Here is a 57,807-nt window from a genome sequence, read left to right on the forward strand (position 1 = left end):
ACCTTGAAACTGCATCATCTGCCCAGATTCAAAATGTTTGTTCCAAAGCTTTAGCTCACAATTTCACAAAGTGAAACTGATGATTTTTAGTGCAATTGAGCAAATGGACCAGCGGTGGAGCACAGTATTATTTAGTGACAATTTTCAGGAGACTCCTAGGTAGCTCACAGAATGTAGTAAAATGCCTCCATAAAATATATTTATCCTCGTAAAATATGGGCCTGAACCATCTTCATTTGAATTCAAGGTAATCCTCATTGTCTTCAGTGAGGGCAGAGCAGGTTCATTATGGAATTTTTACAATAATATATATACTCGTGCATGTGTGTGTGAGTGTGTATATATATATATAATTAGGGTTATTATATTATATGACATATAGTTGTATTTTAAAGAATGATCATCACGTTGTCTAATATACTCTCTCTAGTCACTAAAGGTTTCTGCATTTAGCAGCACCAGGGATATAAGGAAATCTGCTTCCTTGTCTGGTCACAGATTCCTGGGCTGTATTAATAGATAGGATTAGCAAATAAGAACAGGTCAGAGGGCTGCAAAGCTCTTTCTTGTCTCTTGAGATCTCCCTGTTTAGTTTCAGTCTCAGTGCACCGCTTCCTAGAATGCAAGGAGCAGAAGTTTAAGAAAGCCAGAGACCATTTTCTTTTACTGGGCATTTGAGACTAACCACGGGGGATAGAAAGGGCAAGTTCTGGGTCACGGGCTTTGCCTGAAAATGTCTCTCCAGTTTTCTCCACAGGCACCATGGAGGAACAACAACATCACCTTTCTGAACAAAGAGCCTCCTGTCTCAGAACAAGGAGAGACTATTATAGGCTTTTACCTACTGGCTTTAGGTATGTACTGTATCTCTGAGTGGCTTATGAAATTAAACTCCTTATTAAGTTTGGACTACAGTTCAAAGGGATTCCTATAGTGTTCATCCACAAAGGAACAAGATGTCATAAACTGCAACTTTTTCTTCAGAAAGTTCTTTCAAAAAAAGAAAAAGGAGCTAGTGTTTTTATTTTTTTTTATTATTTTTAAATGCAAACATTTGTATAGGGGGCAAAAGGATATGATGATATAGTCCAAGCTATTCCTTTAACTAAGGTTCATTTAAGATGTGGATATGAACAAAATATTTTGTGCAGAAAAATATGACATTACCTTGTTTTCCCAAAATGTCTGTGGCATTCAATTAGTTTTATGCTTCTAGTTTCTGCTTACTGCAGCCTGTATTCAGATTGTGTTCAGCAAATAGTTCACCTTCTAAAACTAATACATTAGTTAAATGAAATAGAATTCTACAATCGTATTGTAAATTTGTTTGTAAAATTCTTCCATCTAATATTTTATATACATTTAGAGGAAACTTTCTTGATCTGAGTCTAAGATTCCTTTAAGTACTAAATTATTACTCATTATCAGTAGTTACAATAATATATGCATAAGTCTAAAAACTTGATATTCAGATTACATTGCAAGGCAGTTATTATACACTCATATTAAAAGTGATTGAAAATGGAACCTCGTATTAACTCACTTTGTTCCTAAGACTTTTTTGGATTAAGTACTGTATTGTAATTTACAGCAAACTCAGTGCAGGATGATGGTGAATTACTGTATCTGTTGTTCTGTAGGCAGACTTTATGAAATTTCAAAGAATGTAGATGTACCAGTTGACAAAGAAAATAAAAATAGCCATTTATTATTCTGACTTCATATGAAACAATATCAAAAGGTAACTGTTTTCCAGGGAATAATTCACAATCATGTCTTAGCTTTATAGTGATTCTATCTAATCGACCTATCTACATTTATAAATGATAAAGAAATGAAACTGCATTTAAAAGATGCTGCATATAATGAGAACTCCACAGCAATGTAAAAAGAAATAGTTCCTGAGTACAACCATTGAGAAACAGGCTTGTAAATTAAATAATCATGCTAAATAAACTTTTCTTTTTCTAAGCTTATCATGTATTCCCCCCGGTATCACCAGCAGCTGCAAACCACCACCTGATACTTGTACAGGAAAACACAAAGCCATGATTAAGAGACTTGAAGGCCTTTCCTTATATCTATATGAGACTGGCATCTTTACCAACAAAAATAGCCGACATAATGTAGTTGGAGTACAGAATAAGACAGTTCAGAAAAAAGTTGGAAAAAAATTGCAGCCACTTTATTAGGAAGCTGAATAAAAATAATGTGGTCAAAAGGAAGTAGAGATGTTCTGATTTATCCCAGACCTATGTGCACAGGTGCAAACAAATGCATGCAGGATCAGCAGCCTAGAAAGCACACAGCACAATCAACTACTGAATGAACCACACTAGAATACATTCTCAATTAGGGCTAGATCCTGTATTTATTGACATCAATGACAAAACACACATTGACTTCAGTGGTTCAAGATCAGGTCTTAACTGATTAGCCCTGCTGAGAATGGGATACTGTGATTACTTGGTACCTACCAGACTCCTCCCCAGCACTTTGATGCTGCAGGTTTCTCTAAAGAAATAAAAATGATACAATGAAGAATAATAAAAAGAATTTCCTCTAGATCATTTTTAAACAACATGTTTTAATTTTACTTCTTGTGCAAACCTCTTCCAATATGTTTGCTTTTTGTTTGGATTTTGTTGTTGTTGAGGAAGGAGGCAGCTTACAAACAATCTATAGTAGTGGAAGACAGCATAATTAGAAAAAAATAAAAATAATTGTGTTCCGACCTCTAGAAAGGGCTACTTCCAAACACAAAAAGAACACCCTTTAACCTATGATTGAAAAAAATCAGGGCTGTAGCACAGTACCCTTAAATTGGCTTGGTCCTGTTTATACAGGCAAAACCACAATGAATTACAATACAGTTGGAGCATAACCTCATTCCATGGCATTCTTATAAATGTAGCATAATCAGAACCATTGTGAGCAACATGGGAGATTTTATCCTCCTATTCCAGTTCCTTGAGTCAATGATTCATAAAGTCGCTCAGGGTATAAGAGAATTCGCAGAATTTTAGAGCAGCATTCCCTGTAACCTTCAGTTTTGCCTCTTTCTTGTAAAAGGCATATTTAGTACACAATTCCTCTAGTGCATCAGTGATTTGTCTTAATTCATGGCCTGTCTAAATTTAGCTACCCAGTCCAATTTCTGCCCCAGACAGCAGGTCATTTGCCTCTGATAACAGCTGAGCCCAACACTTCACTTTTACTGTCTTTTCCCCACTAGTTCCAATTGGTGTGCTGTTTGTTTCCAGTGCCATATTGATGGGCTGCGATTTGAATGTTCTAACTCTACTCCTACACAGTTTTTCACAAATCAGGGGACCGCAATAGTGCCAATCTGGGTGTTGAGAAGTCTAAGGACAGAGCAGGAGCTGTTCTGTTCTGTTCTGGCCTGGCATGAATACTGCCACTGAAAATATGATAGCCGAGTGTGAAATCTGCTCCCAAGAGCTTGCAATCTAGGAAGTGTGAATATATTGTTGTTTTTCTGATGTCTTCCAGGGACCCTTATAGTGTTCTCCTTTCTTTTCACAAATGCCATCTCATGTTTCTTCTTAAAAAAACAAACAAAAAACCACCATCAGTACCAGCTTTGGTTCCAAGTTTATGTCTGCAGTAAAGAGGTTGAGGTTGATTTTATTTGTTTGTTAGCTTTTGTTTTATTATGCAGCTTGCTCAGGCAATGAGCAATCTGAATCAGGATGTGTGACAAGTGTGACAGGATGTCCTGGTTTATTTCAATAAGAACACCAACAAAACTCTCTTGCAGCAGATTGAGAGCTCATTCAGTGAATGAAATATAGCAGAAACGTGACATCCTCAGAACAGATTGTCATTGCCAGAATAATGCTGACATCAAGTTATGAGCAGCTTCTGAGACATGATTAACGCTTACTGGAGTGTCACATACATGGCAGCTGTCATAAACAGGCAGTTAAAGGTTAAGAAGTTCACCTAGCCTAGCTGACACCTGACCAGAGAAACCAATGGGGGGAAAAGATGCTTCAAGAGGAAGGAGGGAAGTTCTTCCCTTGTTCTATTCATTAAGTTCTGTGCCGGAGTGAAAAGATCCAGGAATCAACCAGGGTAGTGAGTATTAGAGAAGGAATGAATTAGCTTATGTTTATTTCCTTTTGTGACTTTGTCTTTTTGCATAAGAGGGATGATCAAATTGGGTTTTCTTTTGTGTAACTAAGGTTTTTGCCCAGGGGAACATTCTCTGTGTTTTGAATCTGTTGTCTGTGAGAGTAGTTTGCATGCTAATCTCTCAGAGGTATTTCTTTTACCCCTTTTCTTTAATTAAAAGTCTTCTTTTTAAGAATCTGATTGATTTTTCCTTGTTTCAAGATCCAAGGGGGTTGGATCTGGACTCACCAGGAATTGGTGGGGGAAAGGGAAATTAAACTCCAATCCTGCCAGGAAAGGGGGGATGAGTAATTTCTCCTTGGTTTAAGAGCCAAGGATTTTGGATTGTGTTCACCAGGGAATTGGTGGGGAGGGGGAAGGAAAAGTTTCCAAATGACTTTCCCATAAACGTGTGTTTTAAACCATTTGGTGGTGGCAGCAACCCGATCTAAGCTGGTAATTAAGCTTAGGGGTTCTCATGCAGGTCACCACATCTATACCCTAAAGTTCAGAGTGGGGGTGAAACCTATGACAGCAGCAAAAGTAAATTATTTTTAAAATGCTGCCATGTTGATCTAGGCTATCATCAAATGTTGGCCTTTTTGAAGATTCATAGATTCCAAGGCCGGAAGAGCATCTAGTCTGAATTCTTGTCTAGCGCAGGCTATAGACCTTCCTCAGAATAATTCCTAAAGCATAAATCTCAAGCATCCAATCTCAATTTAATTTGTCTAGCTTCAGCTACCAGCCATTGGATTGTGTTATACCAGTCTCTGCTAGACTGAAGAATCCATTATTAAATATTTGTTCCCCATGTAGATAGTAATTAAGTCACCACTTTACCTTCTCTTTGTTAGATTCAAAGAGCTCAATCTATTTGGCTTATCACTATAAGGCATGTTTTCTAATACTTTAATCATTCTCGTGGCTCTTCTCTGAACCCTCTGCAATTTATCAACATCCTTCTTAAATTGTGGTCACTAGAAAAGGACATCATCTTCCAGCAGTGGTTGAACCAGTGCAAAATATAGAGGTAAAATAACCTCTACTCCCACTTGAGACCCATGTTTATGCATCCCTTGATCACATTAGCTCTTTTGGCCACAGTGTCACACTGGGAACTCATGGTCTGATGATTATCCACCACACCCCACATATAAGAACGGCCATACTGGGTCATATCAATGGTCCAGCTAACCCAGTATCCTGTCTTCCGACAGGTGCTTCAGAGGGGATGAACAGAACAGGTAATCATCAAGTGATCCATTTTCTGTCGCCCATTCCCAGCCTCTGGCAAACCATCTTTTTCAGAGTCACTGCTTCCCAGGATAGAGACAGCTATCCTGTAGATATGGCATACATTGTTTGTTCCTACATTTACATTTAGCCATATTAAAACACATGTTGTTTGCTTGTGCCTAGTTTTCCAGGAAATCTGAGTGCTCTGAATCAGTAATCTGTCCTCTTTATTATTTACCAGTTCCCCAATTTTTTGTCATCTGAAAACTTTATCAGTGATGATTTCATGTTTTCTTCTAAGTCATTGATACAAATATTAAATAGTATAGAGCCAAGAACTGAGCCCTATTCGACCTCACTGGAAACACACCTGCTCAAAGATGAGTCTCTGTTTACAGTTATATGTTGAGACCTATCAATTAGCAATTTTTTAATCCATTTAATATGTGCCTTGTTAATTTTATATCATTCTAGTTTTTTAATCAAAATGTTGTATGGTACCAAATCAAACTCTTTATAGAAGTCTAAATATATTACATCAACATTACCTTTATCAACCATACTTGAAATCTCATCAAAAAAGGATGTCAAGTTAGTTTGACAGGACCTATTTCCATAAACCCATGTTGATTTGCATGAATTACATTTTACCTTCCTTTAGTTCTTTATTAATTAAGTCCCATATCAGCTGCTTCATTATCATCCCTGGGATCAATGTCAGGCTGACAGCTATAATTTCCTGAGTCATTGTGTTTACCCTTTTAAAAAATTGACACAACATTAGCTTTCTTCCAATCTTCTGGAACTTCCCCAGTGCTCCAAAACTTATTGAAAATCAACATTTATGGTCCAGTGAGCTCCTTAGCCAGCTCTCTTAAAACTCTTGGATGTAAGTTATCTTAACCTGCTGATTTTAAAATGTCTAACTTTAGTAGCTCTGTTTAACACCCTCCTGAGAGACTGGCCATAGATTTCTCCTTATGTCACTTTGCTTGCCTTATCAATTTTCTACAGTTCCTAACTTCTGATTTATATTGATTGCTTGCAGATTCCTCTTTATTTTCTCGCTCTTAGCCAGTTTCTGATCTATTGCAGAGCTTTGCCCCTCACTCCTGGACTCCTCTGTTTTTTTAAGTAGCCTCTTGTGAGGGCATTTGTGAATGGCTTTTTGAAAGGTGAAATAAATTATGTCAACTGGTACTCCTTTATCCACTATTTTATTGACACACCACATGGGAATACAAGTACCTCTTAGTAGTTCATATACCAGATGTTTCTTTTCAAGCTTTTTCCTAAATATGATCTATCCTGATACATGTGCCATCTGCAAAGCAACTGGTGGGAATTCCCCCCAACATTACTGATGGTGAAGCCCTTGCTCTTCTTTTTCACTATACTGCATTTTGTCCTTTATTGATCCATCTTCTAAATTGTTTTGTAAATCAAACTATTTTTATTGGTTTATGTGCATTATAGTCAGTGACTTTAATAAGGCATATCAATGATGATACAGGGTTCGGTGTTGCATGCTTAATGGCCTGGAAATGTATAAATTTTTAACAGATCCTTGGTAGCGGGAATTCTTTGCTGTTATATGCAAAAACACCAGATGGCGTTTGTTTCTGGAGTATTTTTATGAGGGTGCCACTGCTTGCCTTAGAATTTGATATAATTAGAATAACTTCCCCTCAGTTTGTTGCTCAGTACATTAACACATTCAAATTGCAAGCCACTTCACACATCTTAAGTGTTCGACACAGCAGAGAAAGCTTGTCTGCTTGCTTCTGTAAAATCAACTCCCTCCACTGTGGCTGTGCCATACACAAGGTTGCTCTGTAATTTCACTCACCAAGAAGTGCATTTATTATAAAGTACCCCCATTACACTCTCACACACTTTCTCATGCTCCAGCTTTCTCTATAGTTTCAAATCTGAGAAAGGTCTGTGTTTCTCCTTGGGAACAGATCTCTTCCTCTCTCTCATTTAACTTCTCTTTTAACGGAAAATTCTCCTCATTCGCTGTGCTACAGAGGTAGTTCTGTATAGTCCCAGCAAATGCACTGTGTGCAAATGAAATTTACATATTAATAGATTTTTAAGGGAAACCCACCCATCCTCTGCAGTGCTTTGGCAGCCTTTTAGCATAATGACTTTATGAACCACTGTTCAGGAACCTCTGTACTGTAACATTTAAACATTCTCTATCAATTTGTATGTATACTAAAGTAATTAGTTCCAAATCAAGGGCCAAATTCTACTCTCATTAAACTTGCGGAAGTCCAAAGTAATTCCATTGACTCACTCCTGTCTTCAGCTGCCCAATGTTCTGGTGAATTCTGTGTTGTTGTAGAAGATACTTGTTAATTTTGCCCTTTATGGGTTGATGGCCCAAGTTGGTTAGCATTTTGGATTAAAGTAATGGGACATCTTTTTTGCCTCATGAGTACCTTCCAAGTTAACTTGTCCTGACTATAAATTGTTCATGCCATTAGTGAGATTTCATAATTAACACTGCAGAGCTAGGCAGCTTTCTACAAGCCTTTAGGAAGATAGTCTGTCCCCTCATGTCCTTAATGTATTGATTCCCCACTTTGGGGGAGATTAGTGAGACTATGCAGGGATATTCTACAGCCCCTCTGCCCAAAAATGTCTTCAGAGCTCCATTTAGCATTAAGCCTCCTAATACACAGATGGTTCCCATCTGCAGGCTGAATCTAATGTTGCAGGGTTTGATAAATCCTCTTTTGGAGCCTATGTAGGCAGTTTCTCAAATTTTTAACCCTTAAGACTGTTTCGAATAGCAATTGTCTGTGCAAGACAGGTTTCTGAGATGGCAGCCCTCGCTTTACAGAACCTATTTTATTTTCCATAAGGTCAATGGCATTCCATGTAACTTGTGTCCATGTGCTTTGAACCTGATCCCAAGTCTATTGAAATCAATGGAAAGACTCCTGCTGACATCCTATAGGCTTTGGATCAGACCCTTTGGCCCAGACTTAAAATCATTGCGCTGTTCTGTGTTGCAAAGTCTAAGGCCCAGATGCTCAGAGGTATCTAGGCAGCTAGCTCTCATTGATTCCAATGAGAGCTAGGTGCCTAAATACATTTGAGGAGCTGGGCCTAAGTGATTTGGGGCTTATCTACATGGGGACATCCAGGAAAGTTAATCTGAATTAACTAAAGATGTGAATTTAAACCACATTAAACCTCAAGAGCTTCATTCAGAATTAAAGTGGCCTTAATGTGGTTTAATTTAATTTGCTTCCAAAGTGAATTAAACTAAACCAAATTAAGACAAATGTAATTCTGATTAACAGCACCCACACCAGGATTTAATGTGGTTTAACTAATCCACTTCAATTGACACCTTTAATTAATTAGAATTAACTTTTTCTCCATGTCCCCATGTAGACAAGTCCTTAAATTTTCAAAAATGGCTTTGCATTTAGGAGCTGAAGACATATTGAAAGTCAATGGGACATATGTTCCTAAGTATTCCTAAGTGAAAATGAGTCTTAGCCATCTAAGTCACTTAGGCCAGATTTTGAAAGGTATTTAGGTACCTGATTCACAGGAGATAGACAGACACCTAAATACCTTTAAAAATCTGGGATTTAGGCCTTGCAACACTGTGTGGAGTAATGCTTATATACCTTTAAAAATCATGGTCTCTGTGCACAAGTGCCTGACTGATTTTTCACCAGATTCATAATTCCCTTCCTACCTTATGCTCTTCTCTTCCAACAAGACTGATGGCTGCTAGACATCACCGTACCTTCAATATCCGAGGGGAGACACAATTCTATCTAAACAGAAAACAGGGCTTTCCAGTTTCTGAGGGCTTCTTCAAAGATAGGACACAAGGCCTTAAAAATATTATCTTCAAATGGATTAAAATGTGCATTCCTGAACAGTATTCCAATCAGTATTCTTTGTCACAAGGAGATCACAGACTGTTCCATGAGAAGCAATTCCATCTCACCAGCTGAACAGAGCAGTGGCTCTCTAGAACTGATTGTCAAAGCTGTTGGCCGGTCGTCTGCACACACTTTTACTAGCCATTACCAGGCAGATGGATATGGCATGACTCTACAGCTGTAGCATTTGGCAGGATGGTTCTTGTCTCTGCACTGGGAATGCTTCATGGATCCCATCTAATTAGAGACTTAATTTTTCTTTACCCCTGTATGGTTGTTCTTCTGTGGACAAGTACATTGTTGCTATTCAGTTTTATTACCAGTGTTATTCAGAAGGAGGAAATTAACAAGTGAAATGTACCTGGGTACTCAAGGAGGCCTAGTACACAACACAGTGGAGTAAAAATGTTCGGGTTTATTTGTTTTTAATGAAATAACCTGCCATTGTACTGTCCATCAACGTATGGGCATCGTGCATTTATATATCATGCTGTTTCCTGATTTTCTTTTGTTGTTTGTTTTTAATTTGACTTTCATGGAATTTAATTTATTTTTCAGGATGGATGTCTTGGTTTGGAAACAGCATTGTGATTTTTGTTCTCTATAAGCAGAGAGCTGTCCTGCAGCCCACGGATTATCTTACATTTAATCTGGCTGTATCAGACGCAAGTGTGTCTGTGTTTGGTTATTCCCGAGGGATCATTGAAATCTTCAATGTCTTTAAAGATGATGGATTCCTCATCACATCGATATGGACATGCCAGGTAGGAACGCATTATGTGGTGAATTATTTAATTAGACAAAATAACTAGTGCTATTTCTGCACATGTGCTGTATATAAATAACCAGTCAGGGTTATGAGAGTGAAAATTAGTGACGAATGACTTTCCAATGGATCATAGTTCTGGTTTGTTTCAGATAAGCATCCAAAAAGGTGGGTGTTTCTCTAGATTAACCAGTCTTGACCAGTTCCCAGTGATCTTCTACCACAAAAATCCCTTTACCCAATAAGCTCCTGAAACCACACTTAATTTTGTACTGCTCCTTAAAGGTCCATTGTTAATTAGTATTGCTTGTATTGCAGTAGTAGTGCCTAGAGCCCTCAGCCAGGATCTGTGCCCTATTGTATTAGGCACTGTTCACACAAGCAATGAAAAGGTGGTCCCTGCTCCACAGAGCTAGCAATCTAAGCATAGCCTCCTCCAGCATTTTCAGGGGGTAATCAAGTGGGCTTGCATATTCCTACCCAGTGCCTTTTGTTGGGAATATTTGTGAAGTCCCATGTTTATATTTTTAGTCTATTATCTTTTAACATCTTACAGTGCCAAGTTTATTGAGCAGGTTTGGTAGGAGCTGCTCCAGTTGCAACTTGATTTCCCAGATGTCTTTGTTTCCTCCCAGTCTGATGTTTTACATGTGAGTTTGGTATATAAAGAATCTTGTTAACACCTGGCTGATGGTCTCTTTCTATTGGTAGCCATTGGTGTCCTTGCTGATTTTGTTAGAAATATCAGCAACCTTCGATACCATTGACCATGAAGTTTTATTGACTTGCCTATGAGACTTTACTGGACTGGCTGGAATAGCCCTTTTACTGTGTTTATTGTTCTCTGAGAGGTGCCAAATAATGGTAATGAGTACCTGTCTTCTTCCCATAGGGTCCTCAAATACAAGTTTCCATTTGCTCAGGAAAATAGTGAAACATTTTGTGTGATGGCTTCATTTTTGCAGCTAGAAGGGACTGCTTGAGATAAAGAGCCAGGTTTTGCAGCTGAGGCCAGACTCTGATCCTCTGCAACAGAGGAGACACACAAAGTATAGTGACCAATGGGTTACACATATAATGGATTGCAATATGTGAAGGACACTCAGATCTTCATGTGCTTTTCACTGAGCCCAGATACTGAAACCTCTTTGTTTTCACAATGTCTAACAGAAGTACAAATGTAACTAGGAGCCTCTTGTTTTATGCTGCAGTGGTGAAGGTATACTGTCTGGGAGTCATTGCTGCTCTTGCATGTCCAGGTGACAGTCGTGGCACTTAGTAAATTTTTTTCATTTAGGTCTGGCCCAGAAGTTTTTGGCTCTTCCTCTATCATGCCACAGTATTCCACACCTTAGTAACCTCTAACTACCAGAAGCTGGGAGTGGAAGATGGGGTTGATTATTCAATAATTGCCCTGTGCTATACACTCCCCTGGAAGTTCTGGTATGGACCACTTCAGGAAACAGGATACTGGACAGGATACAGGAAGCGAGGGACAGTTTACAGGGATCATAGTCTGACCCACTATGGCCTTTCTTATGTTCTTAAAGCTGTATTACTGCAATATGCTTGACTTTGGGCTACCCTTGAAAAACAACTGGAAGCTTCAGCTTTGCACCACTTGAGTGGAGGAAGTTGCATTCTTCTAGGAAAGTCACTAGGTTGTCTCCTCCACTATTTGGGAGACCAAGGATTCTAACATTGTCTGTTCAGATTTAATTTTTAATACTTCAATTTTATTTAGCATCATTTCACTGCTATCAATGATGTTATAAAGTTCAGCCTACAGAGTCTGCTTTTCTCCAGCTCTCAGAGATCCTGGCCAAGTTACTTATTAAGGGCTGATCTACCCTAACAACGTAAGTTGACCTAAGTTACACTACTTCAGTGTCTCTCCTGCCAACTTACCTTACTCTTCTCGGGTAGCTGGAGTACATATGTTGATGGGAGAGCACTCTGCCATCTACTTAGCAGGTCTTCACCAGACCCACTAAATCAACACTACTACATCGATCACAGCACGGCGGATTTAGCCGGAAGTATAGAAAAGCCCTAAGACTTTAAAGTTGGACACAGTGCAGCACAGGACACCACTTGGTCAAATGGAGTCTAGAGCAAAAATTACTCATCTTGTGCCCTCATTTTGTTGTTTGATATTTACTAAGGCTCTTACCCAGTAAAGCACTAAACCAGATGCTTAACTTAAGCACATGAGTAGTTCTGTCAAAGTCAATTTGTAGCTAGGGGTAAAGCCTATTTGATTAACAGATTTTAAAGCCAGAAGGGACTGTTATGACCTAGTCTAACCTCCTGCATAACACAGGATATAGAATTTTAACAAGTATTTCCTGCACCATAACTTCTGGTTGAGCTACAGTGTATCTTTTAGAAAGACATCCAGTCTTGATTTAAAGATTTCTGGTGATAAATCTGCCACATCCCTAGGTAAGTTGTTCCAGTTTCCTCTCTGGAAACAATTTGTGCCTTATTTCTAGCCTGAATTTGTCTAACTTTAGCTTCCATTGGATCTTGTTATGCCATGTGATGGCCTTGTCTGCTAGAATAAAGAGTACAATCAGAAACATTCTTCCTGTGTAGGTACTGAGAAGACTGTGATCAAGTCACCTCCAAAACTTCTCTTGGATAAACTAAACTGATTGAGGAAAAATGATGAGCAATATTATGGTATTTGTTAATTCTGTATTTTGTTATGTGGTACTGGAAGGAGTGATGAAGAAAAGTGCTATGTGGCTGGACAGACAAACCATTAATGGCTCGATTCTGCCACACTTGCTCATGGTGAGCAGTACTTTTTCTAACATAGTCTGTTTTACAGATAAGGAAGCCAAGGCACAGACAGAGATGAAGTGACTTGCCCAGAATCACACAGGGAGTCTGGGGCAAAGAGCAAAGACTCCTGACCTTCTGATTCATGATCCTAAGCCTTACTCACATCAGCATCCTTCCTCCCATTTAATTTTAAAGGGAGGACGTATAAATTCACATAATGTTGGAGGAAGGGGGAGAGAGTTTATGTGTAGGCTTTCTTGCTTTACATTAGAATCTTTCAGTGATGAGTGTTAGTGTAAATGCTTTACAGATTTTTCTCCTAACCCTTAATCTAATACATTCTGCTTTATAAGATTCTGCTTAATATTACATCGTACCCCTATGTGCAAACAACTCTGTAGGTCCACTTTCTTGTGGGGTTTTTTCTGCATTCTCCCATTAGAAGGGCTTGGCTTCACCACCTCATCCTATGGAAGAAACCAGGAGTCTAGATCTGCATGGATCCTGGGTATCCTCCAGGGCCATAGTGCCATCCTCCTGAAATCCCTGCACCTCCACACTGGTCTTCAACCCCCTGCATCTCTGACCAAACACCCTGCAAACAGAGTAACATTGGAGTCATGCTGTCATGATTCCAACTGAAATGTGATTTCCCAACCAGCAGCTGCCTCTATGACCCAATCCCATCTCCCCCTGATTCACCAGTGCAGATAAGGGCTTCCTGCAGTGATTGTGTTTGTCTCAGCAGGATCACACCTGCCGCACCCTTTTCCCCCTATCTAACTTGCAGATCCCTGAACTCATGGACAGTAAAGCAGTCTAATAATTTTATCCATTGAAAAATGGTGTTTCATCAAAACCAAAAGTGTTGGGTTTGACAAATTTCCTGACTCAAAAAAATGCTGAGGACAAGTTTTTGAAAGTGTCAAAATGGCTCACTTCAGCGTTTTCAGATGAAAAATTCCAGTTTTGTTTAGAAATTTAAGCTAAGAAGACTGAAACAAAAAGGTGGAAATGAAATCAAAACTAAAAGTTTTTAAATTATGGAAAGGAAAGATTTCAATTGACCTGAAACAAGACAACACACATTGTTTTCTCAGGTCACTAATATTTTTGAGATTTCACATTTTTGTCCTGATTCGAGACAGGAAACATTTTTCAACTCTCGAAAATACTTGTGGGATAGGAAAACTGTTTCCTGCCCAGCTCTAATGGAGAGTCTTGTGTGGGATTTGAGGGAAGTAGGGGAAAGCTGACACAGCAGAGGCTGACTCCCCCACCTGTCTTTCCCCTGGGAAGAGGGAGATATGCATATATAGGGCCCCCTCCGTGAGAAGGTGTTTAGGGTACAATCTATTTTATTGGTATTTTCATTTACATTTGTGAGAAGGATTATACTTAACAGAAGAGTGCACTGTGTGACAAAAACAAAAGCCCCTTTTCTATGTCTTTTTCTTTGTTTTGTCAGTTTTGCTGCAGAGGAGAGGAGGGAGTGGTGACAACAGTTGAGAGAAGCCCATTTTTACAGCTGGCGCCTGTTCCTACCTTTCACACTAAGTCACAGCCTGTCAAGGAGGCATGCTTTGCTCTCTTCTCCACAGGAGAGTTAACTCACCATAAAACTACTGTTCTGATCTCAGCAAAATATTCTTGTTCTCCTTCAGAATATGTGCCCGTACATGTCAGTAGAAAGAGATTTTATCTAAAGAAAGCTAGTTGTTTGAGCAAAATTCCTCTATTTGCTTTCCATGCATATTCACAGCTGTCATTCTTGGGTGTGTTTTAAGAGAAATTATAGGAGAACTCTTTCATTTACTTTATTTAATGCATGGCTAAGAAGTCACCAATAAAACAATAAGTTACACTGAAGCTGAAAAATTCAGATCCAGAATTTAAAGCATTTCAAATGTGTTTGTTCAGAGGAAGGCTGGTGGTGGTAGGAAATTAAAAGTGGACTCAGGAGATCTAGGTTCAATTCCCAGATTTGTCACAAACTTCCTGAGCCCACTGAAGTCAGTGTCACTCACAGCCCAGTGGGAGGGAGGGACTAAGTTGGATTTAAGCCACCTTTACATCCTGCTGGTCTGGACTACTTGAGGGGGCTGGGAAAGACCCTGTCATTGCTTGAACAGCCCTTGTCGCCTGTCTATGCTATGGCAGCCTCCCTGGGCTGCACTATGGGCCACAGAGCAGCCTGGAATCTCTACAGTATGTCAAGTTGCAACTCTGCCCCCAGCACAACTCCTTCCATATAGCTTGTGAGAGGGTCCTCAGAAGGCAGCCATTATAGTTACTTTCCACAGTGCCTGCACAGGGGAATCCTCCTCCAGCTGGAACCAGGGCTTATAGAGCCCCTTTATGTTGCTCTGGCATTTTTGCCGGGAGTTGTGGGGCAGGATCTGATCCACGATCTCGTTGTGCCTGAGTTGCCTGTCTGTAAAGGGGAAGTAGCAGTACTTCTCTACCTCACAGGGGTATTGTTGAGGATAAATTCTTTGCAGTTTGCGAGGTGCCCGGATGCTATGTTGATGGAGCCAAAGTAAGTAAGTAGATTTGGTTCTGCCTATTTTAAACAAGGAGCCATTTGTAAAATTTGTATATCAAGCAAAGTTTTGACCTGTTTGGATCTGAGAATCTGGTTCAGACCCCTCTCTATTAACATCCAACCTGTTGCCTATTCTAAGGAAAGGAACACTCTAATTTGCACAGTGTTGCAATGAATATGTCTGATAATTCTGTGTGTGAGCTCTAGAAGTTACAAGTTATTGTTTCACGTATATGAACGTGACATCCATTTTGTAATTAAGAATGTGTAGCTACTATATTTTATGTTTAGTAATACATTCCCTAACCAGCCACAGGGGCAAGCCACTGCTTTCAGTTACAGATGCAGAAATCCAGAAGAACATTGCTGAAAAGTCATTGGAGTTATTCTGGATTTATGCTGGTGTAAATGAGAGAAGAATCTGGCCCAGCATGACTAAAATAACTCTTACAGGCCAGATTTTGATCTTATTTATACTTGTATAAATCTGGAGTAATTCCATTTATACTTGAGTGGAATTACTCTGGATTTACCCCAGTGCAACTAGTATATTCTCATGTTCACTAATTGTGATGTTAGTAAGTGTTATAAGGAATTCTTTATTGTTAAAAAAGGCAAAGGAAGTTAAAAGTAAAAATTCTGAACAAAAGTATTTCAGGTTACTCTCTATCAATTGAAACATCATTTCCCCCTTTGCATATGGCAAAAATCAAAAATCTTAATAAACGATTCCAACATTTAAACATAATTAAAGTTAAATGGAAAAATACAGTTAGGGCCTCATTTCTGTTTCTCTTTTACAAAATGGCAGTTCTAACACAGAAGCAATTCAGCTCATAGTTCTTGTAAGGAGCGAGATATTTACAAATTATTGGATCAAATTCTGATCTGCTTTACATCGTGTAAATCTAGAGCAATTCCACGGCTTGCACTAGAGTTACAGCAGACTCAAACCCTAGTGTAACAAAAATCAGAATTTTCTTGGCAGGATGAGTAAACAAATGGCGCTGTGTCAAAGTTTTACACAAACATGTGCTATGTGAGAGATTGTGTAAATATTTCCTTGTAATACGAGCATGTAAATAACTGAGCTAAACAGAATGTATCTCACACAAAAAGTTATTTTTCCTATTTATCGAAGAGCTCAGGCAACTTTTCATTTAAAAGTGGTAAAGCAGAGACGTCTCTGAATAAAGTTATTGATTATTCAAGAGGAACAGTTTGAGCAAGCTGTCGCTTGTTAAGTGATAAGCAAGATGTATCAGATGACAGAAAGTATGCTTTTTTCTGTGGAGGTTTATCTCTGTGTCAGTTTTAACGGGACTCAGGCTTCTAAGGACAAGCTCATACCCATGCTCATATTCCTTTTCTTAAATCTGACAAAACAGAATGCAGTGAAAACAAGAAAACACATGTTAACATATTGTGTAATTTCTGGCCATAGCATGAGCTACCATTAAAATCAGTGGGGGTTGTGTAAAAAAGACCAGGGGCACAATATGCGTGTGTGATTTTAAAACTCATTTTAAAATATTCAGTTCTTCATTACAATAATAATGTTCTTACTATTTAATGCCCAAACTTCATATGCATCTTATAATTCAAACAATATTGGAATGAGCTCTCTCTCACCCACACCTGCTAGCCTCAGGACTGAAATCATCTTCATTTGCACCCACCTGGGGCCTGATCCAGCTTCCATTGAAATCACTGGAAAGACTTCAGGCCCTTGGGTCTTTACTATACATTTGGGAGAGGCAGGAAGCAACCTAGGGATAGTAACTCCACATAGGTGCTTGTCGTCAACTGTCTTTATGATACACTGATTGGGAAATAAAATTAGGAAGAGAGAGAGAAATGGTTCCTAAATAATTATTTCTGGGGTGAAGGGAAGGACCATCAAGTATACACAAATAAATGGAAAGTTACTAAATAATGAATATAAAGGAAATGTCATCAGCATTATATACTCCAAAGAACTCATCCGATGGCAGGGAGCACAGCAAGCACTGTGACTGCTGAACATCTAATATATTAACTATCTAGATAGATACTAATTACTAAGACAAACAACCAACCCTCCTGGGCAGAGGAGAGCTGCTCAGTTTTCAGTCCCATTGTTCCAAGTAACTTTTACTCTTAAGGTTTATAAACTGAGCCTAGGGTGCCGTGGAAGATTATTGTTTGCTGGTCCCTGGTGCCATTGGTCTAGCTGCAGGTCTGTCTGTCTGCTGTTAGACTTGGTGCTACTAATTTTGATTGGCTGTGCTCTTTGGCATATCGCCGTCAAGTCACTGTCTGGCAGGTTAATCTGTGCCAGTCCTCATCTCACTGGCAGCCAGTCTTGAAACTGCCTGGGATCACTCTTTGGGCTGTGTTGCACATATGCATACAGTTATCTCATCAGGCATGGCCAATCTCTATTTTCATGCACGTGGTTGCTTTCACTGAGCCAGTTTTCTTGCTCACTTTGGCCTTCCACCATGGTCTGCTTGACTACAATTTTGGTCCTAGTTCTGAGTTGCCAGCTTTCACTATCAGACATGTTTAAGGAAACTTTCCTTTGCTAAGTCAGGTTGTCATTTCCCTTTATCTCATGCACTCATCTCGTTTGATCTAATTGACTATTTTTCTTTTCTCTGCCCATGCCCTTCTTTGATCTCCATGGTAAGATGAAGATTTAGGCGTTACCAGATCTAGTTAGTCCTGTTCCTGGAAGAGAGCATGACAGAGAAATGAGATCTCCTCTCTTATTGTTCCAAAACACTCTAGCCTTTGGAGCCTTTCCACACACACACAAAAGACTTGTCTCCAGGTAAAAAAGAAGTATCTCTATCATTTTCATCTCCATTTGAAGGGGGAGAGGTTTCTCCATCAATTCTTCCCCCCTTGGAAGAAAGAGGCACCTCCACTCTCCTCTGAGAGAGATTTTTTTCTCTTTCTGAGGGTTCACAGAGGCTCTCTTCTCAGGAATCGGGGGACTTTGATACCATGGGATCAATTGACCTTGCCTCTTGTTCTGCCTGTTTGAGCAGCAGTGGCTGACTTCTGCTAGTTGTGCCTAATCCCTAGCACAACATTTAGCTGCTCCCACTAAGTTGCAATTGCTGAGCTAAGGAATCTTCAGCCGTCAAATTGAACCAAGATAAGAAGTCAAAGTTGTGGTCTGGCTGCAGACCAGAGCCCCTCTGGGATTCTCCCACCCTGTTCAGAAAATCTGGAGAAAACTGAAGACTGTTTTTTGCCCTGTTGTAGTTCAGTTCTCTATCCTCTCATTGCCCTGCCAGTGTGCGTCAACCCTGTCCTGGAGAGCTTGAGGCAGCAGTTCATTCTCTTGGCAAATGTAGTCTTTGGCCTTTGCTGGGAGTGCCAACAAGTGGGTCAGTTCACATCAACTGTGATAGTTGTGCCTGGGTCCAGATGTTAGCCAGTGACCTAGAAAATCCCCTGAGCGATCAAGTCCCCCCATTGGCCAGCTTTCTTGTTAACAGCCATTAACATACCTGTCCTTTCTATAAAGATTCTATTCATATGTTCTACTGCAATAGATGTTCGTATGACAGAGGCAGTGAAACGTGTTAGTAATGTGATGTTACAAATTACTACCCTTAACAAAGGGAGGGAAAGAAACACTACAGCTCTCTGTGTGAGCACTTCAAATTCTACTAAAGCTTACTTCCCAGCAAACATACAAAGCCTCCCCTGTGCAATAATCATAATACCAATACAGAGCTGCTGGGAATGGGAAATGGGGAAGGTTTGTAGACTCTTGAAATAACTAAAATGGAATAATGACTAGTGGTCTGCAAAACATTTGCTCGTGGCCCAGGGAGAGCCCACTGGTTATATGGCCCTAGCGGCCTTTTTTTTTTTTTTTCTTTCATTACGGCTGCTAAACTGCATTAAAGACAGCTAAAAGGCCAGGGTTAGGCTAATGTTATGCTCCTACGTCTACATTTAGGCTCCTTAATAAAAGTAGCCTGATGTTCAAAGATGCCAAAAATTTGCAGTGCCCATTAAATTCAGTGATGCTCGGCCCTCTGGAAAATCAGGCCATTTATATTTAAGTGCCTAGCTATGGCATTAGGAGTCTAATTTTTGGCAGCCAGGTTTGAAAGTTTTCACCTAGATACCTTAATGATGTTACTTCCTCATGTGAGCAAATGCTATACTTGCCGCAGAGATTTCACAATTGAGGGCAGTTCCACGAGACATTCTGGCTGTTAAGTGCTCCACCTGAAAAAAAAATTGAAAATGCCCCTGTATTCATGTATTGTTTTTATTTTTCTGACATGCAACCTGTCTGAGCCTTGCAAAGGTAACAGGGAAAATAACAGAAAAAATCCAAACCAACCTAAAACTTACCACTGTTAATTAAGATTTACAGGGCCTGGGGCAAAATTTTAAAGCCTCACCACCCTATTTGTGTTTTAACAAGCTCCCCAATCTTCTCTCCCTCCCACCTTTTTGCCCATTGTGTCCTGTCTCCCACATCCCTAGAGGTTTTTACCGGCTCATTGAATTAGTTGGATTTTAAATTATTTTATGTTTTTCTAATAGCTCTCTAACCAAGATAATGTTTTTGTGCTCCAAGTTTTCCTGTATGGTCCCAGGTGAGGTGACTGAGGCAGTGACAGAACTTCAGGCATATGACTGAGGAATTAAGGCAAGAACAATGGGTAGAAGAGGCCAACACCAGGTTTCAGGGGTTTCCTTTCTACTGTTCAGTTCCTGAGTTGCTGAAGAAAATGGTGCACAGCATCTCTATGTACCTCAGTCTCAATCCCTGTCAAGCTCACCCCATCCCAATCTTATTCTCCCAATTAGCACCCATTCACTTTTCATTTGCCCAATCATCCCTACACTCACCTCACTCCATCTTGTGGTGAACTCATCAATTCCATGCAACTCCCCCAGCACACACCACTCACTCCTCCCCAGCACCAGTCCACACAGCCACCCACTGCAGAATTCTCTCCCTCTGGCACCCAGAGGGATCTCTGAGCCAGTCATCTTCTCCCCTTGCATCCACATGATGATGTTCTCTTTCTCTCCCTGGGGCTTTCCCCTGCCAGTGTAAACTGACCCTTATGTTCCTGAACAGATGTTCACTGACTTCACCGGGGCTCATAAACATTGCAGTAAGAGGCTATGCATGTAGTTCTGCTTGCAGGAAAAGGATCTGAATCACAAATACTGCTTTCTGCAGCAGGCAGATATTGGTGAAGGTTTCTTATCCAAAAACTGACCCAGCTCAACCAGGGCCGGTGCAAGGATGTTTCACGCCCTAGGCAAAACTTCCACCTTGCACTCCCTCCCCCCGCACCCCCTCCAGCGGCAGCTACCCCCCTCCGCCCTGAGGCGCCCCCTAGCGGCAGCTCTCCGCCCTGAGGCACCTCTCTGCCCCAGCTCACCCCTGCGCCGCGCATGAGCACCCCGAGCACACCATCACTGCTTCACTTCTCCCACCTCCCAGGCTTGCGGCACCAATCAGCTTAGGCGCCGCAAGCCTGGGAGGCGGGAGAAGTGAAGCAGCCACGGCGTGCTTGGGGAGGAGGCGGGGCAGGGGTGAGCTGGGGCGGGGAGTTCCCCTGCATGCTGTCGTCCCCCCTTACTTGCTGCAGGTGGCCCTTCCCGCGCTCCCCTGCCCCAGCTCCCTCTGCCTAAATGCTGGCGGTGACCGGGGCGGCCAAAGATCCAGCCACCACAGTCGCTGCCGAAGAAAATGGCGCCCCCCAAATCCTAGTGCCCTAGGCGACCGCCTAGGTCGCCTAAATGGTTGCACCAGCCCTGAGCTCAACCCCACGTAGCTGGCATGATCCCAGCCCAGCCCAGCCCAGCCCAATTTTTAAGATTCTTGCAATAGAACTGACAGTGGGTCATTAAGAAGTACAGAAACCAGATTTTTCACAGAATTGTATCAGCCCTGAGGTATATGCAGAAATACAGTTGGATGTATATGCAGTTCAGTCATTTGAATTATATATGAAACTCCTACAAGGAATTACACTGAATGTAAAAAGGGATTGAGAACTAGCTGCTGCCGATCTTCACACAGAATTAGTCGAAGTATGATATTGCTCAGATTTTGTTTATATATAGCTTATCATTTCTGACATTTGTGCAAGATGAAAATAACCCAAAGCCAAATCATGGAACTGGCACTAAGAGCATTAACAGATAAAGCAGGTGTTAAAGGTGCTGAGTACAGGCTGTGTAACTTTAGATCTGTATTCAGCTCACCTTTACATCCTGCTCAGCTAAAAATGGAGTATGTTAAAGATGAACTACAAAGTAAAACACCAAAAGACTGGCTTTGCCCTTTACTGCTCCTGTGTGATGTTCAAAGATGGCCTTTTGTGGCTCCTCCATCCTCTCCAAAAATTACTTTTTTTCCATGAGGATTTTACATATGAAATATTATAACTATAGGAAGAGTCCTCACTTCTGTCTCTTGACTGGAGGACCTTAGCAATATTTAGAATACCTTAACAGAGTAGTCACATAAAGCTGTAACCTGAGCTGCAGCTCTCTCTGCAGGGAGACAATTTAGATTGAAAAACCAAAATGGAAAAAGATTCCTTCCCCTGCCCCCACACACCTCTTTTTTTGCTTTCCAGTTCACCTTTAAGTAACATAGAAGGAAAAGACAATAGCTTTGATTTGGGGGAAGAGGAGTTAGTCAGAACCAGCATAAACCAGCATCACAGATGAGGATATCGGGCCAGATCCTCAGCTGGGATAACTTCAGTGGAGTTATGCCAGTTTTGCACTAGCTGTGGGTCTGACCCATTGTCTTTTGTACTTTTTAAAAAAAAATTCTATAGCTGTTGCTGACTTTGTGACAGTCAGTGAAGTTATGTATTTAATACTTAAGAACAAAATAATTTGAAGGTTCTGTTTGGTTGCTTAGCAAATCTGAGATAGCCTCTCCAGTGCTGCACAGATATTATTTCACATAACAAAGCTGATGATCTACCTACACATCAGCATAACCACAAGAGAGGTATGGGCTAGTAGTGTGCACACAGGTCTAGCAAACTAAAATTTCTAAATTCTATTCCTAGCTCTGTCTTGTCACATAATTTCTCAATTTCCCCATATAAAATTATGAGTGATGTAGAGAAAATAAATAAGGAAATGTTATTTACTTGTTCCTATAATACAAGAACTAGGGGCTACCAAATGAAATTAATAGGCAGCAGGTTTAAAACAAATAAAAAGTTGTGAAGGCTAGGACTATAACCGTGTTTAAAGGAGAACTGGATAAATTCATGGAGGATAGGTCCATTAATGGCTATTAGCCAGGATGGGTAAGGAATGGTGTCCCTAGCCTCTGTTTGTCAGAGGGTGGAGATGGATGGCAGGAGAGAGATCACTTGATCATTGCCTGTTGGGTTCACTCCCTCTGGGGAACCTGGCATTGGCCACTATCGGTAGACAGGATACTGAGCTAGATGGACCTTTGGTCTGACCCAGTACAGCCATTCTTATGTTATGTTCATTTGTAAAAGGGTGGTAATACTTGCTTACCAGTCTTATTCCTATCATGCCTGTGTCTTTTCCTAACTGGGTACATTTAGTTTAGAAACCATCAGTGTGTTGAATATTTTCAGTTTCTTCAGTGCTTCACTTGCACCAAAGAATTTAATCTATGATAATGTCTTCCAGTCTCCTAGCCTTGTTCTGGCCAGATCATCCCACTGATTTTTAAGCAGAACTTCCCATTATAATTGAAAATCAATGTGATACTACCATTTGTTTTAGATCCTTCAGTAGTTCCTCACAATTCTCTCTGACTTGATTGTCCTAAATAATGTTGTGTCATCTTCCAATTTAGTAACCTCTCTGTTTACTCTTCCAATTCTTTAACAAATATATTCAATGACACCAGTCTTAGTGCACCCCTTATTAACTGTCTTGCACGTTGCAAATTGATCATTTATTCCAACTCTGTTTCTCTCTTAACCCAGGCCTCATGTATTCTGTAGGATATCTGTCCTAAAGTTTCAGACGGGTAGCCGTGTTAGTCTGGATCTGTAAAAGCAGCAAAGAATCCTGTGGCACCTTATAGTCCGTTAGTCTATAAGGTGCCACAGGATTCTTTGCTGCTTGTCCTAAAGTTAAATGTCCATTGGTAGGTTTCAGAGTGAATTCACCCAGTTAAATAAAAGGGCAGTTCACATCCTTCCAAGCTATAGTTTCAGACTCTAGAGTTCAGCTACTTTATGTATAGTGTCAACATTTGAAAATATGTTCAAGGGTCAGTTCTCCAAATTGTCCCTTATAGGGAAAAAGCCCACACAGGAGACTGGATCCAGTCAGCCTGATCCAGTGCTGGCTGAAGTCAAGGGAAAGATCCCCAGTGACTGCAATGGACTTTGGCACAGGTTGTCTATATTATTTGCCTCACAGAGTTTCCACAAGATTCTTCCCACAGAAAAGGATGTGTTTGCTCATGGACATAATGAACAGGGTTGGAGCCTATAGTTCTCTGTCTAGACGGTTGCCAAAGGCCTAGGGCAGTCTGTGTGAAGATCCTGTACTTTTCCAGCCTTTCCACAATCCACTGTGGCTCTCTGGCAATGTGGCTTCAGTTGGAAATTACCAGGTTTTTGTTGCTTCTGAATAAACATTGTAATCTGAGGCCATTAGGCCCCCATCCACTGTAGTATTTCATGTTTTCTGGTGAGTTTTAAGTTATTGTTAATCTTTTACAGTTATTTCAATGTAGAATCTATACTAGCCAGCAGTATCAATGTAACAAAGGAGCTCCAAACAGCCGTCCCATCCCTTCCGATTTACAGATACATACCACGTCCTTGCTTCAGCTGCTGGGAGCTGAGCTCACACCTTTGCTATGCTGTGATCTCTTGTGGCTAGAAGCCATATTAGCAGCTCTGCAGAAGAACCACCTCATCTGAGGCATTTAGCCAGCAGCCAGAAGTGACTCCCTGTCAACCCTGGCAGTGACTGCACAGATGGCTTCGCTACAGCCAAGAATCAGCCCAGAGAACTGATAGCCACGTGCTTTGCAGGCCACAAAGTGTCTGTGGAAATCCTCATGGGTATCTGTGGCAGAACCCATGAATAACCAATGGTCTTTAGGAAAACTCACCTGACAAGTTTATAATCCTAGAGATCAGTATAAAGTACATTCTGAGGACTAAAAAAAACAATATAATTACCTTACTTTCACATGAAAGCTGTGTTTCTGTTGATGTTTAAAGGATCCTATTACTGGGATTATGTAGGCACCAAAGGAAAGCCCTGATTTCCATAGATATGTAAAAAGTACAGAAGGTTTTAAATCATCTGGATATGTTCTTTTTTAACAATCTATAATAATAATAAATACAATGAACCTGATCTAATACCCATTGAAGTGTATTATGCAAGTTCTCAGGGGGAAACTCCATAGTTCACTATTTAATACTTAATTTCTCTCTACAGTAATTCATAGAGGCTGAATGTTGTAACACCATACCACTCTGGATCAGAAATATTTCCACTGTGTCTGGTTCAGAGGTGACAAGGTCTACCACCCACCATTTTTCTTGGTCCTAGGACTCCAGATAATTTTACTCTGATTTCATTCAAGGTATTCTATACTTTGTAAAGGCCAGGATTACTACTTTTTTTGGATTGTGAGTCAGATAGTTGAATAGCTGACTTAGCATTTACTTATATCAAGGAGACAAGGCCCAGACATGTAGTAAGTGACTATAGTTCCTTCTGTCTGAATGAACACCATTTCACCAGCATTTTCCATCACTGAGGCAACACATAGAAAACACCTGTCAGAGTAAAATATGTGTAATACACAAGGTTGCATTGCATTTCTAGTACAGCTGGTTAGGAAATGATTTCCCATAATGCATTTTGAAGAAAAAATGAATTTTTCAAAAAAAATCTCTGCAAAAAAATTCAGGGTTTCAGTGAAAATCCAAACACCAAAATATTGTTGACAGCCAAAAGGTTTCAAACAGGAAGTTTTCTGATTTCCAAAAACTGGGGGGAAACCTTTTCAGTTTTTCAATTAAAATCTGAATATTTTTTTTCAAGAATAATTTTTTCTATGAAAATTTTGATTTTTCACCACAACCCCACTTTGAGGAAAAAGTTTCATATAAAAAAATTCAATCGGCAATAGTTACTAGGTGTCATGTGGAGGTGGATAGTGTTCTGAAGGCCCACTAGCCAATTTTTTGGTGAAAAAATTATGTGAATTTTTGCCAAAGAATTTCATATGATTTCACACCACTGAAATATTAATTCCAATGAAGTTTTTGTAAGATTTGGAAATAATGTATGCTTCATTATCAATATTTCATCCAGCAGTGGTTCTTATTTTATGAGTATATAATTATTAAATCTTGGGGGTAGTAAATACTTTCCCACTTTTTCAGAAGCATTTATTGTCTACAGTGTCAAGTATCAGAGGGGTAGCCGTGTTAGTCTGGTTCTGTAAAAGCAGCAAAGAATCCTGTGGCACCTTCGGAAGAAGTGGGTATTCACCCTTGAAAGCTCATGCTGCAAAACGTCTGTTAGTCTATAAGGTGCCACAGGATTCTTTGCTGTCTACAGTGTATTTATTGTCTATAGTGTGTTGTCTAATTGGGAAAATACTGAAAGTAGGGACTGTATTTTTTCACACAGTGCACAGTCAGCTTGTGGAACTCTTTGCCAGAGGATGTTGTGAAGGCCAAGACTATAACAGGGTTCAAAAAAGAAGTAGATAAGTTCATGGAGGATAGGCGCATTGATGGCTATTAGCCAGGATGGGCAGCGATGGTGTCCCTAGCCTTTGTTTGCCAGAAGCTGAGAATGGGCAACAGGGGATCGATCAGTTGATGATTACCTGTTCTGTTTATTCCCTCTGGGGTACCTGTCATTGGCCACTGTTGAAGACAGGATACTGGGCTAGATGGACCTTTGGTCTGACCCAGTATGGCTGTTCTTATCTTCTTATGCTTTTATTATTCCACTGATATCAAGGTGTTTCCAAATGGCAATTTGTTTATTCCGTAAATCTTTCATTATTTGAAAATGATATTATTCTTGGCTATATGAAGTCCAAATTGTTCATAGTTCTAGTAATTTTGTGCATGTGTGTTGTAATGTTATCAGGAGTCACTAGATGGCACTATCACAAATAAAAATTGATTTGACTATATCAGAGTTACATTTTAAAAAAAATGCTTATTGTTGGCTGTGATGCAGCTTTTTTTAGCTGCTGAACAGATTACCAGTGAAGTGTGTTCTGCCTTAATCTCAAAAGATATTGTTTCTTCAGGTGTAACTGCTACCAACAGTTATACCTGTGAGCAAACAAAAAAATAATGATGTGAACCATTCTGTGTATGTGTGAGAGAGACAGAGAGAGAGAGATGTGAGAAATGTGTAATGGTCTAGTAATGTGAGCACAGATCTGGGAACCAAGAACTTCTGGGTGTATCCAGTTGTGCTCACTGGGACAAGATAATCAGGCCTGTGAGTTCTACCATAAGTTCTGATAGTGACATCCTCTCTATTTGTAAAATGTATAGGTGTGCATTTAGACATTGCATGGTGCACCGCAATGTATGAGATTGTTGCCCTCCAGTGCAAAGCTAAGTAAAGGCTAATCATTAACCCAGGTGAAGTTAAGTACTATGTAATTTCCTCCGCACTAAATGGTGGTCAGTCTCAAGTCCTTGATGTTTACTCTTTCTTGCAAGGGACTTGAGTGGAGAATATTCCTTTCTGAAGAATGGTCCTTTCCTTTAGCTCAATCCCATGTCTGCTAACCTTTATCTATGCATTCCCCTTAGTCTTATCCCAGCTGCTGAGCAGAAGTAACTTAGTAATTACTATAACTGTAGCACTAGAGTCGGTGGATACTGACCACTGTCATGTGATAGGGTAATTAACTTTGTGTAACCCTGACCTATGTCAGGTGACTGGTGCCAGGAAATAAAGATGACTCTGTGACCAGGACACACCCTTTTTGCAGCCACATACCAATATCTCAGTAATGCAGGAAAAGGTTCCCCTGTGCTTCCAATTCTGCTCATGAGGTTTAACCTTGGATTTCAACAGACAGTTTTCCACACTTGTACTATGCAGGATCAAGCCCATAGAATGCTTTTATCTAATCCAGAACATACTTTTCAAATACTTGCAATATTCGTAACTTTAAAAGTACTGAACACATTTTCTTCAAATGTGGAGTTTGGTTTTTGTTTTTTTTTCCAGTTCTTACTGAGATAAAGGGAAATTTGAAGAAAATCAGTTCAGTCATTTTAATGTTATGCATATTTAAAATGATGTCGTCCTGGGACCAACTTGACCCTATGCCCTTACATAGCTATATACTAGTATATGCGCAAGTAACTAAACGAATGAACTGCAATACCAATAGCTATGAGTCAACCTTTAGCTGATAGGGCCTGATTCTGATCTCAGTTATGCCAGGGTAAATCTAGAATAACTCCATTCAAATCAGCAGAGTTCTGATTAATATAAATAAGAAGATCAGAATCTGCTCTCTGTTGTTAATTATATTTTTAGACACACCAATTGACCTTTGATGTCTGGCAACTACTAGTATACAACGGGACACATTTCTGTTTTTCTTTTTCTCTAGAAAATGCTAACAAATTAAATGGAAAAAGTATTTATGCAAGACCAAGGGTGAACATTTAAAAGTTCAGATATCAGTGAATATTGTGGATAATTGCACAGCTTTAATTCTACTCCAGTGCATGTATACATTACAATAATGCCTTTAATTTTTTGATCACACCATTAATCTTAGATGCGAGTATCTAAGGTTGTAGAAAACATTGTACAATATGATATTGTATTAGTTTGGAAATAGTGTATGGTCACAGAATGTAAAACTGTATTGTATTGCAATACATGCAATGGGAGAGACTTATGGTTGATTGTCCAACCTTGAATTTTGTATTTCTCTACTTTAGAGTGCTTAACTGTGCATCCTCAGTACTGAATTAATATCCTCTTTTTTTGCATGTAATGATACTGTTGTACCAATATAATAAAAACCAGCAGGATCTTATTAAGAGGGATAAGGCAAAGATGCCACATTTATTGTAAATACCATAACAAAACAAAAGACAATGTTTTCCTACTTATTTCCATTACTACTTATTCCTTATACACACACACACACATATTCATCCACACAATCATTCATTCAGGTTCTGTATAGATGTTATAGTTACCAGCCTAGATGTTGCTCATGCCAAGTTACTGGCCAGGTACCTTGGTCATGAGGATGGAGCCGAGTCTGTGTCAGATGCATCTGATGCTCCTGGAGGTTGGTATCAGAACCATAGACTCAAAGTCCTCAGTCTTTAGAGTCCAGTTTTATAGGGATTTTTCCCTATGTTAGTTCATAGGAGTTGCCTCATTCTGCTGTTGCTAAATCAATCAGCAGATGGCTGGCTCCATTCTGTCAGATGCTTGTTTTTCCTTCCTTTGAGGTGTGGTGGGTCATCTGGTTGATCCCACTTGACACCTTGTTCAGCCAACACTGAATTCTTCAGACTGGTAACTCCCTAACCATTCAGTCACATACATTCTCTATCTTAATCACATCTATTTCACTGTCTCTTTGCTTTTTGGGGTGTTACCAATTTATGTGAGACTCCCTGTCTTTTAACAATCAAAGATAAAGTGAGATGAAAACTTACAGAGGGTGGGGGTCTCTATTTATACACTATAACAGCTACTGTTTTGGCTTACTTAGAGTTAATTAATGTTTAACAAGTTTTATACAAAGTATTTCTTTGAGCAGGCTTCACACAGACACAGCTGGTGGCTTGCAGGTTAGAATCACAAATTTACTTTTAACATAAACCTTTAGTTATGAGGCATCAATTAACAATAAGTCATTTTTCATATAAACCATGTCTAATATAAACCTTCTTTAATATCCCTACATAATCCCCCTTTTGACACTACGATATACATATATTCGTTAGTGTCACTTTCTATGTAACCTGTTTAAAAGAAGGTACTGTGAGGCAACATGGGTTTGTGATTCCAATCTGTTGTACATTCTTTTTATCCAAAAGCACATGCTAAACATTTTAATAATACAAATACAATTTAATACTAAGACAACTATTAAGGGATGTAGCATTACTGATAGGATGCCAGTAGTGGTTGGGGACCATCCAAAGAATATATTATACCAGTAATAAGTTATTTGTTTAGTAAAAACAGTACTGACATTGCATTTACATTTATCTACTGGGGGCTGCTAACACTCTGCCCCTTGATCTATGATCATTACAGTAGTTGTTGTCATGGTAGGGCACAGGTGATTTGTTGTAAACAAACCAAACAATTATAACCAGGTGAATATAACTAAAACCATTACAATTGACTAAAGACCAGATATAACCTAAACACAAATCCAAACAATTATAGTTATAATAATTGGGAATACAATAAAACCATAACCATTACAATAATTGGGTACATTGACACATAAGATGAGGTCTAAGTTTGATGCTGCAATAGCCATCAAACAATAAAAGTTTCTGAGGTTCTTAAGCACACACAAGAAATAAGATTTTGTAGGAGGACCATAGTTGTTATGCAGGGTTAAGCTGATTTGGACTTTAACATTTATTTGCTAAAATGTTGCAGAATTCCCTATTTTTAACAGTTGTACTTAAGAGGTTTTTGGGGACCTGAAAGATGGGGCCCTGCAATTATGGGTCAAGGTCTTACAGGTTATGGGGGCCCAAGAACTACCCTTTAGGACTTGGGGAAGTAGAACCAGAGTGCATAGAGAAAAGTGTGGAATTAACAATACAAGCAAATGTAACTAACAATACAAATGTATTAATAAAACCTAACAAAAAATAAACCTGATGCACTGGGGACCAAAGTTTTTTGGACACAAGTGGTGACTGATAAGTTGGATGGACATGGGGGAAGTAGAGAGAGGAAAAGACATTTGCTCTGTCTAGTGTAGTATTTTTTTTTTTTCTGGACCCAATGCTAGCACAGGACACCACTAGAGACAGACACAGAACATGCAACAGAGAACATGCAACACAGAACACTGAACACAGACTTTGTCGCGACACTATAACCATGGTATTTTATAACTCTTCAGCTGGTACCAGCTCTCCTGATGTTTTGGTTTTAGAGCCTGAAAAATAGAAACTTAGAAATAAATTAGCACAGTGCTTCCACATGACAGACCCTGTTTAGTTTCTGCCACAGTGTGTTTGGTACTTGGGGCTACACAAATGCTAATTAAGTGGTGCAAAAATTTTTTTACTCTTTAAAATTTCCAGCCACTTTGCCATGGCCTGGAGGTCTGAGGCAGATGCAGGAATTCCCAGCCACTTTGCCATGGCATGGAGGTCTGAGGCAGATGCAGGAATTCCCAGCCACTTTGCCATGGCATTCTGGCCCTGGGAGGAGGAATCTACCCAAATATCCCCTTCCCACTCTCCAGAGGGGTCCCAAAAACCTGCCCCTTCTGGGGTCTCAAATGTTCCTTCTTCTGATGTTACTGCTGTTGTAGGATTTGAGAGTGCTGTTTTAACTCTCTGTACCCAACCTTAAGGGCATCTAACTGGGTTTGAGTACTACATACATTTTTATTTCTCTGCTTTTGCAGCAGAGGCTTTAAATTTTAATGCAGTTTTTTGTTTTTACATTTTCCCAACAGTTGTGAACAACAACCAACCACAACAACAACAAAAACCAAACTGATAAATATTAAGCACTATAACCCTTAATTCCTAAAAGAGCAGCTTACAATGGTTGTTTCACATATTTTCTTTCCATGTTTTTCGGAGGTCCCAAGCCTCTTTTTCCCAATGAGCCATTACTTTCCAATTTTCTACCCCTTTTTCCAATTGGGATAGTTTTTCTTTTAGAGATATTTTCTCCTCTTTACAGACTGCTAGGTGGAGGTAGCTGTCATTACAAGCCTCCCACAGCAGCCAGATCCCTGCAGCATCTCTTTTTACTGCATCTAGGGGTTTGCATATGAGGATATATTGGGCCAATCTATCCTCTAGGTCCAAAATGGTGCAGATATCTGCAAGGGCTTGTTCAGTCCAAGGACTGTGCCCATATCTTTGGAGAATTTGCTGAAAAGGCGTTCTCTCTTTAATAAAAGGTGAGGTAGAAGCTACTTTTGACTTCATTTCTTCCTCTGGGACTGTTTTCCCTTGCCTTTTCTTAAACATTTTAAATTTTGTTCAGCGAGCAGCACTGTCTGGTCCCTGGGACCCTCTTGTTGCTCCTGATATATATATATATATTTCTTTTTCTGCTACCTTCACGGAGGCCAACAGATTTAGTTAACAATTTTCCTACTACCCACACGGGGGCCAGCAGTTTTTGTTAACAATTTTACTTTTCCTACTACCCACCCGGGGGCCAGCAGGTTTTGTTAACAATTTTACTTTTCCTACTACCCACCCGGGGGCCAGCAGGTTTTTGTTAACAATTTTACTTTTCCTACTACCCACCCGGGGGCCAGCAGGTTTTGTTAACAATCTTTTCCTACTACCCACACGGGGGCCAGCAGGTTTTGTCAATAATTTTATGAGCTCTTTATTTTTCTGCTACCCACACGGGGGCCAGCAGTTTTGGTTAACCAAGAATAGAACCGTGCTCTGTAGAGCCGGTTGTGTGCACACAGATTGGTTTACAATAAGTGAGGCAAAAATACCATAATCCCCCTTTCGCTATTCTCCACCAAAATGTTGTACCAATATAATAAAAACCAGCAGGATCTTATTAAGAGGGATAAGGCAAAGATGCCACATTTATTGTAAATACCATAACAAAACAAAAGACAATGTTTTCCTACTTATTTCCATTACTACTTATTCCTTATACACACACACACACATATTCATCCACACAATCATTCATTCAGGTTCTGTATAGATGTTATAGTTACCAGCCTAGATGTTGCTCATGCCAAGTTACTGGCCAGGTACCTTGGTCATGAGGATGGAGCCGAGTCTGTGTCAGATGCATCTGATGCTCCTGGAGGTTGGTATCAGAACCATAGACTCAAAGTCCTCAGTCTTTAGAGTCCAGTTTTATAGGGATTTTTCCCTATGTTAGTTCATAGGAGTTGCCTCATTCTGCTGTTGCTAAATCAATCAGCAGATGGCTGGCTCCATTCTGTCAGATGCTTGTTTTTCCTTCCTTTGAGGTGTGGTGGGTCATCTGGTTGATCCCACTTGACACCTTGTTCAGCCAACACTGAATTCTTCAGACTGGTAACTTCCTAACCATTCAGTCACATACATTCTCTATCTTAATCACATCTATTTCACTGTCTCTTTGCTTTTTGGGGTGTTACCAATTTATGTGAGACTCCCTGTCTTTTAACAATCAAAGATAAAGTGAGATGAAAACTTACAGAGGGTGGGGGTCTCTATTTATACACTATAACAGCTACTGTTTTGGCTTACTTAGAGTTAATTAATGTTTAACAAGTTTTATACAAAGTATTTCTTTGAGCAGGCTTCACACAGACACAGCTGGTGGCTTGCAGGTTAGAATCACAAATTTACTTTTAACATAAACCTTTAGTTATGAGGCATCAATTAACAATAAGTCATTTTTCATATAAACCATGTCTAATATAAACCTTCTTTAATATCCCTACAATACTGAACGAGTTTTTTTACATTTGATGGGCAGAAGGATTCATTAATCTGATGAATACAAAATGTTGAGTACAACTTGTTCTCACTTAATGATTTAAACTTGGTTTACTATTAAACTAAGTGCTTTTTGGTTTAGAGACCCTTAATGCATTGGATTATTGTCTGACCTCTACATGGGGCTGCCCTTGACGACCACTCAGACATTTCAGCTAATACAGAATGCAACCACCCAGATTAGCAATGTTGTCGGCATGGAGAAGTCAGAGACAGCAGTGGTTTCTAATTCATTTCCAAATGCAGTTCATGTTGTTGGTTTGGATCGTGTACCTTGGGATCTCTTCTGTTTGACCTCACAGTTGAAATGAGCTATGTTGCTCAAACTGATACACTCATGGAGAATTGGTAGGAGGGTGAGGAGAAGGTTGTTTTTATTGGATATAAATGGAATTTACTTCCCCACTTGGTGCAAAAAAACCAACAGAGTATGCTGATGTTTAGGGAATACTCTGAGGACTCTCTCTATTGCCTTAGTCTTTTTTGGTGAAGTGGTTTGAATAGGGAGTGTTTAGATTTCTCCTTTTGTTTCTGGGTTGGGGATTCTGTTGTTTTTCATTTACATGATATGAATTTGGAGTCATTTTTTTGCATTTTTAAATGTTATTTCTGGGGACTAGACTGTGACAGGCTTAATATATACAGGGGAAAATAATCTCTGTCATTTGGTTAGTTTTTCTTGATAGATTCATCATATTAACTAGAGGACAACAACGGGACAGCTTAATCTATGGAGAAGCATATGCAGTTTAGGAAGCAACAGTAGATTCACAGAATCAGATTTGTGTCCTCTATCTTGAGCAGTCAGCAATGGGGAGACTAGTGTTTCAGCCTAAATTGACACACAATAGCTACTTTAGCAATCTGTTTTCATACCATTCTATCTCTGTTAATCTAAGATCAGAACCACTGAGACATATTCTTCTCTCGCAGTGATGTCAATAAGAATAGCTCCACTGAAGCGAACAGGGCTACAGCAGTTTAACTGAGAGGAGAATCCAGTCCGTTGCTAAAACTTGTTGGTACATGGGAGATTCCTGACACGTCCTACCTTAGAGCAAAGCTTAAGAAACTAATTTGAGGCATTATGAGCTTTACACATTGTGAGTTTTAAATAGTGTACTGTGGACATAATGAGATTTAAACTAAAGCATGAGAAGTAGAAAGTAGAATAAGGATGACATTTTCCTTTTGTTCATGTCTTAGCTTGTAGGCAACCAGTAACGATGATAAGTAGAATCTGTCAATATCTATGTGGCAGAAGGAACAGCTTTGGTGTAGTCCTGAAAGAAAAGCTTTTAAACTGGCTAATCTCCCCGCTCGTTAAGAAATATTAGCATAAAATCTGGTTGAGTCAAAATTAAAATCAGACAAACTTCCTGATGTTGTCTCTATTAATTTATGAAGTGAGGGGTCTGCAGTTATTGGAGTCCCCTCTCAACACTAGGAATCACTAATTGGGTAGCGTTAGGGTTCAGATCACTAGTGGTCTTTAGGTCACATTATGAGGACCACTGCCTTACACTGAAATAACAGAAAATGTTATGACCATGGAAGGAAAGAATGGGCTGGAGGTAGAAGAAGAGAAAAGGAGAATAAAGAAATGGCTGAAGGGGGAAAGCATGAAAAGATACACAAATATTTTAGATTAGAGACATTTTATTTATTCTCCTACATATTTTAGTATTTCCTTAGCTGGTGGGCCAAATTATCTTTACATTTGGAAAAGAAATGGATTACTTTATTCTCAGTACTTATATTAGTATTTCTAGCTATCAACTCAAGATACTGTGGTTGGATAATTAGTATTTTCTGGATTGCTAGTTACTTTGGATTCTGCAGATCTGTCTCTGTTGCTACCTGTGATCTATGCTGTCTTTTTAGGGGTAGAGGTGGGTGAGAAAGGTCTTTCTGGCAAGTCTCTAGAGCGCATGGACTATAACTAGTGTTGGGCACACCTTTTCTCCTCAAGGGACACCTCCTATTTCCTTTTCCTCTCCTTGCACTGGAGTAGATATCTAGGGCTCAGTTTTGATCTCAGTAATGCAATTGTAAATCTGGAATAACTGTAGCAGAATCCGTATACTGGTTCTGCATAGATATGGGTGTAATTGAGATCAGGCTCTAACTCCTAGGTCTATAGAAGCGAGAGGCTGGAAAGAGCTATTAGGACTTCTTCCCCCTAGTGCAGGAGGATCCCCAATTGTATCCCTATTAATATTTTTCCTGTCTTAATTTCATTCCGCTACACCTAATAATACCCTGTTGTACTAGCTTAAATGTTTTGTCTGTCTTCCTGGTGTGTAAGCCGCTCCCTTGTTTGTAAATCTAAAGGACAGTCCACTGGTTAAGGCCCTGGCCTATGACTTGGGAGACCTGAGTTTGAGTCCCTGCTCTACCACACTTCCTGTGTGACCTCAGGCAAGTCACCTAGTCTCAGTTCCCCATCTGTAAAAGTGGGAAGATAGATGTATTAAAGACAGTGAGGCCACTCAGCTATGGTAATGGGGGCTATATACGTATCTAAAATGGAAAGAATTATGCAGAGCGTGTTGCAACTCAGCTCTGCTTGTGAAGCTCTAAGCCCCCTGCATGCCCAGCACTGCAGATGTTGACAGCAAATTCCTGAGAGAGGAATGAGAATGGAGAGACAGCAACTGGAGTAAATCCCTAGAAGAGCGGAGCTGAGGGGCCAACAGTAAGTTCACTGAAAGGAAGGGGGAATAAAGAATAGGGAGAGAGAAACCTGAGTTGACCTTGACCTTGATTTTATAAAGAAGAGAAGGAACAATGCCCCTAGAGCTAACCAACAGTTAACACCTGCAGCTGGGAGTGAGCCAGACAGGAGCAGAAAAGGCTAAAGCTGGCTAAGCTAGTGGGTCTGACAGCTCCTTAGTGCTAAGCATAGTGCTAATTAATTAATCCCCTTTCTCTTTTAACCCACAACCAAACAGCAAATATTGTATTTGATTGGTAAAATATATAGGTAGAAACAATGTACAGTTACTGCAGTATGCAAATTGCAAAATGTATGTTGTTTTCAGTGACCGTCTGCTACACATTTGGGAAGTCACATTTGGGGCTCCACTTTGCCTTTTGTGAGGCTGGGCCGTGCTAAGGATGGTTAGGAGTACAAGGCAGGCACTCTGCCCCAGTGGAGGGCACTGAAGACATTATGTCTTATATGATTTTAACCCTGGTGTTTAGGTACTTGAAACATATGTTGGTATTTTTCCAAGATGAATCTTAGGATGCTATTTATTGTCCCTGCTTCCACCCAGTAGGCCTCTTTTGAAGCCTTTCGCTGTCCTGATTATGGTTTCAGCTCCTCTGAATTTGATATCCTCTTGCAATTTCATTAATGTGCTGTTTAATCTCTCTTCTAGTCCATTAATGAAGATGTTAAGATCTGTCCAATACTATTTCTGCAGTACCCCACTAAGCACCTCCCAGGACCTCAGTACTTTGCAATTTGTCATTATTTATTGTTTTTGGGCCTGCTGTCTGTTTTTGGTCCACATGAGGTGTGTGTCTGTCCAAGCTGAGTTAAATTAATTTTGAGAGGAAGGCTGCATGAGACACTATCAAATACTGTCTCCAATTCAAACACAATAAACCACATATGGGGCTTACAAAGTAAAATCCCTGTGGATGTAACAGAATCAAAGATGAATAGGAGGGTATTAGATAAGGTGCCAAAGTCAGAAGGCAAATGCATAAATAAGCATCTTTTATGCTCATACAGGGTCCAAACCAAAGCTGATGGAAATCAATTGGGGAGTCTTTCCATTGACTTGAGTAGACTTTGGATCAGGTTCATAGATTCCCTTATTATCCAATGCAACTTGTGTAGTCATCTATACCTTTGCAAGTCAGAATGGTAGCATTTTACACCCACTCCGCACATGTTTAAATATCTACACCTGGTATGTAGCAATGGGGAACCAGGTCTCCCTAAACTGCTATTGGAAGGAGACTAGATTGATGTAGCTTAAGTGCTGATGTGCATTTAAAGAAGGTGATATTTAAAGAAAGGTAGTGATTACTTACTTGCTATATATTGTTTGGTAAGTGTTGTCCTGCTTCCTTGTTTATAATTAGAAATGGTTGGAAAATAGAATTTCTGTTCTGCAGGAAATTCTGAAGTAACATTTTTTGCAGTTCCAAATCAGAATGAAAAATCAAAATTTAAAATTTTTCCTGTCAAATAGAAATGTTGAAAATTTCAGTTAAGAAAAAGTGAAGTGTTTTATTTTGATAAGGTAAAAATGTTTTGTTTTAATAATGTCAAAGCACTATACTAGGATATAATGCTAAACATTAAATATAATAATGAATTATAACATGTTTTAATATAAAAGTCAAAATTAAATTAATCAAAATGATAAAGGTGAAAAAAATTCACATTATCTAAACCACCAATTTAGTTGAAATTGACACATTCTCATGAAACATTTCAGTTTACTCAAACAGCATTCTCCGATGGAACGCTGTTTCATTGAAAATGTTTCAACTAGCTCTAGTTATCATGATACGGTATTTTGTTTTAAATCAGAATGGCTAGTCTCATTTTCCTGCCATTTTTTGTGTGCTCCATTGGGAGATTGAGTTGATCAGGAAATATAATTGTCCCTCAGTGAGAAATGATGTTGGCATGTCTACTAATGATGGGGAAATGGGGATGAGAGAATAACAGTTGTCATCTCTGGAGGCAAAGAAGGTATATTGTCATATCCTCAGCAGACACATAATAACTTCAGTGGAGCTGCACTAGTTTACACCCACTGAGGATCTGGCTCTGACACTTTATATGTATTTTATTATTATTGCTTTTTAGGCTTATGTTCAGATTTTCCACTGTTCACATGATTCCTGAAACACTGTTTGGTTCTGAGCAATAATTTTTAAGCTTATGACTTGTGTGGATTTACAGTAGTCCTTGTGTATGTTGTTATCTGGATAGGTGCAGTACAGATATAGCACACCGCAGAGCAGCAGCTATTTGCTTCCATAAGCTTAATGAAGTGGACAGTACATTTGCATTTCCAGGTGTTTAACTAATCCTGAGAGACAACAGGACAAATTCAGGCAAATGCAACCTGGAGTAAGCAGGTGCTTCATCCATGGAAATTGTTGGTTCATATTTTTTGTGACATGTACATTAGTTTCAGTTACACATCAGGTGTAAGTTGATCATAAATCTTACATAAGGAGCTGTGTAAATGCCATAATAGTGCAGCTTGCACTGATTTACTATTCAGTGATTCTGCAAAATGAATGTAAACAATACTCTGAGAGAGCGCGAGGGGGCTTGTTGCAAGAAAAGCAACCAGGAGAAGGGTGTAAGCTAAAGCATATCACACTTACTTTAATTTATAGTCACTTCATTCACAATGTCCTCAGGCCAAATTTGGGCATGAGTTCAATGAGAGTTGTGCCATTTATGTGAAGGTTGAATATATTTAGCCAGAATATTGAACTGGTTTAAGTTGCAGGGTTTTTATTTATAGAACCATTGAATACCAAATTCTTGCAAGGTACAATGTGGGGCCACTTACATCAGTTTTCCTACTCAATTTAATATGGAACTTATACCTCCAAGTGACCCTCTAGCTCGAACTATGTTTGCATCTGATTCCAAGCTTTTGAAAATTAGATGAAGCCTGCAAAGATTTTATGCAGATCACCTCCCAGTCACACAGTATTCACTAACAGCTGGCTAGATTCATCAGGAACTTCTTTCTTATATCCATGAATTAACCTAGTTGAATTGTAACCATCCTGTGCATAGATTGCTAGTGGGGCCATTGACTTCACTGGTGCTCTACACAAGCAAAAGGGTTTGTGTGGCCAGACCTGTGTGGATGAGATTCCAGGATCAGGGCCTGAGTCAGTTTTACAAATACCTGTAATAAATATGACTAGCATTGTTCAAAGGTAAATAATCTGGCTGATTTAGGTTTGGATGTTTTCAAAATCTTTTTTTTCCACTCAGCTAAGTTGATTACATCTTGCATTCTTCCTATTGCTACTGCCACCTTAACCTAAACTTCATGTGTTCAGTTTACATATTTGTCTCTATATAATGAGGATTGTTGCATCCAATCTCCTTTCTCCTGTTCAGTCTTTTTTCTCTTTCATTCTGTAACTTTGTATTTTGGGAGGATGTATTTCAGAAGGTGTTTGCTTGTTTGTTTTACATTCACATTACCCACATGACACACCGCATCTAGTTTTCAGTGTCTAATTGTTCACTGATCACAGAGATGGTAACGACCCCTGACATTTTATATTTCACTGGCATTTGGGCTTTTGGAAAAACTTTCAAGAACATTAATATAAAACTACTGGAGTATTCCCAACAGTTCCCCTCAGTCCAACCCCCTTGTCATTCTGCAGTTTGGTTGTGGGAACAAAATCCTTTTTTTATTTGTTTTTCCAGATTGATGGATTTCTGACACTTCTGTTTGGCCTGGCTAGCATTAATACCCTTACAGTGATCAGTGTGACTCGCTACGTAAAGGGCTGCCATCCAGACAGAGGTAAGGTCTTCAACAACACATTTGAAGGAATTAAAAATAGCGCTGTTCTGACTCTGCCTTCAGTTACCTTGGTGAAAATCAGGAGTAACTCCCTTGAAGTCAGTGGAGTAACACAGTGTCAAATGGATATGTGGGGAAATCAAAATCAGGCCCAATAACTTCTGTTGGAAATCTGCTTCCATCAAACATTTTTCAAATGAATCCAAATAAGAGAAGGATTATTCTTGGCACATTCGCAACACTGTAAGTAGAATTCACCCCTGTGCAGAGAGCCAACACTAAGCTTATGTATCACTTAAGTTCCTCCAAATAGAGTGTAAATGGCACTTCAGTGGTGCATATGTCCACTGTCCCTCTGCAAAGAGGTGAATTTCATCTTGTATGAAATGAAGTTTAGGGCAGTTGCCAACCATTAATAGACCTGACTTGGGACACTTCCCTCCACAAATGCATTTTTGTTCTCAGTGGTGTTTTGCCTGCTCCATGGTCTTTTGCCTGCTCGCAACAGGCACTGTGAATAGGATTAGGTGTCACCAGAGATATTGAAATCTACTGATCTTCCCTGAAACTTCTGCAACGCTATCCAGTCTTGCATCTCAGACTGCTTCTCTGCCATTGTCTCTAGGATGCCCTACCACCATCTCAGACTCAATGGACCTGATCAACAATGTACTTTTTATATCATGTGAGGTCAGAATCAGGCCCACTATTTCAACACCGAACTTCTTTCTTCCTAAACCTTCCTCCAGACCCCTTGCCTAGCTCCGTTGACATTGCCACTCTCCTTCCTGTCTCCTCGGCCTGTAATCTGCATGCCATTTTTGGCTTTTCTCTCTATTTCTCCCTTCTCTAGTTCTCTCACTAAGTCCTGTCATTTCTTCCTCTTCAATAGCTCAAAAAATCGTCCTTTCCTTACAACCCCTGCCCCTAAAACCCCAAGTGCTGGTTTCTTGTTTACTGTATACTTCTCTAACCTCCATGCCCTCCAATCTATCCAAATTACCACTACTAAAGTTATCTCCCTCTCCCACTGCTCTACACCACTTTGAATACCTCCATTGGCTTCCTATCTCTTACTCTGTTAAATTCATACTCTTTGTTGTCACCTACCTACAAAGCCCTACATAACCATGCCGCCATCTACATTTCTGCTCTTATGCCCACCTACACCCAATGTGCTCCTCACCCTTTTTCCAATCGTCCCCCTTAACAGATCATTGATGTCCTTCTCCCATTATTCATTTTGTATCTCCTATCCTGTTAGAAATCTCCCACCAAAAGCCCTTGCTCACCTACTTCAAATCCCTCTTTAAAACCCACTCCTTCCAGAAATACTCCCTATCTTCTTCCAATCAATAGTTTCCCATGCTAGCTCACAACTCCAGTGTTGTCTTTTGTCTTTGTTTGGGTGACTTACACTGTAAGATTTGGGGCAGGGATCCTGTCTCAATCTCTGTATATAAAGAACCGTATAAATTTACTGTGTTAGATAAATATTTCTAATTGCATAGGCAATAACAACCCTGACAATGCAATATATATTCCACAGGAAATTCCACCTTTGCACCAGAACCAATGCACCTTGTCACTGATGTATCTGTTAAGGCCCATTTTTAACTCAGGTGGTGCCGGGGCAGTCAGAATTAGGCTGTGCTGTGTTCCATATTTTGTATTTATTGTAACGTATCTAGCCATATTTTAAATGTACGTCTCTCTCACCTAAGTTTCTACCAGAGAGCAAGGTCACAGCCATCTCAGCCTAGGTGCCTGGGCATCATAGCTAAGCCCCAGAAGGATCCTCAAATTAGATGTTCCCCCACCTATCTTGCCTGTGAGGCCCAATTTGGTAGGCATGCTCTGGACATACCTAGACCCACACAAAACAGCCAGAGGATGTGATCGTGCCCCCTTTGTAACGTTTAGCCCAATGGTGTTAGGGACCTCACCCAGGATGTGGAGATCTGGGTTCAATCCCCCCGCCCTGTCAAATATGGAGAAGAAACTTGAATTTTGGTTTCCCACCCATCTCAGGAGAGTGCCCTAACCATTAGCCTATGGGCTATTCGGGGGTCTCTCTCAGTCTTTCCCATTGAGGCTGTTCCACTGTGTATAAACAATTAAATATGCATTGGAGCAGAGGGACTGGAACCTGGCTCGCTCGCATCCCTGATGAGTGCCCTAACCTCTGACAGTAATTCTCTCTCTGGTGCCCAGGAGAGATTGAGAAAAATCTGCCCCAGAATACCCCATGCCCAAGAAATTGATTTCTGTGGAAATGAGGAGTCTAAATATCTTTGTGGATCTAGCCCAAGGGGGCTGAGTTCCTTTGTGAATCTAGCCCTAAGTAACCGCAGGGAGTCTAGTGTCCTGGAGAGCTCTCTGTGCTCTAAAGAAATCTTCCTCTTTTAGAGTTTTACCTCTTCAGCAACTTACCACTGCTCCTATGAGAACCACATTAATTGCATCGACGCAGGGAGCAGGGCTGCATGCATTGTAGCCAAGCTTCCAAAACTTCTGCTGGCTAGAGGAGAGTACTTAAAAAGCCTGCTTTGAATACTTACACAACTGAAGATTAAACATATGTATAAGCCAGATTCTCATTTACTCTAAGGCCCCTTATGCCCCTCCAGCAGTGTAATGGGGTGTAAATGCAATTTACTCTCACTTTAAGGCCGCTTTTATACTGCTGCATAGTGTAAAGGGCCTCCGTATAAATCAGAATTTGGCCCACATGGCTTTTCCCATTCCTTTATTGCTGCTGCTGCCTGCAACATTATCAAGGGCCACTGATGCAGCCAAGCCATAGCAGAAACTGCAGGTTCATTATCACTGGAGTCAGGCCAGATACTCAGGGAGCACCATGGAAACTGTGCTCAACTATCCCTGACAGGGGAGGGTATGGGAGAGTAAGGGAGGACACAGTGGAGCACTTGGGGGACTCAGGCTGAAAACATTTCCTGTATTTAATAAGTAGGATCATTCAGAACCCCTCCCATCCAATGACAGCATCAACAGCTTGGGAATCAAGGACAAAGACGAGAAGAGGGTGGAATTCGTTAATTAAAACCATTAGAAATGTGAGTAACTAAAAGCCTTTTGCCTTTAACACACCTGAGGCTCATATTCTGTAGGAAAAATGGTAAGTATGGGGAAAGCAATAACTTTATTAAAATACATATCTGAGATATCTGTGCCAGAGTTAAATGTAAGGGTCTTTCCAGAAGGCACTCATGGTATTTGAGCGGGCTGGACTCTGGGCTAAATCCTATCACAAGTCACAACCAGACAACCCCAGAAAAATATATGTAGACAGTTGTCTACACCTATTGTCTGGAAAGCAGAAATTTCTTTCAAATGTAATAGGTTAAAATACTTTTCCTATGTGTTGTCTGGCACTGAGAGGTTTGCATGTGCAGACCACAGCACATGCACCTAATGATATTTGTGTAAGTGATGGCACGTGGAATCTTAATGAAAAGTGAGACGAGTACTTTGCTAATCTAGTCAGGTAAAGGATGTCTTTTTCTGTGGCTTGTCTATCCCTTTAAAGAAGGCTGGAACTGGCACATCCACTGTATGATTAAGAGTAAGTTATTCTGGTTTCTCTGATCATGGATGAGATGAAAGTGTTCTGCTGGATGAATAAGGTAGTTTGAGTTTCTGATTTGTTTTCCTCTGGCTACCAGTGTGGGGGCAGAGTTAACGTTATTTGAATGCTATACTTGTGAATTTCCATTCTTTCTGTCGTTTTTCTTTTTTCATGTTAAATTAAACTTATAATTTCCTGTGTTTTTAAAGGTTTACAAAACTGCAAAGTTCATATATGTTTCTTGTAGCTATAACACTGAATTTCCTAATTCTCTCATATCTAATTTATCTATCCCTTTTTAATCTACCCTAATTTCATCTAACTCCAATGTCCTTGCAAAATCTTGAACATTCAAGTCACTGATATATACTTTCAACCTTACCTTTCATTTAAAAACATGTTTTTAGTCTGGGAATTATCTCAGGTACCAGGATTCCCCCAATTAGCCCTCCATGGTCTTTACAGTAGTCCAATGTGAATAGATTTCATCTGGAAAGAGTCAGTGTGTTAAGTGCCATTTTCTCACTGTGCTGTATGTTCCAGGGCATTGCATTAGCAACAGCAGCATCACTGTGGCCCTGGTTCTCATCTGGATAGCAGCTTTCTTCTGGTCAGTGGCTCCAATACTTGGATGGGGCAGTTATACAGGTAAAAGGCCTTTCATACGTTCCTACAGTGACACAACTGGCACATTTGCTCTTAATAGAACAAAGAAGATTTCCCTCTTATCTTGTTGAGCAGACTGATTATTGGTAGAGCTGGGAGTATAATTCATAAAGAATAATTTATCCAGGGAATGCTTATGATTGTACTCTGGGTATTCCTCAAATCTCAGTTTTGGGCATGGTACTTTCTCTACCTCTTCTACAAATCAGTGATATTACATTACATGGATGAAAGTACTGCTTATGTGCTACTTTGTCCAGATGTATACATCCTTTCCAATATTTCCCTATACAATATACTTGTCGGATGAAATTCTGGCCCCACTGAAGTCAGTAGGAGTTTTGCCATTGATTTCAATAGAGGCAGGATTTCACCTTTGGTTTGCAAGGTTCTTACTGAATGTATCCAGATAAGTGCATCAGAACTTTTTGATGTTAAATATGGATAAGACCAATGTCTTTTAGCTCAGGGTAAGTAAGTAATTTTCTGTCTCCATCTTCTGAAAGTTAATTCATCCCATTTAAACTTCATCAGTTATGGAGAATTAAGAGAAGTTATTTTTGATTAGGTCTTGTCATTTGATGCTAATATGAGTTCCATTGCTGAATCATGCAGGTTTCACCTGTTTAACTTTTCCAGGGATTGTAAATACTTGACTGTGCAAACAGCTAAAACTTTGGTTCATGCTTTTCTTATCTGTGATATATTTTATTGCAATGGTTGTTTGAGCAGTCAACCTACTTAATTTTTTAAAAACTGTTTACAGTCTATAGAAAACCCTGCTGCTCATTTCATTTTGGGGAGTCCTTGAATCCTTCATTCCAACCTTTGTTCAAGTGTGAAATATAGAGGCAGGCTCTATCGCTATGAGTCAAACTCAATATTTTGTTACTGGGACAGATTTACAAAGGGGTTTGGGTGCTTAAAGATGCAGATAAGTGCCTAGTGGGATATACAAAAGCACCCATTAGATGTCTAATTCCCACTGACCTTCTGTTAAATGCCTAACTTACATAGGCATCTTTGAAATCCCACTAGGTGCCTATCTGCATCTTAAGGCACCTAAATTCCTTTGTAAATCTGGCCCATTATCTAAATATCTGTAGCCCCTTTATAACTGAAAAAGTTGTGTATGCTCTAGTTTGCAATTTATGTCTGATCTCAGTTTTTTTCAGGTGTGTTCCCATTATCTGTGCCATTTGCTGTACAGTAACTCCTCACTTAACATTGAAAAATGCGACTTTAAGCAAAACAATGTTAAGCGAATCCAATTTCCCCATAAGAATTAATGTAAATGAGGGGGTTAGGTTCCAGGGAAATTTTTTTCAGCAGACAAAAGACTAATACACACACACACACACACAAAATAAGTTTTAAACAAACAGTTTAATACTGGTACACAGTGATGATGATTGTGAAGCTTGGTTGAGGTGGTGGAGTCAGACGGTGGGATATTTCCCAGGGAATGCCTTACTGTTAAATGATGAACTAGCAATTGGCTGAGCCCTCAAGGGTTAACTCTCACACTCTAAGGGTAGGTCCATACTTACCGTGCGGGTCGACGTGGTGAGTTTGACTTCTCGGAGTTCGAACTATCGCGTCTAATCAAGACGCGATAGTTCGAACTCCCCACGCGCTCCGGTCGACTCCGGAACTCCACCACCGCGAACGGCGGTGGCGGAGTCAACCTTGGAGCCGCGGAGTTCGACCCTGCCGCGTCTGGATGGGTAAGTCAGTCGAACTAAGGTAGTTCGACTTCAGCTACACTATTCGCGTAGCTGAAGTCGCGTACCTTAGTTCGGACCCCCCCCCCCCGTAGTGTAGACCAGACCTTACTGTACAAGGCAGCAGGAAAAGAGGGAGGGCAGACAGAGACACACACCCTGTGCCTGTGCCTGTGTGTGTGTGTGCATGTGTGTGTGTGTGAGAGAGAGAGAGAGAGATGCGCATTTCCCCTTTAAGTATGAAGAGTGGGGTCAGAAGTACACTGCCTTGTTCATTAGCTCAGCAGGCTGAGACCAGACCGCAGCTGCTGCTGCCTGAAAGCTCCCTCTGCAGTGTGTCCCCCCGCTCTATGGAAGTTGGGGTAAGCGGGGTGCAGGAGCAGGGGGACACCTTGACATTAGCCCCTCTCTTCCTCCCCTCCCCACCCCCAACTCAGCAAGCAGGAGTCTCAGGGAGCAGCTCCAAGGCAGAGGGCAGGAGCAGCACATGGCAGTGGGGAGAGGGACAACTGCAATTGATAGCCTGCTGGGCAGCTGCTGTACAGGGAACTTAGGGGAGTGGGGAGCTGATAGGGGGGCTGCCGGTCCACCCTGGTTCCAACCACCAGCTAGCTCCACCAGGCTGCTCTGTCTGCAAGCAGTGGATAGAGAAGGCGGCTGCCAAACAACGTTAGAAGGGAGCATTGCACAACTTTGAACGAGCATGTTCCCTAATTGATCAGCAACGAAACAACGTTAACCAGGATGACTTTAAGTGAGGAGTTACTGTATTTTTTATTCCTATTTCTTATTTTGTAATCTGTTAGTTAACATGACTTTTTTAATTGCTTGGGGTATTATCTTTGATACAATAACTTCTTATTTTGCTGTTTGGTACCGAGATCTTAGAAAAAGTTACTGTGTAGCAAGTAATAGCAAATGGAAGAACATAACTTACAATGGTATAAAACCTACAGAATTAATAACCATTTTTCTGAGAGTGGGAACTAAAATATCACACTTTACTGTCCCCCCAACAATGGTTTCTTCGTGCTACATAGGCAGTGGAAATCTAAATCAGAGGCAAGTAGCCTGTAATACATTTTGTTGCAATCCATGAGGTCTTAGAAAATTGTGTCTATAGAACATTATCTCATAATTCATTACATCACCATGATCACTTGATCCTTTGCTTTTTAAAAGAAGAAAACTATATGTTTTAAATGTATAAATCAAATGCTTTAAGATTGATAAAGGGAAATACGTTAAAAAGGAAAAAAGCTAACCAAATTGTTTTGTTTTCTAGATCGCATGTATGGCACATGTGAGATAGACTGGGCAAAAGCCAACTTCTCTACAATCTACAAGTCCTACATTGTGTCTATATTTATCTGCTGTTTCTTCCTACCTGTGATTGTGATGGTCTTCTCATACGTGTCCATCATCAATACTGTCAAGTCAAGCCATGCACTAACTGGAATGGGTGATCCAACAGATAGGCAGAGGCGAATGGAGCGAAATGTCACTCGGGTACGTCTGGGTGCTTAGTATATCTGTAGTATATAAGAAAATAATCTTCTATGTTCTATAGAAATAGCATTAGAGTTCAATGAAGAAATTGAAGACTTGTTATCAAATTGGATCACAAATTAACATTAAACCAGAACATGAAAAAATCATGCAGTTGGTTAAAATATGGAGAAAATAAACTGAAGTACTTTATTTATGGATCACCAAAGATTGTATCCTCTTCTTTTTCTGAAGTACGGTGCAGAGAGAAACTTATGGTGGAATTCTCAAAAATGCTAATCACTGGCCTAACGCTGCTTCCTGTTCCATCAAAGTTAATAGGAGATTTAGTAAAAGCTGAGTGCTTTTAAAAAAATCCCACTATTAATTATTAAACTAGGGTATAATAAAAAACTGTTTCTTCCTACTCTTTTCTTCTGCTCTCCTTTCTTTTCCCTTTTGATTCTTATTCTCATTTCTCCCCACACTCCCAACCCCCACTCTCTGTCCTTCTACCATGTATCTTTTTTCTTTCTTCTTCATGGTCCTCTTTCCAGTCTCCCTTCCTATGTCTTTTTCCTGCCCTGACTTGACTGTTTTTATTTCATATTCCCTGCATCTTCATCCCAATTCTTTCAAAATACAAGTGGAAAAAAAATCAAACATAAATTATAGTTAGGCACCTAAATCTATATTTAAGGACCCAAGTAAGTGGCCTGATTTTCAGATGTGCTGAATATCCACTACACCATTGCACTCATTGGAAACACTCTCTGCCAAATGCTTCTAAGAACCAGGGCATTTATTTAGTGCCTAAGATGTCAAACTTTTTAGGTATTATGTTTGAAAATATTGGCCTAGAGCAATGGTGGGCAACAGGTGGTTGCTGCTGGCTGCCACTTCCCGCAGCTCCCGTTGCCTGGGAACAGTGAACCGCGGCCACTGGGAGCTGCGGGTGGCCGTGCAAATGTAAACAAACTGTCTGGCAACCCACCAATGGATTACCCTAACAGGTCACAGGTTGCCCACCACTGGCCTAGAGCCTGATTTTCAGATGAGATGATCACTCATCACTCCTACTGATGTTGCAACTGGGCTTGTGAGATTCTCAGCACTTCTGAAAACCAGGGATCTACAAAGGATTTTAGCTATTTTTATCTCAGTAAATATTTAGAGTGGACCCAATTCTATATCTTTGATTTACTTTTGAGAAATACCCATCTGAGCTGTCCAAACAAAGCCAGACAACATATACAAATAAGTACCAATGAACAAGAGCAAAAGTTGCAAAATCTGGCCCATAGTGTGTCCTAGTGCAGGGGTGCTGGAACTAGCAGAACTGGGGGTGCAGGAGCACCACCTGACCTAAAGTGGTTTCCATCATATACAATAACATATGACAATGAAGACGTACACTCAATTCCTTATCTAAAACAATCACCACATTTTCCATATAAAATGTGCTAGATTTGGTGCAAACATATAGTAACAGATAATCCCTGCCTCAAATTGCTCACCATCTAAGATGAAGTGTGGGAGGGAAAATACAGGCACAGAGAGGTGAAATGACCTGCCCAAGGTCAGGCAGTGGTTCAGTGGTACAGCTGGGAATACAAGCCAGGTGTTTCTTAGCCATCAAACCACACTGCATCTCTCTGCTTCTTTAGTGTAATCCAATGTACTGTATTGTCTTAAGAAAATAAAAGATGTTTTCATTCTCTCTCCTAGGTTTCTATTGTCATTTGCACGGCCTTTATTATAGCATGGTCTCCATATGCTGTCATCTCGATCTGGTCTGCCTGTGGCTACTCAGTGCCCAATCTAACCAGTATCTTTGCCAGTCTGTTTGCCAAGTCTGCCAGCTTCTACAACCCCATTATCTACTTTGGAATGAGCTCCAAATTCCGAAGGGACATTTTCATCTTGCTGCATTGTGCTAAGGAGACTAAGGACCCCGTGAAGCTCAAACGCTTCAAAAATCTCAAGCAGAAGCAGGAGCCTTCTCCTTCTCAGAGAGACGAGAAATATGCAGCGGTGGTCCAGCCTGCACCCAGTCCTGATTCTGGGGTAGGGAGCCCAACCAACACCCCACCTCCCAAAAACAGGGAAGTGTATTTTGGAACCTTTGATTCTGCATCTACCAACCCTGATATCGAATGTGATAGACTGTAAGGCTGCAATTACCATGTGCACCCACCCACTATATATACAACTAGAACAGATTCAGCTCACCACTTCTGAGCAGCTCCCTAATTCCCATTCCATCTGTCTCTTACTATAGAACTAATGACGACTCCTGTATGACTTAAAGCAAATCAGGATGTGCTAAACAGATATAATTCTGATTATACATGGGTTATAAAATGCAGTGCAGCAAATTACAATGGTGGACATCAAATCTAGTGTCAGAGGGAATTTTTCCTTCTCTGGATCTTAGGGTGACCAGATAGCAACTGTGGAAAAAATGGGACGGGGAGGGGTGGTAATAGGTGCCTATAGTCCCCCAAAACGGGGCTGTCCCTTTAAAAATGGGACATCTGGTCACCCTACTGGATCTACATTACAGCATTTGAAAGACTTTATTTAGAAAATTAATCAGTTAGCCAAAATCACTAATATTTTCATATCCAAATTATATTAATTAGGTGATTTCATTTCCCAAAGCACATTTTCCCAGCCTTTTCTACCCTTTAACAGTCCGGGTTTATCCCATTCCTCTGGCTCCACAATGCTGCCCTTAGTCAAAGGCCAAAAGGGAAGTCGGCGTCTGCTTAGATCACTATAATGCTGCTCCATGATCGGCCACTAGAGGGTGTGCAAGAGCCACACGCTCTCTGCAGGAGACTAACGCTGTCACCTCCATGATACTCTCTGGCTACTCAAACTAGAGGGGTGAGTGGGTGGGGCTGGATGTAGAAATAAGAGTCCTGAAGTTTAGCTAGAACTGAGTGCAGTAGCAGCCATGTCACTGGGCTAGTTGGCAAGCTCTTTGTGCACAGGCAATGAATCTAGCAAGATGCTGTTCTCACAAGAGTACCAATAAAGTATGGTTTGAAAATTATTTAAAAAATAAAACCAAAACCCTTTGACTCTTCTCAGGGCAGTTCGCATATCTGTCCAGGGATACAAAGCTGCCAACTACTAGATAGAAATAGCTACTCTAAAAAATAGTAGGACAAGGCAGTGATTTAAATAGCAAAGCTGTGGGGTTCGACCAGTAAAAAGGCTTTATTTTTCATGCTATTGGCAGAATCTGCATATTCTGTCAGGTTTGTTTTGGAAAATGAAAACAAAGAGAGACATGTCCATTTTCCTCCTCCTTAGGAGCTATTCTTGTTCACAGGCTTCCACCCAAAAAAATGTATTGGCATGTTTACAGTAAACACGTTCCCTTTGAAACATTGTATCTGCATGCATTCATTGGCATTTATATGTTCCATCATTAAACAAGATAAATAATTAATGGTTTGCAAACCCCATTACTAGTTATGAATCTCTGACATCTGAGTGTCCAAGTACATAAACATTGTATTTGTTTTGCAGAAGTATGCTTATCCATGTGTGTTTCTTGGGAAAGTTATCAAAAAAAATCCACCTTAATTTCCTCCATTTAGTATATTTGGTTTGAGATTTTCATCTGATTTGAATTTAAAAACAAATACACTTTATAAGCAATGGCAGTGAACTATGATTTCTTTCATGGCCATAGAGCTGAACTGAAAGTGTATTCATTTTCATGGAAAAATGTTGAGAATTTGGCTTTTTTCTATTTCATTATCATAAATAATTAAAAGCAAATAGGTCAGCTGCTTGTGTCTGGGTGAAGCTGCATTACACAATTACAGGAGCGAATCAAAGCCACAGCAGATTTCAGGCAAAATCCTACTCTGACTGGATGGACTGAAGCAGGGGTGACAGTGGGGTGAGTAGCGGGGAGCAAACGCTTGCGTCTAGCACAAGAACCATGCTGCTGGCTCAGTGTGTGCAGGTGCTATGCACTATTGAGTACACTTTGCTTCTCCTTTGATGTGAGGCACCATGCAGCCCCAGCTGATGCACACTGCTGTCTCAAGTGTACACATTAGCTATTCAGCTCATGGGCTGGTCACGTCTAATCACCAGCCACCCAGCTAATCTGGCTCCCCCCCTAGTGCTTTGTTGTTTGTAAGGGAAACACACTGCCCCCTGCACACAGGAAGATGAAAAAGGGGGTGAATAGGTTCCCTATGCCTTTCTCCCAATACACTCACTGCAGAAGTTGGCCCTTAGGATACACAGAATTGCTATGGCAATTCACGACAGACATAACACTCCAAAGGATAGTCTTGCATAGTTAAGACCCACTTCCATGGACATCTTCCAACTCTGCAAGAGTGGAAGCTAGAATTCAATCTGAACTGTAACGTACACTTCTTTTGACCACTTTAATAGATACACAATCACATATACACAAACAAATAGTGGAATTAGATGATGGAGGGGATGGGTAGTGGTGGAAAGGAGGACACCAGAAAAGGAAGATGTGAGTGAGGAAAGCAGGAGGGAGAAGGAGCAGAAGCAGAATGCAGGCATATCTACTGATGGAATAGAAGGTGTACTCAATTCTCCCAAAAGCTTGGGCAAGCAGCAATGGTACTTCATCTTGCAAGGACTGTGTGCAGTAGTGAGCTATGGTTCTTCATCAATACACAGTGATGCCACAGAACCCTGGCTCCCATTAAAAGAGCACCAGCAAGGCAGTCTATCTGGCTGTGCAGGGTAGGCAGAGGGATACCACTGCAGACACCAAACATGTGGTACAGGCTCAGCAGCAGCAAGGGCAGCAAAAAACAGTGGCATGTTTGTCACTAAGTGTTGCTCAAATAAATAGACACCATATCCAGAAGCCTTGAATAGAAGCAGTTTTGTGATTGCACGCAGATACCAGTGTGTGACTGTGTGTGTGGCGGGGAGAGTCTAAAATGTGTAACATCACTTCAGTGCACATAAAGTGATTTGTTTCATGACTTAAAGTATGAAATAATTGCAGTCATGGAGGGTTTTTAAAATGCATCTCCAACTGCCAGAGATAGGGAGGACTCTGAGTTACTACAGTGAATTCTTTCCCAGGTGTCTGGTAGGTGGAGCCACATGCTCAGGGTCTAACTGATTGCCATTTACAGTCAGGAAGGAATTTTTCCCCAGGTCAAATTGGCAGAGACCGTGGAGGTTTTTCACCTTCTTCTGCAGCGAGGGACACAAGTCACCTGCTAGTTTGAACTAGAGTAAATGGTGGATTCTCTGTAATTTGAAATCTTTAAATCATGATTTGAGGAGTTTGGTGATGTAGGCAGAGGTTAGGGGTCTCTTACAGGAGTGGGTGGGTGAGGTTCTGTGTCCTGCGATGTGCAGAAGATCAGAATAGATGAGCACAATGGTCCCTTCTGACCTTAAAGCCAATGAGTCTTTGAGACTCCTGATTTTTGTTTCTATTTTTCTTCCCTTGCCTTTAATTTGTTTTCCTAAAAAAAAATGATGATCTTAAGACAGTGAACTGTGAGGAGAGTCCAGTTCAGTCATGGCTTTGCCACAGACTTCCTACGAAATGTTGGGTAAGTCACATCAGTCAGAATTTTCAGCGGTAGTCACTGATTCTGTGTTCCTCATTCTCTGGAAACATGACTGGATTTATTTTCACAACTGCCATGTGAGAGAGGGAAATATTATCCCCCTTTTACATATGGGGAATTGAGGCACAAAGGGCCAGATCCTCAAAGCTATTTAGGCACCCATTTGTATCTCTAGGTGCTTAAATACCTTCCAAAATCTGGCCCTAAGAGAATAAGACCAAAATTTGCAAAAGTGTCCACTGTTTTGGGGTGCCCAGCCTGAAAATTTGAGGGTCTGATTGTCAGAAGTGCTGAACGCTCCCAGTTCCAATTGAAGTCAATGGGAGTTTGGTTGAAATCAATGGGCTCTGAAAATTCAGGCCTTTGGTCTCTCAAGTTAGGCACCTAAAATTAGTGTACACTTCTGTAAATGTTGTGCTATTATCTCTGATCTTAATTCTTCATTTGTGAAAAGGGGATGCTATGTCCGTACCTCACAGGAGACACGTGCAGATAAATTAATTGGTGTATGTGACAGGGCCACAGAGAGGTTTTTTTGGGACCTGGAGCAAAATTTGAAACTGCGGCCCCCTACACTTCCAAAAAAATTACCAATGAGGGCAGGCCCAGGGGGAAGATGGGGTTGGAGAATAAGCCTGCCATTCATTCACCCCACAGCCATGGCTCTTGTCCACTGGGGCTGAGCTCCCCACTCCAGGTATTGACACGTGGCGCACGACATTACAGCACCACTCAGGTTTGCACCAGGTCACAATGCCACTCACTCAAATTTGCCTGGCCATTCCTCCTTCATGCCAGAGGGGCCAAATCCAAGTGGTGCTGAGACCCCAAGTTGCAATGCCCTTCTGAGGGAGCCCTTGGTCAAACTGCCCCTCCTCCCCCTTCTAAGCAGCTCTGGTCTGTGAGGTGCAGATATATCATGACAGCACCATAAAAAAATTCCATGAGGAAATTAATAATTCTGTACTGAATTTGGACATGGCACGAAGAAGGAGGCAGGGCCCATACATCAAATTATGAAGAGAAAGAGAACTATTGAACAGCTGCCTGATTCCCAGAGCACTGTCCATCCTGTGCACTGATTCAGGAAGAGGTCCTGTCGGAAAAATAGTTTCCATCCTGTATTTGAATACTGTATCATAATGCATGGGCATGAGGGGGCAGAATTAAAGTTGCATGGGTGCTGGCTCTGTCTGTGCCACAACTTTTGATAATACCCAATTATTTCTCCCTTGGCTTGCAGAGCTCCTGGCTAGAATATAAGCATCTGAACTTCAAATTCCTACTCCAGCAGTTTGTGCCCCAAACTTGTTTTGTTTTTACTGCAACATCCTGCTTAATTTCAGCTCCTACCTGATATAGTTTTATGTCAAATTTTTTACCAAAAAGTAACATGGCTGATGCCTTGATATGAGGAAGATTACTATAGGCAACCAAACTGCCAACATGTTTGAGTACCAGGTTGAAGTACTGTCTTTTAAGAGTTTAAACTTTATTTAAACGACGGTACAACTCTTTGCCCTAAACCAGTGATGAAAATGGTGCACCTGTAAAGGTGCAGGCCAGACGTTTGAGCCCATGTATTGAAATGAAAAAGATTTCAAATTCCTATAATGCAAACTGTGAACTGGCTGGCTGTATTTTAAAAAAGTACAGTACTCCCTTAAGGCTGTTTATACACTAGTTGTTATAAATAATGCAGATTTAGCATGCGCATCAGCATCAACAACCACAAAGAACATTTCTCCCCAAGGTGCTCCTGCAAAATCCACAGGGCTTCTCCGCCAAAGTCCATCCTGAACCACAGTCATACATGTCATGGTTAGTGCTGGCATATTTGGCTTATGCTCATACCCCAAACAACTCCTTGCTGTCATTCCAGTGAATGAACTTCATTCCTGGTGTAACTCTACTACCCACTGAACTTGCCAAGCCACCACACAGAACTTCTTGCTAATACCTCCATTGGAACAATTCCCATGTGTCCCTCATGCAGAATGTGCTGCTGTAGTTTAGTTGGCACAATCACATGAATAACCATTCAACGGGGATGGCTGATGTGTGGTCTCTCATTTTTGTGGGTCAGAAATGGTTTTATGGCATTACAAAGCTTATGTGTAAAATCAGGCTTTATGTTTTGGATCGTATAGGATCTTTCACAGCATTAAAGCAAATTGTAGTGTACTTTACTTGCAGCTATGAAAGGGGACTGATTACTTGAGCTTAGAAAACCATTGTTATAAGGAAGTGATTTATAGATTGCCTTCCTCCTTTTGTCATTTTTTTTTATAGGTTTCAGCTTTGTCTTTAATTTTGAATGTTAGAGTCTCCCTCTTGATGGACAAAAGTGTAATACAAAGCTACAACCAATCAAGATCTCGTATCGTAAGAGAGTTATTCGCATTCATGGAGATTCTAATAATGGTCCTAATCCTGTTCTCATTTAAGCCACTAGGAGCTTTGCTACTGACTGCTAAGAGAGTAGCACTGGGCACGTCTACTAAAACTGTAGCAGTAAAAGTTATATACGCAACTTATGTACGGCAGACCTGGAAAGGTGAGATTTTAAAAGCAGATGCACCCAGCCTGTTGAAAGTATGCCATGACATGCTGCACGACGGGCAACTACAGTCATTCATCTGATCGATCTACAGACCTGAGACAATCATTCAAATCTCAAAAGCAGAAAGTCCTGTTACTCTATATCCAATTGCATGTTCAGCAGAAAAAACCACCAGGACTCCCAGAGGTGGGAGTTCCCATTTTAAACCAGCAATTTCACCTTCCTCATTCCTGTTGCAATTAACTTATTTAAAGATTGTTAGAATGACTAATGCTAGGGTGCAAATTTCTTTGAGATGAAGAAATGTAATATTTGCTGGACTTTTACAAGAGAGGTGGGTTAATCTGAATCAGTCTGTAAATCCTTATAGTGGCTTAGCTAAAACAAAACAAAAAAAGAGTTGACCGTCAAGCGAGTAGTGGACACATTTTGAACCACCGGTTCTCATTCAAGCCTTTCCTTGAGATCTGGATAAACCCAGCATGAATTAAATATTCACAGCAGGCCCAGGAAACCAGACTGGTCTGTGTGCTTGTACTCATCCCCTTAAAAACCACTTTGAACCCAGTCACAATTATTTCAGGCTTTGCTAACCAGGCGTGAGACAATTTGACTTGCTCAGCAACAAGCTCAAAAACAAATAATGCAATTAATGAAAGAAGCAGAGTGTAAAAATGTTTGGGAATGTTTGGGAATAGCATAGATAAGTAGCCAGCACCTCCCTCGTGGAAAGTTTCCCTGAACAATGGCTCAATGAGGCCCCTTGTTAATTCAGCAGGGACAGCAGTGTGGCTGGTCTAAGAACTCCACAATAGTCAGAGCTGTGACATTTCACTGGCACTCAGAAAACAAGGGGGAAAACAAAGAACCGCACACCATGCAAACAAATTGGGCTTCAGTTAAACAAACTCTAAAGACGAATGGTGACATTTGCAACTGCTGCCTACTTCAGATTCTTCAATGAAATCTGAGCAACTGGTTACATAACTTTTTCCTAGCCAGGCAAGCCAGCCCTCATTAGACAACAATAAAGGAATGTCAGCACTGATTTTAAAAAATATTTAGTCTTGTTATGGGGGGGCGGGGGAAATGGTCAGGTTTATTCCTATTGCCCTTATGGAACACAGGTACAGTGTCATTCTTTCAACATTTTAAAACGTATTTATTTTATCATTATTTCTATGCTGATGATATTCAGCTGCAAATAGCTCTGACTACCTTCAAATACTCACATACGCCCTCTGCCTGCCTTGCCCAAGGAAATTCATGGCTCTGCCTCAAGTTCCTGTAAGTGTGGCTCTATCTGTGACCCTCACAGTGTAAAATCTTGCGATTAAGGGGCCTTGTGACATTATCAGCTCAACTTAATTTAAGCTTTCACTGTTTGAAAAGTCACCCACCAGTCTTTTTCCTTGCAACAACAGAGCCAGAACCGGTCAGCCTTATATAATGGAGTGTCTTGTGGGCTCTGGTCATGTTAGCTCCTAAATATAAACAGATCAATAGGGTTGTTTGGTACTGTATTGAGGAAACCCCAAATCTCCTCTAACAACTGCTCTGCCCAGCTCCACTCTTGTATGCCAGCCACAAGCAAACATGGACTCTAATATGAGGTCCTGCTCCAGGGCCGCCCAGACGGGGGGGCAAAGGGGGCAATTTGCCCCGGGCCCCGGGCTCTGCAGGGGCCCCCAAGAGAACAGCGGAGGCTCCCGCCTCCGCCCCTCTCCTGGAGCCTCAGCGCATCAAGCGACGTGTCTCCGGGGGGGCCCCTGAGCCCCGCCCCGCTCAGAGCCGCGTGGTCAGGGGGCGGGGCTGGGAGCTCCGGGCTGAGCTCAGCTGCCTCCGCTCGACGTGGAGCTCCCAGCCCCGCCCCCTCACCACGCGGCTCTGAGTGGGATGGAGCTCAGGCCCCGCCGGCCACACGCTGCGGCTGTTCCGGCGAGGCGCTGAGACTCCGGGTGAGGAGGGAGCCGGGGGTAAGAGGCTGGGGCTGGGGCGGGGGGGAAGCGGGACCCGCTGCCGAAGCGCAGCCCGGTCTTCGGTGGCGGGGGGGCCCCTTCCGTTCCGGGACCGCCGCCGAAGTGCCCCGAAGACCCGCGGCGGGGACCCCCCCCCGGCCGAATTACCGCCGAAGACCGGGCTGCACTTCAGCAGCGGGTCCCGCTTCGGCGGTAATTCGGCGGTGGGGGACTCCCGCCGCAGGTCTTCGGGGCACTTCGGCGGCGGGTCCCGGAACGGAAGGGCCCCCCGCCGCCGAAGACCCCAGGCCCCGGAATCCTCTGGGCGGCCCTGTCCTGCTCCTTACAGCCTGCACCTGTTTCTTCTTATCACCTTCTCCCATCTACTAGGGGGAATAGGTAGTTGCAGACGTCCCCATATTGTCCAATTCATATACTTATACTTAGCGTCAATCAGCACAGCTGTGTGTCACAGCAGTATTGCACTGATCAGTGCAGTTGCCTTTCTCTGCCTAGCCTTATGAAAGCTTTGTAGCGCAGAGGCAGTT

The 57,807-nt window shown here is 40.8% G+C and overlaps 1 protein-coding gene across 1 annotated transcript; it reads left to right on the forward strand.

Annotated features, from left to right (window-relative positions):
- Positions 1–733: 733 nt before the first annotated feature.
- Positions 734–49,577, forward strand: LOC123367573 (opsin-5-like). Its single transcript, XM_045011897.1, has 6 exons — positions 734–854; positions 9,852–10,057; positions 39,563–39,662; positions 43,795–43,899; positions 46,927–47,150; positions 48,858–49,577. Exons 1-6 carry the CDS (start codon positions 734–736, stop codon positions 49,299–49,301), a joined length of 1,200 nt encoding a protein of 399 aa, XP_044867832.1. The 3' UTR covers positions 49,302–49,577.
- The last annotated feature ends 8,230 nt before the right edge of the window (positions 49,578–57,807 follow it).

Source organism: Mauremys mutica, chromosome 3 (assembly GCF_020497125.1).
Source record: "Mauremys mutica isolate MM-2020 ecotype Southern chromosome 3, ASM2049712v1, whole genome shotgun sequence".
Taxonomy (NCBI): Eukaryota; Metazoa; Chordata; order Testudines; family Geoemydidae; genus Mauremys; species Mauremys mutica.

Bases quoted from the DNA above. Each gene is read 5' to 3' on its own strand.
- LOC123367573 (XM_045011897.1), top strand. From the start codon at position 734: ATGTCTCTCCAGTTTTCTCCACAGGCACCATGGAGGAACAACAACATC. The intron at 855-9,851 runs GTATGTACTGTA...TTTATTTTTCAG, and splicing joins CTTTTACCTACTGGCTTTAG to GATGGATGTCTTGGTTTGGA. The intron at 39,663-43,794 runs GTAAGGTCTTCA...TGTATGTTCCAG, and splicing joins GGGCTGCCATCCAGACAGAG to GGCATTGCATTAGCAACAGC.